This window comes from Dipteris shenzhenensis, chromosome 32 (assembly GCF_047967505.1).
Source record: "Dipteris shenzhenensis isolate YYH24624 ecotype China chromosome 32, Dip_SZ_1.0, whole genome shotgun sequence".
NCBI classification, from domain to species: domain Eukaryota; kingdom Viridiplantae; phylum Streptophyta; class Polypodiopsida; order Gleicheniales; family Dipteridaceae; genus Dipteris; species Dipteris shenzhenensis.
The window spans coordinates 31,851,463-31,923,551 of record NC_141627.1 but is presented as its reverse complement, the minus strand read 5'-3'; the positions used below and the strand labels follow the sequence as shown (position 1 = coordinate 31,923,551).

The 72,089-nt window shown below is 42.8% G+C and overlaps 2 protein-coding genes across 5 annotated transcripts; one reads left to right on the top strand and one right to left on the bottom strand.

Moving 5' to 3' along the window:
- Positions 1-8,067: 8,067 nt before the first annotated feature.
- LOC147880620 (uncharacterized) lies at positions 8,068-10,558 on the bottom strand. 4 transcript variants are annotated; one of them, XR_015540575.1, is made up of 7 exons: positions 10,378-10,558; positions 9,925-10,064; positions 9,676-9,780; positions 9,421-9,546; positions 9,178-9,300; positions 8,846-9,108; positions 8,068-8,492 (listed from the first exon to the last, which is right to left on the bottom strand). XR_015540575.1 is itself a non-coding variant. In XM_087370990.1 (6 exons), exons 1-6 carry the CDS (start codon positions 10,538-10,540, stop codon positions 9,025-9,027), a joined length of 741 nt encoding a protein of 246 aa, XP_087227116.1. In that variant the 5' UTR covers positions 10,541-10,558; the 3' UTR covers positions 8,068-9,024. The 4 variants fall into 4 exon arrangements, 3 of the variants coding, with proteins under 3 accessions (XP_087227116.1, XP_087227117.1, XP_087227118.1); XM_087370990.1 differs by having other exon boundaries at positions 8,068-9,108; XM_087370991.1 differs by having other exon boundaries at positions 8,068-9,096.
- A 28,620-nt stretch (positions 10,559-39,178) lies between these two features.
- On the top strand, positions 39,179-69,163 carry ISI1 (binding protein). Its single transcript, XM_087370331.1, has 5 exons — positions 39,179-39,731; positions 45,751-45,956; positions 62,406-62,504; positions 63,701-63,774; positions 68,668-69,163. Exons 1-5 carry the CDS (start codon positions 39,338-39,340, stop codon positions 68,927-68,929), a joined length of 1,035 nt encoding a protein of 344 aa, XP_087226457.1. The 5' UTR covers positions 39,179-39,337; the 3' UTR covers positions 68,930-69,163.
- Positions 69,164-72,089: the final 2,926 nt, after the last annotated feature.

Genomic DNA, 72,089 nt, shown 5'->3' with positions numbered 1-72,089 from the left:
AGGTTTACTAGAAGGCACCCCCCCAAATGTAGTTTGGGATTGCATTTTCTTAGGGTTTTGTCTTTGAGCGTTTTAGATCCAACACGACCAGATCTCTAGTCATTCATAGCTTGTTGGGCCAAAGCCTATGTGTGTTTTGCAACAACAACATTCTTGTCTTTGAGTTTCCTGAGGTACCAAGGCCTACCAGAATCTCTTTGCAACACTACTTTGGGTAGGTCCTTCATGTTTGGTGGTGCTTCTGTGCTTGTTATCCCTTGGAGTGTGATCTGCTCTATCCTGGTCCCTTGGCCCATATGCGACAATGATTTGGTCCACCATGCCTTCCTTGCTTGCAACTTTAATGAGCTATCAAGTGGAAAATAGGAAGAAGCTACAAATCAACTTGGCTTTTGTCCTTTGCATAGCCAAAGATGTCATTGGATATTTTGAAAGGGACACATGGCATATGCGATTGATGGGGAAAGGACTCTGTACATGGAAAATATATATGAGTGGAGGATGATAAAATTATATTTAAAAGGAGGGTGATAAGTCATCTGTTAACCTTGTGGCAACAAGGACCAGAATTGCAATTTAGAGCAATGATGATGAGATCATTGTGCCTGTAGAGTAGCAGCAAAGCTCCGCTTTGTAATATCTTGAGCTTGAAAGATGGTATGATGAATCTTAAAGGATGAGGATAGCAAAAATCCTCCCTAGAAAAGGTCCAATCATACTTGCAAAATCAAGATTTAGAGAGAGAAAGACTAAAAGCCTACACTTTTTGAGGTCCCCCCATTTTATGGAGGGACTCAAAAGGTTCCCCCAATTTTTTTAGGGACTCATGAGGTTCTCACACTTTGTGTAGAGACCAAAGAGGTCCCCCCAAAAAGTGTAGAGACTCTTGTCCCCAAGAGCTCTTCTACAAAAGAGGTCCCACCGTGGAGGTTTGTGCTGGCATGGGTGAAATTGTATGAAGATGGTTGAATGAAAAATTATGTACGAGTGCTAGTGTTGCAACCAAAAACCAAATACTAAGCCAAGATGTAAAGGAACCAATACTTCTTTTATGAAAGAGTCCTTTGTCAAATACAAATAGGCATAGCTGCAGACGTGCTTGTGCAACAACTGGTGAAATATCTCACAAATATTTGCCACAGCTTGATGCTTAACACTCACTAAGAGCAATAAGGCTCAACTATGACTAGCCTACTTGACTTAGACTCAAATAATTAGTAGAACCCATTTCTTCCTTAGGCTTTACAACTACAAAATCCTAAAAACTCTAGATCAGTCGACGGTCTTGGAGAATTGCCTTCTAAACTTACTCCTGGAAACTTTCAAACCAATATTAGCAATTAGCTTCATAATGCTTGGTTCCTCGGACTTACTGTGGGTTGGTCGGGTAAGTGGAAGCCAACATTTTTCCTTAACTTTATTTTGACCATGCCCTCATAGCTCTAATCCAACTTGGACTAGTTGTTGCTCCAAATTGGGAAACCAGATAGTAGGTCTTTGGCAATGGGGCTTAGAAGTTGCCTTGAATTGCTTTGGGGGTTGGTCATCGATGTTTAGGTAACAACATAGGGCAAAATAGTGTAGGAGCACTAGAAGGTCAAGGAACTATTGATGGAGTCGACAAGACTAGATGTCGAAGGAAGCCAAGGCACCCAAGAGCCAATTCTGGTGCCCAACAATATAGAGAATTGATGTTAACAAGCTCTCATTTTAAGTGTTGCATCCACTCTTCTTCCCATTTCTCATCCACGGAGTTGACATCCACGTTGACAATGCCTAACTCCTCAAATTTGGATCTATATCTCTTGAATTGTGTGGGAGGCTTGGCCCACTTCATGATTGGACTTCTACTACATACATCCAATAAATGATGCCACACATGTTTGTGGCCTTGGTAATAGCTAAACCCATCAACTGCTCAACCAACCACAACAACTTTGTGTAGAAAATTGGCAGGGTGTCCATAGTCAGGTGCTAATATCTTGTTCTTTATTTCAGCTCGCAATGTCTCGTATTGGCAATTGGCCTTGTCTTTGACTGGCAAGTCAAAGTCATGGCACACTTCATCATTTATGGATACTTCTATGGGCAAATATTGGAGTGGCTCCCACCAATGCAATGGTTGAGAAGATTTAAAAAGGAACAATTCAAAACCACTTGCTTCTACTAGGGGCAACTACATGGCACAATAGGACAAAGGAGAACGGTCCAATCAAGCACTAGATGCAAAATGCCGCTAGGTGTTGTCATAGTTTCTCCCAAGTTAAGGTTCCGAGAGTGTTGGTCACCTACAGTCGTGTTGTTGCTCGTAGTAGCATAGGTGTTCACAAGTGTAGCATAGGTGTTGTCATAGTTTCTCCCAAGTTCTGGTTCTGACAGTGTTGGTCACCTACATTTGTGTTGTTGCTCGTAGTAGCATAGGTGTTCACAAGTGTAGCATAGGTCCTTGGGTCATATTTCGATAGAGATGTAGGCTAAAGCTTGGAAAGCAAATCTCATGCATGTGTGGGTGAGAAAGAGGGTTAGATCACAATGATGGATGGAGCTCTCACCTCCTTGGGAGTTCAAGGGTTCAAAAGTGGGTTGCAAGGTTCGAAAAGGGGACAGGGTTGAGTTCGAGAGATTAGAGGGGGTTGTAGGGTTTTGGGAGGAGTCTAGGGTTGAGGAGTGGAGAGCTAGTCTCCTTTGCAGACTCGAGGGGTAAGGGTTGAGGAAGATGGACAAGGAAGGAGGGAGGAGGGAGGAGGGAAGAGGAGGAGGAGGGAGGAGGAAGGAGGAGTGGGTAAGGGTTGAGGAAGATGGATAAGGAAGGAGGGAGGAGGAAGGAGGAGGAGGAGGGAGGAGGGTGGAGGAGGAGGGAGGAGGGAGGAGGAGGGTGGAGGAGGAGGGAGGAGGGAGGAGGAGAAGGAGAGACGAAGAGGAGGGAGTGCAAGGTAAGGGCATGCTAGAACACGATAGTGTAAGAGAGCATGGACACATATGGAGATCAATCACATGAACACAATGACAAGAGTCCCTCCACTTTTTGGGGGGACCTTTTGGGTCTCTAGAGAAAGTGGGGGACCTTTGAGTCTCTACACAAAGTGGGGGGACTTTTGGGTCTCTACACAAAGTGGGGGGACCTCAAAAAGTGTAGGCTTTTAGTATTTCTCTCTCTCTAGATCCTGATTTTGCAAGTATGATTGGATCTTTTCAAGAGAGGATTTTGGCTATTCTCATCCTTTAAGATTAATCATACCATTTCTTAGGCTCAAGATATTACAAGTGGAGCTGTGCCGCTACTGTACACACACAATGAACTCATTGTTGTTGCTCTAGATTGCACTTTTGGCCCTTGTTGCCATAGGGTTAACAACTTCCCTGGACCGATTTAATTACTCGTCCTTGGGTTATGGTTGATTTTGTTGTTTTTACCCAATAAGTATGGTAAAGATGGTGTCGGTGTGATAGATGGATAGAGCTTGTTGTCGATCTTTTCCTTGTAATCCACGAACACTGTAGATTTTTTGCTCAGTTTTTAAGAAGCCAGTGTCAACCATTTCTTCAAACAAACACACATACTGCCCTTGAAGAGATATGGCTCTTTGAAAGAGGTGACTTGTTGTTTGAGCATCTATCTATTGATTTGGAGTGAAGCTAAGGTTGGATAAATGGTCATCCATGGTGAGGGACACCTCCAAGATTACTGCTAAAGCTTCACTGTATTTTGCACTCTCCTTGAGTGTTTTGTCATAATTGCCTTGCATAATTGATGCATGTTTATCCAAGGCTCTTCTTAGTGTTCTTGGCTTGTCTATTTGATCTTGGAGTTTCTATTGATTAGTAGCCAATTGCGAGGAGCATCTACACTATCTGGATGATGATGATTGGCATCTCAATGAGCAAATGTGGGATGCGTTCGAAAGGAAGATAGAGCTTGTGATATTCAAGGAGGTACTTTTCATTGAGCAGTTTTGGTCTACGCCAAGCAGGCTATGGCTCCAATTTGTTTGCTAATGTCTGGAGTGATTTGTGCTTGGTGAATACTCATTGAAATTATGGTGAGGTCCCATCCTCTTGACTGCATATCTAGGTATTGCCTCCTAAAATCACCAATGGGATTACCAAGCATGGGAATCCTATCTGTATCCTGTTGCAACTCCCGTGTGGATGTGCAAAATTTGGATTATCCACATCGTGAAGCTCATTGATGGAATCATTAGTGGTGTCTTCCATTGAAAACTCAAGAGAGATCTAAGGAATATGTGGTCTTTGGGGAGCGGTAGAGGTTATAGGGGGAAAATTTGAGGTCAAAGCAAGTAGTGAATTTGAGAAGGTAGAAGTAGGGATGTTGATGGAAAGTGGAAGGAGAGTAGGGCAAATGGATTTAGCAACTTGATAGTCCTCAAGGGAAGGATTGTTAAGTGATGGAAAAAAGTTAGCTGTAACTGGATGATAGAAGTTAGATTATTGGATTAGGAGGTAGTGTTGAGAGGCATGGGGGAAGAGGCATGGCAAGGAATATGGATTAGCATGGATTTTTGGAAAGGTACGGATCATACTTGCAAAATCAAGATCGAGAGAGAGAAAGACTAAATCTAGAGAGGGAAATACTAAAAGCTTACACTTTTTTAGGGGACCTTTTGGGTCTCTACACAAAGTGGGAGGACCTTTGAGTCTCTACACAAAGTGGGGGGACATTTTGGGTCTCTACACAAAGTGTGGGGACCTCAAAAAGTGTAGGCTTTTAGTCTTTCTCTCTCTAAATCCTGATTTTGCAAGTATGATTGGATATTTTCTAGAGAGATTTTTGGCTATCCTCATCCTTTAAGATTCATCATACCATCTTTCAGGATCAAGATATTACAAGCAGAGCTTTGCTGCTACTCTACACACACAATGATCTCATTGTCGTTGCGCTAGACTACACTTCTGGCCCTTGTTGCCACAGGGTTAACACTAGGCAAAACGGGTAAAACCTCTTGAGGAAAAGGGAGGGCTTTTGTGACTAGTAGACACTTCAGGGATGTCTGCATGGATATTTTCAAGAGGAATGGTGGAGACATCTAGCTACTAGAATCGACCCAATAGCCAGGAGAGGATGAAACGAGAGGATGAAACAGTAAGAATGGAGCGGACAAGTTAAGGCTCGGAATCCAAAAATTTTCTCCTTCATGGTGTGCTCTACTATTTGCTTAGTGCTGCTAGGCATGGCATCCTTAGTTTCTGATGATTGGGACCCAGTTATCCTTGCAAAGGTGGCTGGTGTGTGAGACTTGGACATAGGTTGTGAATCTGAACCAGTGCCACAGCAGTCGGGTGCACCATCTTTATCATGCAGGTCACGTCACGGCTTTTTGGATGGGTGCTCATCAGGCATCATGAGCTTTTTGATTACTGCTTGGATTTGCTCCAGGGTTGCCACTTCTACTCAGAGTGATGTATTTTCTTGGCACAATTGACTGGTTTTGGCATTGGCAATAGTAGACCAGCTTGCCATCGCTCATTGCTCAAGGTGCCACATAAACTGTTGGTGCAATTGATCTTGGGATCGCAAGTTCACGAGCGTGGCCTAGGTTTCTTGGAGCTATTGAGCCATCACTTGGAACTCTGCCTGCTGTAGCTTGGCATGGATCTCCTTTAGGGTATCATGCTATGCTTTTAGTTTATCATACTCCACGTCCTCGACATCGATCCGACCATGGAAACAATCTTAGTGCTACCACTTGTTGAGCCTTAGGGCCTAGAGAGGTACCCATTGCCTTGCAAATATATCTTGATCATAGTGTGCAACAATTGGCCTCGAATTTGGCAACAGGGATGTTATTATCAATATAAAACAATTCACCAATGCCCTCGCACATTGTGATCTTATCGGGTGGGCATAACTACATTATGTATTGGGTTGCTTGGGATACATGTCGTCAAACATATCTTCATCCTCATCTCATCGAGCTCCTGGCACATTGGTTGTCTGGCTGATTGGATTGCTCAAACACACCCATAGCAATTGGATCGGGAAGCTTCCAAATTATCTTCTTGCCTTTGATATTAGGGTTTCCAACTATCTTAGGCTGCTCATTTGCATCCCATTTTTTATCTTTTTGTCACCAAAATGCTCGATGATAATTTTGTTGCCTTTAAGATGTGGCATTACTACCATATTAAGCTCCTCAATTACAACCTTTTCCTAGGTCTCCTTGTCATTGAACTTCTTAGTTACAATTTTCTTCCCGTAACCTTTTGGTGCTTCAAGGGCCGGTTGTTGCTATGCTGAAACTCCTTCCACTTTGTTGCTTAGCCCGAAGGTACCTTTGTCGTAGTTGAGTTCATATTGTGGCTGTTCAACATTCGCATGGGGAGGGATTCAGCTTGAGTGCGAGGTTCTTCATTATCCACTGGTTGAGCTTATTCAATAGGCTTAGTAGCGGGACGCTAATCTGTGGAATCGAAAGGGGGCACTTGTTTAGTAGAGTCAAGGTCAATTCAAGTACCTAGTCACTAAGACCTTTCAGTTGAGGTGGCAAGGTGGTAACCATATCTAGTTTACTTATATGATTGTTATCAATGTGTTTTTGTCATATGCTTTCTATATTGAGGCAGCTGTTCATAGTTTATCGTAGCCTTCCACGGCAAGGCATGGTAAAATCCTTCCACGGTGAAGCATGGTAACAAAACGATTCCTTTGACATAAGCCTTTCATTTGTGAAGCACTCCTTGCATACATTGGGGTTAAGACTTCTAGCATAGAAGCATCAACATTCTGACCATCATTTCAAGTAAGCCTCCATCAATGAACAATGAACCATAATGGGAAAAGCCTCCGAAAGTAATTGGGCAAGCCTCTTACAAGCAGTACAAAGCCTCTAGTATGAAGCACTCAGATACAAGACCTATGACATGCCATCGGAATTGAATGCCTTTTGAAGATGTTCTACTCGTGACTTTGAAGAAATCAAAGAATATTAAGTACAATAGATGAAGAATATGAGGTTGTATTAATGAAATAAGGGATGATGTCTTCACTCTTCCAAACAACCTTTACATAATTCATTCCATAAAGAATCTAGTTCTTGCCAATGATACTTCAGACATGAAGTCACATGTTCTACGCGCTATATTACACAAATGCCGGCTTCCTTAACAAGCAGTTATGAATGTTTCAAAAAAAGACCACCGCTTCAGCCCCGAGTGTAGCAACTGCTATTTGTCAACAATATGGTTGGAATTATCCTAATGCTCATCACAGTTCAAAAGTCAAATTAAAGCACATTCAATTGGCAATTCCTTCATGATTTTCTATCCAATTAAGGCCTCAAAATGAGGCATTCCAAGTAAAGAATCTACAAAGGCTTCAATATTCTTGAAACAGTTCCGGCATAGAGCATTGAACGCTTACGCCATAATGCATGTGTCTCTCACATTAATTGTGGTACAACATCAATGTGAACTTTGGTACCATAGTGTTCAGACTTGTGCATACAGCTCCATCAACTCCTACATCATCAAAACATTTGGATATGCTACATGCATCCCAACATAGGTCACATACTTTTGTTCCATGCACAAATGCATTATAGAAAAGTCAGCTTCAAAACCCAGCACTCATGCTTGCACGGACAAAGCCTTATAGATACTTGCTCCCATAATCAACTTTATTCTATAACAACCGAGACAATGATAATGTCACATACATATGCCATAGAGCAATCTTCAATCCATGCCTACATGAATCAATCTTATGGCAAATTAGAAAGCATTCAAAGCTTCAGATCTCAAAAGACACAGCTTGTCCTCATGCCATCCTCATGACAAATTGCTTTGACCTTTCAGAACATATGTCACATGCCACAGGTGCCTTACCATGGTCCTACAATGGACGTAAGACAGTTCATATCTTATGCTCATCCTTGTTGGTAAGGCTTCAAGGTTATAAATCCTCAATACATGCAGTTCCATATCTTTTACCATGAAGATTATCATGAACTATCAATTCATTCCTTGGTTTTCTCAAGCAAAAACACATGTGCATCAAAAGCTATAATGCCTCTCAGAATTGGTCAATATGCCTTTAGCAGTGGTCAACGGGATACCTGATCACTATCATTTGAAGCGCCTTGATGTTATTCACACATGCCAGAAATCCTCTAAGCATGCCATAGATGTTGCTTACATCTTTCCAGATCAATGCCGATTGCCATTCATTAGTTTTTCACTATCAAAAATATATGGGTCCACTCAATCATGAAATTCCAGGTAATCCTTTGTTTTTCTTGACAAGAACGTCCATAGTGCTCCGATCTATATGTTATGTTTGCAAACAGGCATCTATCTAACAACAAAGCAGTGCAATCTCAGAATGAGATTTGGTCAAAGTTTTTCAATGCAGCTCATAGCAGCTCAGAAGCATCTGTCTTGATTTCCCATCAGTAAAAGTCTTTGGAAATACATTTATTGAAGACCTGTCCCTTCCCCTTTCCCAGGTTCTAGATGAGGGCATCGTGATAATGAGCCTGCATTCAAAGTGTCAACATGCACAAATTCATGATGCATCTCAAAATTTATATAGCATCAACTACATTGAATGACCAAGCTAGTGAAAAAGGCTTGCCAGATCGATGGGTTTTTTCCCCCTGCAATAAACCTGCTACCAAGAATGGGCAGGCTCGCACTACATCCACTTCAATGTACAACAATACATTACCAAGCTTCATTGCAGTGATAAAAGAGCCCTCTTTTGAATCATAGTGTTTCCATAACTTATTATGGTGAATCCTTGCAAGAATTCTTCATACCACCAACTCTGAAAAATCATGCTAAGCATACCAAAGAAATTGCTCTTGGTACATCAAGATGAGTCACATACCATCTTTGACAGATACAATTGGGCATCAGCCGAAAGAATGAAGGCATTATCTAGCAACACAAACCCCCACACATCATATGTGACGAATTGATATACGAATGCTACACCAATTGAGCTCCTTGGCCACGTCCTTATTCAGAAAGGAGCTTGTAGACTCTGCCTTCACTCTCTAGAGACACTTAGACATTTGCATAGTCTCCAACTCGCACCCCAATCACCATCCAACAATTTCGATATGCCCCTAGAAGAACCTGTAATAACACCTGGCCAAACTTAGGATCCCTGAGTGGACAAAATCTAATAGACACTATAAAAATACATGCTAACACAACCTTCTGCAAACAGAACGTGTAGGCACAACTTCTTTCGATGCCTTCCACTGTTTGAAAAGTCACCTTCACACACTGTAAGGCTCTTCCATCACCAGGCCCATGGAAGATAACAGGAGATGCAACCTGAGGGGACAACAGATCAATTGGAGGAAATCACCAAAAGCAAAAGAGGCTTATATATGCTAGATGATGCCTGTGAAAAATATGAAGATTAAAGATCAAAGAGTGGTCCCAACCTCTTACCTCCCAATTCGTGCAATTGATCACAGGTGAATACATAGGCTCCCTTATAGCTGCAGAGAATTCAGTAAAGGTTAGGTACCTCTCTGCTGCATCCCAAGCTCTTGCAGCTGACACAGACTCTGGCACCTAAAATCAAGCAGCAACATCAACGACACGGGCAATCAGATGTGGAAAAATATAAATTGAAATCATCAGTGCCATTTATCGTGGAAGGCTATGCAGCAGGTCAGCAACAATCAGAAATCCCCCTTTGACCTGGCCTGCAAGAATCTCCTCTACTCTGGCTGGCAAGGAGAATGTAAAGGCAGTCCTCAAACCACTATCCTCTTCAGGCCAGTCATTCCTCATTAGTGCATCCATCTGCAAAGACACAAAATTGACTCCACAGGCGTTCAATAGCAATCCATTATGTCTATATAGGCATTAATGTACCCTAGGAAAAAAGAAAAGAACCAACCCGTGCATCAAGTTTTCTCATGCCGCCACACAGACCGAATGATTTACCTGCACTTTTACCACGGTGCTGGGCGGCATAAGCGCTGTTGGTCGTCTTCCCTCCAAAGGCCAAAGTTGCTGTGTAGAGTTGACGTGTCGCATAAATTCAGCCACCAAAGTGTCTTTCTCGGAGTCATCTGCAGCCTGACCTGTATTTCCAATGACAAGAGAATTAGGATGGGACACTATCGACTAATGCTATCTGATAATAGCTAATGGGATTATTATACAAGCCATATTTTGTAGGAGACGATTAGGAAGCAAAAAGTTTATCGACAACCAAAATGTCCTTCTTGACCTTTGAAGCCTGCGGATTTGCTAAGAGATGCATTTCTTGCATGGAGTTTATGTAAGCGGGCGAGTGCCTACTTCTACCATTACTGCAGTATGTACAGGAGCAAAGAGCGTGATCGTTAAGCAGACAAACATTATCCAATAAGCGAAAAAAAAAATCGAACAGACCAGGGTTGGGGAGAGCTCGAAGGCAATGCAGCTGCGAGAAGCGAAGGGAGGAAAATCTGAAGGTGGTGCATTGGTAGAGGGGGAGGGAGAAGAGAGGGGCAAAATGGGTAGATGACGAGAGGCTAGACTCTGATGGTAAGGGACACAGAGGGGGCATCGCCATAGCTATAAGCTTAGGCACCTCTCCTCACTCAAATAGCACCTCTCCTCACTCAAATAAGCACTTTGTGTGTTTCATAAGCCACTCTTCACACCATTCTCCCCTAGTCCTACTTGGACCAATAGCTTACATCCACCCGGCCTTGGAGGAAAAGACTCTCTCTCCCACTCCAATTGCCCGCCCAACTCCTTCGCCAACGAAAAGAAAAGGACGGGATATGCACTCACTGGGGGTTCAACCCCTACCACAGGACCCACAAGATTCCTCTTTCCGTCTCATAATGTGGCAGCCTTTCACTATATCATGACCACCGGATAGTGTGAACCACCTCTCTATCAAACCATTCTCCTCTCCATTTTCTTCCTCCATGTTCGTGCACATGGTGTGAACCCACCCTTAGAGGCTTTGGGGCTTTGGCCTCATGGTTTGGGCATTGAACAAGTCGTCATGGGTTAGAATCTTAGAGGCACCAACCTTCAAAGAGTTGCCATCATACAGATTGAGACTGCATTCCGTTAGTCATCGTGCTTATCAGATGCTATTGGTATTAGCTGGACCTTATCAAACTTATTGATCCAATAGGAATCCGACTCGGAGCTTTGTAGTGCAAGCTAGAGCCGAGTAGCAGCCATCTGATTTTGCCGGTTGTTTGAGTGCCAAGTGTTGCATGCCTGTGCACTCGAATAGCAAGCCTCAGGTGTGGTATTAACTTCCAATTGAATCTCATTGGATCTACCTTGCCACATCAGCAGTTGCCTACCGGATGTGCACACAATCAGCAGTTGCCTACCGGATGTGCACACAATCAGAGGAAAGTCATGGCATGTGCCCTGGGGTGAGAGGGCATGCTTGTGAGGTCTGCACTCATTGAATGTGCCTAGGGTTCAAGGCCTTTACAACCCAACCATTTCCCTGCCCGCCAAGTCTTTTATACAAGGGCGGGCTGCCACACGCCAAAAAAAAATCATTGAGCTCGCCATTCACGCTACCTAGACAAACATGGGCCCGTTGCCCAAGCGTATGGGCATTAACAATAAAAAATTATTGTTAGTGCAACTGGTGAGGCTTGAACTTGGAACTTCATGACATGTAAGTAGAAGCCTTTTCGCTAGGCTACCTGCCAACGCGTTTGGTGTTTATTGACCACTTCCCGCCAAAAGGGAGAAAATTGTGACTTTGGCAAGAGGGGGCTTGGTGTGTGCTAGGCCTCAAGCAAAGTTGCCTTCTATTGTTTGGATCTTTTAAAAGAAATAAATAAATTTTAAACCCCTTTATAAATTTCAAACCATGAATTTTTTTATAAGATGCACTTTATGATGCATATTTATGACTTTGGGTAGATGATAAGATTCTTTGCTTGAAAACACTTATTTTCATGGAATTCATGACCCACTATGCAAGCTGGGAAGAACAATTTAATGAATATAGAATATTAGCAACTACATAGTAAGCCAATATATAAATACTCGCAAAGGGAGACTCTCTTGAGATAAGAAGCACTAAATGTTTCCAAGTTGACCTTCATTCAATTTATAAGCCACTGCTTTGATCTTTTTCTCTCCTATGAATTGAACTATACAAATCAAGGTGAGAGTAGCTGAGTATATTACTTTATTATAGCTTTTAAAAATTGCATGCTCAATTCAAATATAACAAGAGTAAGCTTCCACAAGTGGCAACATCATATAGCTACATTGATGATACTACCACCTCTTTGCTCCCCTTATAAGTATCATGAGAAAATACAAAATTATAGCTAGATATATGAACAGAAAAGGAATGTTGTATGTGGGATAATCAATGAGAATTTCAAGTAGAAAGAAGTTTAAAAACAAGAGGAGTTATATTCTAGATACTTTTACACATTTTACATTTGGAACCCTTCATTAGAATGGATCTTTTAACTATGACTTTTATTGCTAATGCCCTGGGATGTGATTCTTTGATTGAGAAGTGGCTTCCCAGGTTGTTTTGGGAGAGCATCTTGTGGGTGGGAGTAACGGAGTGGTTAATAGAGAATGTGAGGGGAGTCAAGGTTGGTGCATGGGATGGGTTGCAACGATACGAGAGACAATTCTCTGATTTCCCATTATGGGTGAAGGGGTCAAATATTGTATCTAGACTTATTATAGCGCAGAAGAGAGCAATTGCTAAGTTCTTGTGGAGGAGACTTCGATGCTAGCCTTAGTGAGTGCACATGGTGGAGTAAGGCTTTCATGATGGCACTTCTGAACTTACCAGTGGTTTGTAACATCTTCACGAAAGGCCTAGTGTATTGGTCTTAGATATGGGACCCTCGAAAAGAAAATTGGTGTAGAGCAGGTGATATTAGTTGCCAATTATCATTGACTATTTGTGAGACTGCCTTTGTCACAGAGTTGGGAATGGCTTTGGATGGTTGGCTGACGAGCTGTGTAGAGACCATATAAAGAACAAAGTGAAATATAGTAATTGGTCAAGGATTGCAAACAACTTAATTGTAATGACATATAAACAACATCAAAGAGAGAAAAGATAACTCACTCTAATGAATTAAAGCCTCGGGGGGAGGGGGGGCGGGGGGGTTTCGGGGGTCATTGTTGAGAGTTCACGCTCAACATCATGTGATCATGTGTGCATAGCACCATCACGTGATCATATGAGGAAGTCATCCACGGTTGCATGGATACTGTGACAGTGACTATGCTGGAGATCATGAGACCAGGAGATCGACACAGGGATATGCATTTTTCCTTGGTCAAGGTGCTATATCATGGTTGTCAAACAAACAGCCAACTGTTTCTTTGTCTTCGACTGAAGCAGAATATAGAGCACTCACTACAGGTGCATGTGAGGCTATATGGCTCAGAAGACTATTGTCAAAAATAGATTACTTTGATGAGTCAAAGCCAACAACAATATACTGTGATAATCAATCGGCTCAAGCATTGGCCAAAAATCCAGTATATCACTCCAGGACAAAGCACATTGATGTCAGAGAGCACTTCATCAGAGAAAGAGTGTTACTTGGTGATATCACACTGCAGCATTGTGATAGCAAATAGAATGTTGCAGACATCTTTACCAAACCACTCGGTAAAGAGCTATTCGAAAAAAACCGGATAGCTCTTGGTTTGACGCAGAGGAAGGACATTCCCATTAAAGGGGTGTGATGGAATGTAATGCTCAATCCTTCTTCGATTCCCCAGAATCATCATCTTGAGGGAAGGCCTACTTCATGATGTTGATCTTGAGGGAAGGTGTTGAGAGTTCATGCTCAACATCATGTGATATATTTGGCTCTCTCTTCCTCATCAACATCAGGTAAATCATTAATTGCACATACCTTTCCAAGATGAATACTGCTTACAAAGGTTCTTTCTCAATTGCCACACAATTTCTACGTTTTGCAAAGCACAAACTGTAGTGATTCCTCTACTAGAAAAAATATCACACACCCAATCATCTTGTACCTAAAAAGGCCCATAAGCTCACTGATTTGACCTTGTGTCTTCTGATGCGGGTTGATGATGGATCTTGTTGCTCTCTACATGTCATAGTTTTTGAGTAATCGTAGGGAATTCAAAAACATTATTTGCATTTTTAAGAACACAATGTGTAAGAGCTTTACACTTTTCTATTGAGAGAAAGTAACCACCAATGGTCATCATTTCAAATGCATGTATCATCTTATTACCTTGTACATACTTTAGATCAGTCTTTACCTTGTTATACATACTAATAAAAACAATGATTTTAATATATCCAAAAGTGTTGCAATAACATCAAGCATACATTTAAAATGATAGATAAAGTTATAGGAACTTAACAAATCATATTCTCTATTAATTGGGTATCATGGTCCTTCAATGCTCTTATAGCAGATGTTTCCTGGGATGTGGGATAAAAAATGATGAAGCTCCAAAAAGGAGCTGAGTGTTGTGTGCCTTGAAAAATGATGAAGCTCTAGACACGAGCTGAGTGTTGTATGACTTGAAAGCAAGACCATAGCATTGATTTTCTTATGTCTTAAAGAGGTCTTAAAGCAACATCATTTACACTTTCCTTTAATTGAAAATCATAAGGAATATCTTTTATTCCTAACTTGTAGTCCTGTTTGGGAATATGTTATTTGCAAAATCTCTCATATTGCAACAATCAACATTATAGTAATTAATCCTTAAAGTGTTGAGATAAAGCTCTTCATGTTCTCATTTTTTTTAAAAGGTAGAGACCCTCTCTTCTCTCCTTCTCAAGCCTTGCCTCTTCACAATGAGCCAAAATTTATTTGGATGAGGGAAGTCCAAGCTATTAGATTTTCCTCTTGTTTTCTGTATAACATATAAAAGAGAAGTTAGAAAATGCTTAGGTTTAATTAAACAATATTTTCACGTAGGCCTTCATAGATCTTGCACCCTGTTCTTTTGAAATGCACAGAGTCAGGATACTTTGTGCATAATTGTTTCCTAGCCTCTGCATTGTGACATCCACTAATAACGAAATATTCATATGAGTTTGTCTTTGTAAAATCTTATCAGGACAAAGTGTAGGATCCATCATCATAAGGAAAGGAACCACATGAGAAAATGGATTACTTTTTGTCCTTGCCCTCAAATTAGGAACATGCAAAGGATGTGTCTCCCTGACCTCTAGTTGTCTCCTTCCAATGTGTGGTCCATAGGAGGCGTGTGGAGCTTCTTCACCTATAACACAAATGTTCTGACATCCACTAACTTTGTTTGTCAAATTTCTTGTCTTAACATATTTTGTTGAGTACTAATAATTCCCAAAGTTTGTTGAATGCTAGGAACCTTTATTTTAATTTCCTCCACATCTTATGAGCTTGAAGGTGATCACACCTCTCCCTATTGGGCTATAGGCCTCTGCTTCTTCTATGGCCCTTCAACATTTCCCATAGTTTTCTGAGGTAAAGAATTCATTTTTGTCCTCTTCTTGAACTCCAACTTTGAGGACTTCTTACTTTCTAACTCCAAAGAAACTCCTTTTGAAAATATATAAGGCCCCAATTTGGGCGAGAGATTTGTGTTGGTCCTTATAGCCTCTTGTATGTGTACTTTCAAAATAACACACTTTATTTTCTCAAGGTCATAATTAATTTCAATCACTAAATATACTTGACTAGAGACTCTAGCTCTTTAGAAACTATGAAGTGTGAAGGTCACAAATTTAGCTTCATCATCATTATATGTAATCGACCTCATTTGACTTGTAATTCCTTTCATCAATTGTTAAAATTGAACCCCTAGCCAAAAGTAATAATAGATCCTTATCTTGAAACTCAAGGAACAGCCTATTATAAGGCCCCATGCTTGTTCAAAACCTTTCCTTTGAAAATTACATTTTCTATAGAAAAGGGTGATCGCCTTAATCAACAATTCCTTCAATTCCAATACATTCAAATGGCTCTACATTAGTTAAGACTTGGAGATGGAGATCATACTTCCTTTGTAAATAGAAATTTGGGATTTTGTCAATGAAATGAGAATCTAAGCCTATTCTTGGAGATCCTTTTCTAATTCTAGGAGGAGAACATGTTAAGAAAGATGCTACACTGGTTATCAATCTAGGGATACCACTCCTTAAATTCTTGGGAGATTCCTCATTCACAATTGGCTTATTTCCTTTAACATCAGTAATATTGGTTTATGTAGCAATCCACAAACAATAGTATTTTAGGATGCAAGGATGTGAATTAAATCATCCTTCTCATAGTTAACACATGATATCTCAATCCTTTACACCAACAATATTGGAATTTAAAACAATCCATATGCTACTTACAAACACAATTGAGGTTGGTAGAAATGACATTTTCTTTGCAATCACATTTCTTTAACATTGTATAAGGCATGCAGTAGCAAGTTAACAATCCAGATTGTAATGTTGTGTAATTTGCCATGCTAAAAATCAAAATATTCAAATTCCACATTGTGTCAGCCTACTAGCACAGTAAACAGTAAACATTTAGTGTTCCACTTGCCAGCAAATATTTTACAGCCTAAGAATTGTCAAATGGTCATGGTACAGGCCATAAAAGGTAGTTCATGGCATAATAGCTTATTTATATTATGGCAGATTTTTTAAACTTGGAAATAGAATTCAGATTAATGATGTAAGCGCTCAAAAGGTACTAAAGAAAGCACATAAACTATTGCATATATTCTAGACTTCAATCATTAATGATGCAACTGATGAAAAATTGCCACAAAAAGAACAAAAAATGTTACGTAATCAGGATTTCAACCCGTTCTCACATCATAGTCTATTCTTGAATTATTGATGTGGTCTAAATAATATAGCATTAAACACGTTTCAAATCTTATAATAATTCCAATAACATAAAATTCATCATAGAATAGATTCTCTAAACTAAGACCATGGTAGAGCAGCTTTACTCATGCTTCAAAAAAAAAGCATGAAGGAGACCCTTTTTAACTCTTAAATAGAAGTCAAGTGATGAAATATGGGGATTTTGACCTCAAACAACTGCCTTCTATAAAACATCTAATTGCCAAACTTTGTCTCTACATACTCATGAATGTCATAAATGTAGAGTTTGAATACTTTTAGTAACATTGTAAATGTAAACATGAAATGAGTACAACGATGCTCGTTAATTGAAATTATTAATAAATAGGCTACCAAGTTCAACTTTCTTATGGTTTGTAGCTAATCCAAGCTTGTATATATCTGTGGAAATGATGTCATGATTTCAATGACTATCTTACTAATACTCCCACACAACTTTTTATGACTTTCAAGCAATAAATTTGACAACTATAACTCTCTTGATAGTGTCTAGAATCATGCAAAAATATTTCATATTTAGCATGTTTTTTATTTGAAAATCCAACAACAAGGATCTAATGATATGGAAAACTACAATGCTCTTTTCAAAGTTTTTAAATTATGGCTTCAAGTCATAACCATCTAGGAATCATGAGAAAATGCAGCTCAAAGCCATGCTATCCTTAGCATATGCCTCAAAAAAACTATTTTTTAAAGCAAAATTCAAACTAAAGTGTCAATCGCATATCTTTAAAAAAACAACTCCTGTGCATGTATACTTATTTCACATTGAGATATGCCCAAAGTGATAATATAAAGTTATGAGGAAGGCCAAGCCTTCATAGCTTTCTTGATATATAGTCATGGGTTAGTAGTGGTTCTAGTTAACATAAAATAATGGGGGTTACTACGTCAGTCTCCACGTGATAGTGTTGTGGGTTGGATGGTTGTGCATGGAGATTTTTAGAGAGAACGTCAACCATTGTAGGTTGAGTATTTGGTGGTGTATGCTCTCTGAGTTTGTGGCACAATCTTCTCAGTTATTCTTGACTAGTTTCTCTTGATCACCCATGATGCCTTGCCCCTGATTATAATGGTTGCTACCAACTTCTCCTCAAGCATCTATAACATAAGTCATTTTCCTATAGTATGTAGCTATATTTTCTTTGCATCATGTAACTCCAACAAACCCAGTAGGCATGATGAGCTTTCATTCTTGGAATATTTTATTGTCCTACTTTACAATATACAATAGCTTTTAGTTTTTAGACTGTCAACTTCTTTCTCTTAGATGTTTTCTATTTTTGAGTTTAATTCAACAAACAATATTAGAGCCAACTTCATCAAATTGTCTCATGAAGAGTAGACAAATTAATTGGTGATAGCTTTATAGCATTGCAGCTCAATGTCTACTTGTATCTCATGGAGAAGAGTTTACGCTCTATCATCACCATGATAGAGAAAATTCGAGTAACAAAGATGCTAAAGAGGCACGCTAGAAGTCCACTCAGTGGGATGCAAGGAATGAAAAGGCCATGGTTGTTCTTGGCAGAGCGCCTAGTGGCAAAGATAACCATCATCTTGACTTATGTAAGTCTTCATGCAAGAACTGGGTTGTAATAGAAACCTTGTTTGGGTCTACATCAACGAATTCTAAGGTACTATGGAAACATGATATTTTTGGCTAAAGATAAGGGGATAAGTCAAGCTTGCAAAGCATCTTTGCAAGCTTCATTCGATTAGCAAGAACATGAAGCTTCATTTGATTAGCAAGAACATGGTCGACCTAGGAGTTTGGGTGAAAGAAGATGATACAAACACAATGATTTTTTCAAGCCTATCACTAGCCTATGATCATATTCTTAAGTTCTTAAGGGTAAATAGTGACTTAAATTTAAATGAGATTATCTCTATACTTTTGGATGATGAGCATCGGCATGAAGTTTATTCTTATGATGAACAACAAGCCTAAATCACTAAGGTAGCTATTGGTAAGAATTAATTTCATAAGAAAGAGAGCCATGACCAATTAAAGTGTACATATTGTTGCAAAGCAAGGTCATAAAGAGGATATTTGTCTTAAAAAGCATGAATAAATGAAAAAGAAGAACAAAGAAGCAACAAATCAATGGCAAATTAGTATGCAGGGCTGTGTGTGGTTGGACCACATGAGGATGATGATGACTATGCTCTTTAAAGGATGTAACAACTTAGTAGCATCTGAGACTAGTTGTCTTTGTCTTTGGGCTATTGATTTTGGTTAGCCTTTCAATTTTGGATGTGATGAATTGTCAAGTAGGGTTGGAAGACCCTTGATAACCACATAGTCTTGTCAGGGAAATTTCTTTGTGTTCATCCATTTTAAGCCTCTACTCTAACTTTGTTTTGTGAAGCTCCTTGTAGCGGTGGGTATTCACTAGTTTGTCTCATGTAGTGACATTTGGACAATAAGTTATTGTCATCCCTATCTTTAGTTTGAAGGGGTGTTTTAGGAAGGCCAAACCTTGATAGGTCTCTTAATATGCAGTCATGGGTTAGTAGCTGATTCTAGTTGACATAAAATAATACGGGCTATTAAATTAATCTCCACATGGCTGTGTTGTGGGCCGCATGGCTATGCATGGAGAGAACATCAAAGTATTATAAGAGGTAGAGTGTTTGGTGGTATATGCTCCCAAAATTTGTGGTGCAATCTTCTCAATTATTCTTAATTGGTTTCTATTGATCATCGATGCCTTGCTCGTGATAATATTGGTTGTTAGCTACTTCTACTCAAAGCATGTATAGCATGACTCATAGTTGTAGTATGTAACCACACTTGCTTTTCATGATGCAACTCCAACAAGCCTAGTAGGTTTAAGGAGCTTTCATTGTTATACTCTTTCGTTATGCTACTTTGCAATATAGATATACTTCATTTTTTGTACTATCGACTTAAAGCTCTGAGATGATTTCTATTATTTCATGTGAATAGTGTTCGAGTTCGACTCAACCAAAGTGTATTACAACAAGATGTAGGAAGCAACAAATATAATACAATTTATATTCAAAGTCATCTACTACTAGAATTGTAATAACTTAAGGTAGGATTCTAGAAAATCTAACTTTTGTTACAAGATTTTATTTATAGACAAACACAGTTGTTCATTCTTCTATCTTTGAAAAACTTATTCTTTGCACATATAATCATTTCACCTTGAGATAGAGATGCCCAAAAGTGACAATGTAAAGTGTCACATAACAAAATACAAGAAGCAACAAATATATTATAGTTTGTATTGTGGAATCATCCCAAATGTGGGCTCTTAAATGATGTTACACCTCAATTTGACAAATATGTTAAGAAAATTGCTACACCTATTACAACTTGAGGTAGAAATGCAAAAGATTTAACTTCTCTTTCAATATTTTATAGGAAGTACATGTGCTGGTTCTACTTAGATATGATTCATGAGTAGCTATACAAATTGTCTAGAACATAATAAAGGAAGCAATGAAAACATTATCTATGTACTAACAACAACAATGTTATATTTGTTGTAGATGCAAATATTGTCACTCTAGCTTATCTTATGACTTTAAACAAAAGTAAGTGTGGTGGTTTTACTCACTAGCAACTTGAAATACAAAAATGCAGCTGACAATGAGGTTTTACTCACATACAAATAAAAGCAACTTACATTAAGGTCGATCCAAGAAGAAAAAGCACTCGAAAACATATGAAACAAAAGCAAACAAGTGAACATTGTAGTTTATATGACCATGTATTGTCACCTTGGCAATCAAAACTTGAGACTTACACAATTATCTAAGCATGTAGGTAAAGAATAGACCTTTGAAATCAGCCGTCTCCATGTTAACGTCAATGAAAGAAGCAACAACACTCAAAAATATATTGATATGAAAGCAAACGTCTGAACGATCTCTATAGTACTGGTCCTTTTGTAGGCTACTCCTACTAATGAACATGGGAAGCATCACATATGGACAAGAAAATAATGCAGTAGAACCTACAATGTAGGCATAATAAGGCAACTTCCACCAACTCCCTTTGATATACCCCTTTAGAGGTCACACAAAAATACCATAAGCATGGATAAGTTTTACTTCAAATCAGAACATAAATCATGATGCACACATGTTTTCTACTTCAAAACATCTCTCACGAGTGGAGGTAGCTTCTATAGCTCTGCATGAGCTAAACATTAAACACAACAGAGCTAAAAATTACTTGATAGATAAGCATCATGGCAAGAATTAAAGACATGGGCCAACAACACACACAATCAACAAGATAAGAGCTTAAGAAGAAGATTTTGTTTAAACCATATGGCAAGCAAGTTGTTGATTATCCATAATGCTAGCAACTTTGAAGAAGCAAAATAGAATTCAAGACAACATTTTCAAAGTTTTACAGAAACACAACACACTCAAAAGAACTACCAACTACCAAGAAGAAAATCCATGTGGCCAATAGAAATAATTAGCATGCCTTATTCAGCTCCCTGACAAGTATCCCAACAAGAACATTGACAAATGTGCAAAGGAAGGAATGACCATCATTGAATTCGACCATAGGCTGCAAGCAAGGCACCAAACAATTGTTCTAAACATGTGAAAACAAATCAAAATGGACCTTTGAGTGTCTATTCAAACAAGTTGAAGTGTTTATAGTAGTAGCCGGCCTAGTATTTGGTCTGAGACACTCATCGCAAGACATACGATCCAGGAAGCACAATGTTTAGAAATAGGTCAGCTTAGAAAAGCATCTTGCATCTACAACCCCATCAATTTCTTCCCCCTCTTTGCCTCATGTAGCAAGGAATCACTCATGAGACAAAATGCGATTTGAATAGAAGAAATAAAGGTAGTGGTAGATGAAGTAGGTTTTATTGATGATTTGGCTAGCTACATATAGGTATAGACAAATCCGAATCCAGCTTGGAGAGAAAAGTGTGCAGAGGGTAGCGCCATGAAGGAGGAGAATCTTTGGGGGGCGCTACACTAGATAAGGAGGAGAAACTATGCAAGGTGATGCTACCTCCTACCTATGTCTTCATTAAGAGAACTAAGTCAATGACCTAAAATGAAAGCTTAAACACATTAAAATCTAGGATTGGATTAAACACTAACCACAACCTTAGCAACCAAAGACAAATGAGTTCCAACATCAGACCTAATTCGAAAAAAAAAACCCCAACTTCCATTGAGCCTTAAGGGCTTATGAGGAAATGAAAATTCGGTGCCAAGGTGGAACGTTGTCCTCCGCCTTTTTTTCCCATCCCACCCCCTTCCCCCTCCCCCCCCAAAAAAAAAAAACGATGAGCTCTTAAGGTCAGTAGTTTTGTGGAAAAAAGGACTTTGTGAAGCATTTGAGAGTTGAAAATGACATAAAATCCACATTTTTACCAAATATTATGATATTTAACTTGGGAAATTAAAATTTTCCATAAAAACCCCTTTCCCATAGTCATTTTGGCTTCAGTAGGCCCAAAAATGGGGAAAAAGGTGGGGGGGGGAATGTTCAGAGAGAAGTTTTATGTTTGTGGATGTGGGAATCTTCTTTTCTAGAACTTTTCACGTTTGAACTCCAAAATCTATACTATATCTAATTGACTTTGTTCTCTCTTTAGAACTCTCTCTCTCTCTCTCTCTCTCTCTCTCTCTCTCTCTCTCTCTCTCTCTCTCTCTCTCTCTCTCTCTCTCTCTCGCTCGCTCTCTACACATGCCACTTTGACAAATCTCCTAGAAATGATAGTTTAAAAAAGGAAGAAAAAATTCAAGAAGTGGCACAAAAGGCTTGCCACTTGGTTCTCCCTCCAGCCTTGCCCAACATTCTCCCACCCAATGCCCATTACTCCACCCATTTTTGAATTTTGAAGAAGCTTGTGATCATTCTAGAGAAGGGTGGTGGTGACACAATGCACACGGATTTTTTGTTGCTTCTAGGTTCATTGCTTCGAGGAACTAGTTACGATCATATTGTGATGTAGCAACGCTCGAGTCATCTACTAGTGAGGGAGTACGTACTAGTGTAACTAAGGTTGGTTACACATTGGCCCTCGCCTAACACAAGGACGCCCGACACAAGGACGGGGCATGGGGCTAGCGAGGTGCCTTTGGAGGCACAAAGGGAGGGGCTTTCATCATCATGGGCAACCACCATCCCCTACCCAAAGCCCACCCAAGCACGGGTGTCAAAACTAGAACACATAGAGCCTATTGACAGTTTTAAACCCTCACCTAGCTAACTTAGAAGTGCTCGGTTTACTTCCCAACCCAGTGCTATGCTCAATGAAGATGCTTGCTCTTGCAGTCCTAAGGTGAGCTTGCTCGGGTGCAAAACAAATGCCAACAAATAAAACACTCGGAGGTTGGGGTTAGCTAGCGGGGGAGAATTGTATGATGATGGGAGAACATCGAGTTATCATACATTTAACACTTAGACAATGAAGCCTTCAATGAAAGAGGCAGTCAATTGCTCATCCTTTAAATCAAATTAACTTGATATAACCGAGCTGCCTCGCTTGTCCCTAACCTATCAACTCAGGTTAGAGGAAGAGAACTCGACATGCTACTCTCTTCCTTGCCTACTACAATCAAAATAATTGCCTTTTAAAAGAGTGCACGCTTAGTGCGCCAACCTCCATTTAACTATTGGTTGCATCACCGCAATCAACTACACCTCTACTACAAAATGGGTGGTAGACTGCCGCCTCCACTGCTCCTCCTTCCTAATTGAGGCCAACCCTAGATGACCACACAATTGTTAGCCTAACCCGGGGCTAACATCTATCCTTGGCTATCCTTACCCGTGTCCTCATGGATTGGCAGGGATTAGTCATTGCTCGAATGTAGAGGCTCGTGGATTGAAGCCTCATGGTCACCGACATCTTCTACGAATGGTGGGAGGTCAGGGCAAATGGGTTGTTGGGATGGTTTAGCTTCATCTGTAGTTGAAGAGCAAAGAGGATACCGTGTGGCTTGGCATTAAAATGATGCCCCCTTGGTGGCAAGGATATATGTTGCTTTAGTTGATAGGGGGTCGCTCGGGTTTGGCAAGCCAGTCCAACATCCAAGCCTCGACTATTGAGTCTTCGGATGGAACTTCAATACCCATCATCTCAAAATTGGTATGGTACCATTTCACCTGGCTAACTCGCTCCTATCACTTGATACCCGGATCCTTACACAAGTCGCATATATTATTGTGCATGGATAGAGCCTCTATTACATAACTCCGTATTAGTTGCTTGAGTTCCCATAAAAGTTTACCATAGTAGACAGGAAGCTTGGCTATAGTAGGTTTTGGTAGGTATCGTACTCGTGCAAGAATCAACCTGCACTCAGTTTTAAAAATGTTGTGCTACCTCTGAGTGTGCTCCTCTAGAAAATGATTGAAATCTCATATTTCCTTGTCATACACGAAGACAATAGGCTGTACAGGCTCCAAATTTTTCTGGTGCATAGAAGGTACAATAAATACTTCATATGCCTCAGGCTACCAATAAACCCTGTAACGGATGGGCATCTCCTCCTTGCCCGAAATGCGACTCAAAACTTCCGTGGTGGGCATTGCAGCTGGGATACCCTCAACCAGCAAAATTGGCTTGGCTTTTGCTATCTACTTTGTCTGCATCTCCTTATTTGCCATCTCTATTGAAATTCAAATTTGCACTGATGCATCAAAACTAAAGTCCATTTGTGTCACCTGCTCAGTGCTTATTGCCTAGCCGTAGTGCCTAGCCGTAGTGGAGCATAACAAGAGCTTGGGCCATGACTCCTTCTAGCCCCTTAGTTTGTGAAGTACTTCCCCCAACCAAGGAAGGCTAGCTTGAGGTACACACCTACTTGCTTGGAATAGACTCTCACAGCCGACCAGTTTAACCATCAGCATCATTGTTGTCTGGTGGTTGTTGGTGAGGTAGGTTGTTAGGATGTTCATCGAGCACTTGGAGAAGGCGGATGAGATGTTGGAGTTGCTAATATTTTGTCCAGCCTAGCCTGCAACCTCACATTCTCCTCTCTTAGTGCCTGCCCTTCTGTTACGACCGCCTCCCTTAGATGCGCATTCTCCTATTGAAGGGCCTCAAGCTGATCTCGAGGTACCAGCTACTGCCTATCCTCGAAGACCTTCCTTTATAGGCATCGCAATGCCTACTTTGGCTTAACATTTCTCTTGGCAATGGTGACCACATTTTCTTGGGCCTTGCTTGCAACATCCTTCAACTGCACCACTTCACACTGTAGATTACTAAAGTATGTCTTCTACTCTATGTGCGTGTACTACAACTATGCGTGGGTGTGAACTTCTTGTTTGCCTACTAATTGCTCCTACAAAGACTTACTTTTGGCAACCATGTCCCCTTCAGCTTTGGCGTAGGTTGGCAAATTGTTCCTCAAAAAACCTAGTAACCTCCTCTTGGTACTTGGCTTGCAAGAACAAATTATACTCAAGTACCTAGGGAGGAATCCAATGGTTGGCCAACTGATTAAGTGCTTGCATTGCATGGACCATATTTTCTCTGAGCACTTGCCATTGACTTTCTGTGGTAGCCAGGTCCTGATGTTCTTCTTTAATATAGGTAGCGGGTCCATGGGAAATGGCTCCATAGACATGAGGTGTTGAAGGGGTGAAGGGGGTAGAGCAAAGTAAGAGGAGCGAGTGATGTACCCCCTTGATGCTCAGCTCGGTGTGAGGGCTCTGCATCACTCGTTTGGACTTCCTGCTTGTGTGGTTCCCAGTCCCCTGTTTCCCCACCTTCCTTTCCTTCTACTCATAGGTGCCCTCCGAGCTCTCTTGTTGCTTGTTGGAGGTGCCCTCCCTCCTATTTGTCCTATTTTGGCTCGGAGGTGCCCTCATCATTGCTCCCCTCTGGCCTCTTGTCTCCATCCTGTTGCCCGGAGGGCTGCCCTCCCCATTGTTCTAGATCCTGCTCCTTTTCCTTGTCTCCGTGTCCCTTCTCTTCCTATTCCTTGCTTCCCTGCTCACCCTGTTGCTCTTTTTCTTGCTCATCTTCCCTTTCATCTTGCTTTTCTTGTTCACCTTCCTGGTCCCCTTGCTCCTGCTCCTACTCCCACTTTTCTTGTTCATGCTTGCCTTCTTGTCCTGGCTCTTCCTACTGAGCTCCCAATGGCCCTACTCCATCGAAAGGTAATGTTCCTGGCCAAGGCACACAACCAGACATTAGTTGATGGTAGATCATGCATAGATGAGGACCAAGTCTGTAGTGGGTCTCGCCCCAATTGATTGCTCAGAGTTGGTTCTCAAATGCCTTCTCAAAAATGGAGAACCAATCTACCAAAACCTGTGGTGATTACTCAAGCCATGTACTGTCTAGACACATAACCCATGCTCTGTTTGAGTCCGATGAACTCAAACAAGAAAATGCATGTACTTCATCCTCCACCTTGTTGATTAAGTACCCCTCTGAGGATGAATAGTTACCTCCTTCGAAATAAGCATCACAGCACTTGGCATCTGCCAACTTTTTAAATTAGAGCACTGCTTCAATCAAAAGGCCTTCTTCAAGAGAACAGAGGTGATCATAACATGTGTGTCATTGATGGCAAGACAATGATAGTCCTCGTCATAGGAATCCAAGATCTCCTCTACAAGCTCTTCATCATACACATCGATTCGTGGTAGCTCAACGAACTTCAGGAGTTAGTTAGCCTCTAGAATGCCAGTAAGGACATCATTGGAGAAATCTTTGATTGGGTGTGGGGGTGAGATGCAAGAACTACATTTCCTCTCTCATTTATGGATGGCTATAGTGGGTATAATCAGATCATAGTGGCTCCAGAGGATCAATCCAAAATTGCTTTTATGGGGTGCGCATGCAACCAAAGTGATGCCTTTTGGATCGAGAAATGCCCCGTCAACCTTTCAAAAGTTTATGGTGGAAACTTTATGAGATTACCTCACTGAGCTCATTGCAATTTATTTAGATGATTTTGGTGTATATTCCTTGGATATTGATCAATTGGGATATCTAGAGAAGTTTTTTCTGAGATGTAGACAAGTGGGTATCTCTTTGAATCTAGCTAAGAGTGTGTTATGCATCCGAATTAGTGCCATGTTATTTCTAAGGATGGAATTAGAACCAAGCCAGGTAAAATAAAAGCTATACAGTAGATGCCTGAACCTTAGAATTTGACGTCAGTTACATTCTTTGTGGGGTTTATCAGATTTTATCGCAGATTGATCAGGGACTTTGCCACGATTATGGCACCCTTATATGAATTGACAAAAAAGGATGCTAAGTTTGAATGGAATGTCATGTTGACTGTGGTTTCAATGATTTGAAAAATCAAGCAATGGCAACTCCAATTCTCATACAGCTAAGGCGGGATGTCATCTTCCATGTGCATGTGGATGCTTCTAGCCATGCTTTGGATATTGTTTTAGCTCAGCCGGATGGTCGATTGGACTATCCCATATATTATGCTAGCTGATTGCTAACACCCACCGAGTCAAACTATAGCACAATCGAGTGAGAAGCTTTGGGAATGGTTTTTAGCATGCAAAAACTAAGGCATTATTTACTTGGTAACCACTTTGTGTTTTATGTGGACCATCAAGCTTTACTTTATCTTATTAACAAGATTGCCATCCAAGGATAGCTTGTTCGTTAGATGGTTCAGCTGTGCAAGATTTCAACTTCAAAATTATTCATAAACTAGGCAAGAGCCATGTGGGAGCTGATTGTTTGTCTAGGTTACCAACACCCGAGCAAACACATGGAGTTGGTATGGAATTGCTAGATGTTGAATTGTTTGCAATTGATTATTGTGAGAATGAATATGCTAAGTTGGTCGATTACTTGTCTAAAGGCACATTTCCTGAAACCATGCTTCAAGATAGCTCTAAAGGCTTGGAAATACACTCTTATTGGTGGACTACTCTATCGACAGTGTGCAAATGGAATTTTATGCCGTTGGGTGTTACCACATGAACGAGCTATCATATTGTAGGAGGCTCACTCAGGTCTAGTTAGGTGGACATTTCTAAGGGAAATTAACTACTAGAAAATTGTTACATGCAGATTATGGTGGGAAACATTATTCAAGCATGCTCAAACCAGGTGTATGCAATGTGATGTATGTCAACGCACTTGGGAAAGTCATTAGCTAATCAATATATGTTGTTGCAACCCACCAAGCCATGGGAAGCCTTTCAACACCAGGGTCTAGATTTTTGTGGTCCAATTAAGCCCGCCAGATTCACTTAAGTACATGCTCGTCCTTATTGATTATGCTACTCATTGGGCAGAAGCTAAGGTATCCCAGGACAACTCGGCTAGGAGCACAGCTAAGTTTGTTTATGAAAATATCATGTGTAGGTATAGATGCCCTCTGCAACTTGTCCGTGATCAAGGGACGCATTTCCTCAATGATGTGATGCAATTCCTCAAGCAGGAATTCAAAATCCTGTATACAATTTCCACTACTTACTATGCTTGTGATAACAAAGAAGTTGAGTCAACTGACAAAACATTGAAACTCATTCTCACAAAAACCATAGAGTCTACTAAGTGTGAATGGGACACCAACCTCCACTCTCATTTATGGGCTTATCGTACTACTTACAAGGTAACTACAAATCTTACATCTTTTGGTATGGCCTTTGGCTTAGAAGTAGTTGTTCCCTTAGATTTTGTTGTCCCAAGTTTTGAGTTGCTGTCGAGCATCATTTAGATGAAACAGAGGCGATAAAAGGGCAATTTTATTAGTTAAGCCACCTAGATGAATTACCCCTCTGAGTTGCCTGGTCACAAATGGTGATATAGCCTAGAAGAAAAGCCTGGCACGATTGGCATATTGTGCCTAAGCACTTATAGAAGGGTATGCTTGTGTTACTCTACACCGCTAAGTTGGGGCCTATCAAAACCAATTTTACATTGGGATGGAATGGACTCTACCAGTTGGTGAAAGTTTTTGACAATGGGACAGTGCAACTCACAAATTTGGAAAGTAATGTGTTTTCCTAGTTTAGAATGGAATCAAAGTTAAGCCATACTGGGCAACGAGTTCTTCAGACATACAAAACTCGGAAATAAATAACTCGGTTGACAATGCCTTGGTAAATTTTTTGAAAGATAGTGTGCCAGCTAGCTATTTAATTATGGTGGACCAAATGCATCGTGTTCTGCCACATGGCATGATTAACATTAAGGGTTTATTGATGCAGACTCATCATGCTAAAGCAAGGGAGGCTCATGCAACCATTGATTTGATAGGAACTACAGTTGCAGATTCTGATTGACTACATTTGGTCAGGAGCTCTACTACTCAAATTCATTTGCAAACTCAGTATACTTCATCATCATTGTCTTCCTCATCTTCAACATCCATCTCTGTGCTTTCCTTTGCTACCATGTTTACATTTTCAACATCCTCTTTGAGCTTTCAATTCTCTTCAAGCCCATTTGTTCTTAGTTTCCAGCTTTTCCTACATCCACTTTCTTTCTCTCTTTCAAGATGCGTCATCTTTGTCGTGATGGGACAAAGTGGATGTAGCCTACACAGACTCAGAGTTTGCCATTTTTCTTAGGCACAACTGCAATAGGAAAGAGCCAGCTAGCCATCACTGTGGTCTATGGCATATAAAGCACATAAGAGTTGATCCAACTCGGCTTTGACTTGCTTGGCATAGTTTGCATTCATTCTATACCTTTGCTGACGTATTGGTTTAGCATCTGGCACTAAAGGCATTTTATGCTGACATAGTTTAGGAGAAACTCCCCTTAAATCTGTGTACTGTCCATGCAAACACATCCTTATATTTGAAAATTAAATGTTGTATCAATCCGAGTTTCTCGGTAGACAGATTGGCACTTACCACTACCATGGCCGGGTGTTCTTGTGTTCCAAGATTCAATTATTGTGTGGGTTCAGTAACTAACTGTTTAGTGCCGAGTCGAGTAGCAGTCACCAACCCTTCAATGTCTTCAATGAAATTGCTCCAAAAGAAATCCTTCTGTTAAGCAATCTCCTCATCTATCAACTTCCACTTGATATCTGCAATAGCTAATTGAAAAATGTCTATCTCACCAACAGGTAAGGCATGTAACTCCATTAACCAAGACTCAAGGTCTTGCAAGAATGGACCTTTCACTTCTAAATTCTTAGGGTGACAACAACTCAAGACTTTCTGCGGGTTAGTCGGTATACACACATCTTGACCATCTGTCTTGATAGTCATTTCTTCTGTACCCCAATCATGGAGTATGTTTGCATTATATTCAGCCAGGATCTTCCCAATAAGATTGGGTAGGCATGTTGCTCCATTAGCAATCACAATGAAGTTGATTGTATAATAGATGCCGCCTATCAAAATGGCTACATCATGCAGCATGCCTTGGGATCAATTGGCCATTGATCTGCCATACATATTCAGACTGGTGATGGCTTATATGATTTAAACTTCAGCCTCTGTGCAATATCTTTAGAAATTATATTCACTCCTGATCCTCCATCCATTATTACACCATGCAATTTACTTTTTAATCTTGATAGTGAGATGACTAGAACTTCCTCATCAACTATTGGAGTATCGATCACATGCATAGTAGCTAAGGAATGCACTTCCTTTGGCTGCTCGGATGACTCCTTAATTTGATGAGCAAAGAAGTCATGACAATATGGGGCTATTCACATTAGCTATGCAAAAATCAAACTAACTTGCATGTTCTTGAATGTTTCCCATGCTTGGGCTAGCTTTGTGCTAGTTTCCTGTGGCATATCTGATTCTGCTTCTTTAGCGCTGGGAGAGTGCTAGCTTTCAAGGATTCTCCCTGCTCGGTAACAAAGTGCTAGAACTCCTTGGGCATTTCAACTGTTGGAGTTTTCCCTTTCAACTCTGTTGCCATCTTTGCTGCCTACTCCTTCTATGCCTTCCAATTGATGTCTTTACCCAAAGCATCAGTGTTTTTAGTTGTTATTACCGACCCTTTTGGCCAAGTGATTACTTGAGCATCAACCATATCTAGCAATTTGGCTACAATTGCTTGGCATTTTGGATCTACCTCTTTCCTTTCCATGTTATTCTTCAAGAATTTCAAGTGCTTTGCCGAGATTGGACAATCAAAACGCACATGATTTTCTCCACAACAGAAACACTTGATTTTAGATAGATCATACCATTCTTACCCTTGTCTTTATGCTCAGGATGCGGTGGTTTGCTGCTTGGTGCTCTGTTATTAGTCACCACTTGGTTTGCCTGACACTTGGCAAATTTTCCCATTAAACCAACAAATAGACTCATATGGCCAAATTTGGTATAGGTATTGCAGTACTTAGTCTTGCATTCCTCTTCCACATGTCCACCTCTGGAACACCTATTACACCACTTCTCATTATTACCTGGCTTATCTCGAATGCCCAATTATTTTAAGGCCTTCTTTAGCTCAGTTTTTAACCTATCCTTCTTTGCTGGAGTCTCCTAAGTATCACTCTCAACATACTTCTTCTTCACCTTTGCTTTTCTCTAAGGCGACAACTCGGTTTAGCAGTTCCTCATAGGTTTTAGTTGGATTGACTATCTTTGGCGTGCGTAGATACATCCTGTGATTAGCATACTTGTCATCTGGAACCGTACTCAATTGATTGATAAGAGCTCTCATCATAAGCACAGAGTCTTGGATAGATTCTCCCTTGTTCTGTTTCAGCTCACTCAGCTTTGTTCTCACATCCTCTTCATTAATCTCCTGTCGAATCCTTTGCAAGAATGCTTTGGACATGGCATAATAGTCGCGAAAATACCCAATCAAAAATTGATTGAACCACCTTTGAGCATTTTTAATTAAGGTACATGGAAAATAGTCCATATACTATTCATCTTTGTTGCATCATTGATGTGGTAGACACGCAAGAAACTTTGCACTATGTAGATGATTGTAAGCATCTTCATCATCTGTGCCTTAGAAATTTTGGAACTCTACCTTAATTTTGGAGCTGGACTTAAACTTTTCTGCTCCAAAAATCAAGTATGCAGGTCTACCACTCGGAAAAACTAACTTGATAGCTCCCCCCTCTTATACTCGCCTTCATAGTTGTGAGGTCGCTATAGGCTCCTCCTGCTAGCTTGGTTAGTACTTTCTTTGGGCCTCAAGGGTACAACTTGACATATACCTGTCGGGGTTGAGTAGGATCTCTATGTGTTGTGAGAGGAACTTGGGCAAACTGCCTGAGCTGCTCCTCATTTACCTTGGACCTATAATGGTGCGTCTCTCCATCAAAAGCACGCTTGTCTTCATGAAGATGGATTCATTGTCCATTAGTCATAGCCAGTCTGGTGGTTTCATACCTTTCTCGATGCACTCCTTCTGGGATGATGGCCGAGCATTGCTAGAGACATTCTCGTCACTCTTTGAGTTGGTCTTCATGCTCATTTTGTTGTTCTACTGCATCTGTTCGAAGATGAGTGCTTAAACACCATTTGTCATGATGGGCCTTCACCTGCCAATTTTCTAGAATGCCTCAGCCCATCAACACCATTGTTCTGAACTTTTGGCTCTGCATAGAGTCAACTTCCACCCCTGGGGTAGCGTAGCTGTGTCTCTCTTCTCATGCTCGTCGCTCCTGTTGGACCATTGCTTCTCCAGCCTCCTTCGAGCATTGAACTTTGGTTCTAAGATTGCTCCACTTTGCATAGTTGGATGTAGCCACTGCCTCTAGCTCAAATACTCCTCATGTCTTGCCATGTATCTTCTTTGTCTCTCTAAGCGTTAGTCAAAGACCCATCCGAGTAGTTTTTGTGCTCCACGCCTTGGTCTTCAAACACACTACCAATCGATGCCATTCGTGTAGAGTTACTTGAATAAATTTCTTGTAATAGCCCATGACTCCCAGCAGCTGTTTCACTTCGTCACAGGCTAACATGAACTAGCATTCTATTGACACAGCTTACCAACTCGGTTCTCTAATTCTCCTACCTTGATAGCTCATCAACTTGGAATTCACTCGACCCTTCCCTAGCAAGATCACCAATTTGTTGATGATTTTGAACCCTCACCCGGCTAAGTTAGAAGTGCTCGATTTACTTCCCAACCCGATGCTATGCTCAGTGAAGATGCTCGCTCTTGCAGTCCTAAGGTGAGCATGCTCGGGTATAGAACAAATGCCAACAAATGAAACACTCAAAGCTCGGGGCTAGCTAACAAGGGAGAACTGTATGATGACGAGAGAACACCAAGTTATCATACATTTAACACTTAGACAATGAAGCCTTGAACCGAAGAGGCAGTCAATTGCACATCCATTAAATCAAATCAACTTGATACAACAAAGCCGCCTTGGCTTGCAATGAACACTCCCTAACCTATCAACTCAGGTCAGAGGAAGAGAACTCGGCACACTACTCTCTTCCTTTGCCTATTACAATCCAAATAACTACCTAAACCACCTTCTTAAAGAGTGTGCGCTCTGTGCGCCAACCTCCATTTAACTATTGGTTGCATTATTTCACGATCAACTGTACCTCTGCTACAAAATGGGTGGTCAACTGCCTCCACCGCTCCTTGCTCCTAACCGAGGCCGACACTTGGTGACCACACAACTGTTAGCCTAACCCGTGGCTAACAAAGCCTAATAAAAAAACCCTCAACATAGACCACATAAGCTTAAATCATGTTCTTGTATAATAAATGTGGGACACTTTATTGATACTTTGTCCATTTGGTGTGTAATCTCCCCCCTTCACTCTTGGGTAGGGCAAGGCAGTGTGCAACCAGCCTAAAGCGCTAAAACTATGAATTTCAAAGTTTGCAACTCAAAACATAATAGTTTTAAGGCTTTTTAGCACTATAGGCAATGCTCTACTCTCACTTTTGAAGCAAGATGAATTATATTCAGCTAGCCTACCATGAGGTCTTTGTCCTTATTGTCATGTAGACAATAGAGTGGTCAGACCAGTAGACTAAATTTGTCCCATGATTGAAGCAAGGGATGGGATTTTTGTCTACCCAAATGTGGTCTATGCTTGAGCCATTGATTGTTGTTGGGTCGTTGATCAATTGTTGCATGTTTTGAGATCGCATGAAGGCTCTTAGTCTGGTTAGCGAGGAACTTTGTTTGCGCCAGCATATGTTGAAGTCACCAACGATAAGTGTTGGAGTGTCCTATTTTTTTCGACAAAGCATCGATGTTGTAGGAGTTCGTGGGTGCTTGTAGACGTTAATAATGGCTATGTTTGCGTTGCACAGCATACGTAGGATAGTCAGAAGACATTATGCACCATTCTCTGAGATTGAGTCCTGATGTTGAAGTGTCATGTGTTGTTTCTAGTATATTGTGATGCCTAGGCCAAATGCTCCACGAGAGTGGTTAAAATTGAGTATATTAATGTTCTGATTGGTGTTTGTGTGGAGCACTTGAAGGCATAGAATTGTGGAGCTATGCATGCTTTGGCAGGCAATGATGTCTTCATGGTGTGCGTTGAATGATCTAGTGTTGAGTAACTACAATGAATATTCTCCAGGGCTTGTTGAATGAAATATTTTTGGATTGTTTGCCATGATCTAGTCATTGTAAGTCGTTCGATTTTGGCTAGCACAGCAAGGTCTAGCTTGATGTGCCTGGTTTCCAAAGGGCAGAGCAAGTACAACGATGCTGGCTCACTAACTCTTGAGAGAGCTGTGTATACAAGCCCGTGCGCTTTCATGTTTGTTGGATCGAATGCGAGGGCTTCCATTGATAGTCCTTACGCATGGTGGATTGTTTGTGCAAATGCTGGCTGGATTGGGAATTGCTTTCTGCAAATGGTGTTGAGTTGATTTTTCCCGACCTGGAATTCTCTTGATATTTGCATGATCAGGGTCCATTGCTTGTCGATGCCACTATTGAATAGTGCAAGATGTGAAGCTCTTGTGCTCTCGCCAATGCTTGTGTTCGAGAACTGGACCCATAGCACTGGTGTTTTGTAAGACAAGTCAGCTGTTTTGAAAACAACATTTGCATCGTTGACTAGCCCGTCAGCTATGTCCAGATTTCTTGAGCAAATTTCAACGATGCTTCCCTGATTTAGGTTGAGTTCTGAGTGCAACCCTATGTCATCCTCACGTCTGATGGTATTCATATTGTTTTGCTACATGTGTGATGTCTTGTGTCTTTTGCCTTGATTGTGAAAGTTGTTGTCTTGATGCTTCAAAAACTACATGATTGTGTTTGTCCTTTGCCACGTTCGTGTAGAAGAGATGAGGTGTTGTTTCTCTTACTAGAGGTTGTCTATGGTAGAGGGCTTTCAGGTACGTGATGTCATTTTCAGTTTGTTGCCCTATCTTGATACGATTAAGAATTCGTAAGAAGATAGGATCTATCTGCTGCATTGGTTCGACCAGTTCGTAATACATTACATTGTCTTGCCAGACAGATGGTGCAAGTGCTAGCGTTGCTCCTTTGCCTGAGGAAACCCATGCATCTTTTGTCGGGCTAGCTTGGCAAAGGTTGCCACTGTAGAAGATGAGATCAACACTGCCGAAGGGCTGTGTATGGTTGTGCTTGATCTCCCGCATTCGCATGTCACACGCTATGAATGTGTTGATTCCAAGTAAAGATATTTCGTCAATCACGATAAGCTTGACTTCTTTGTATGCTTGGGACAAATTTGCAAAAGGTCCGCTGACAAGCTTTTGTATGTGCTTAGCAACAAAGGCAGGTTCAATGTTGAGTGTATGGTTGTGCCACCTATATTGGATGCTGCTTTTCTCGTGTAAGCTAGTAGTAGCACCCTTGGCAATGTTGTGTCGATTGTCTCATCACGAGAATAGTGCCTTAGGAGTACTTGGACTAGCAAAAGCAATGTGAATGTTTTGCCGGTACTTGCATTTGTAGATAGGAACAATGAAAGTTGTAGCTAATCATTTAACCATTTTCTCAAGAAAATATCTTCTAGCAGCAGGCGTTGTTCTTTATTTAGTTTACGTACCTGTTCATGGTACACGTGATTGGGCATGACGTGGTATGTGAAATGTGCGCCAACGTTGAATGACGGGGGCGTGGTTAGCTCCCGTTGGAGGTCAAATTCTGTTGTGCCTACTAAAGGAGCTTCATGTGAAGGGACTGTTACAGATGAAGTTGTGGAGAGCTATTGGCCTGGTGGTGGCAACAATTGCTTTGTGAATTTTGACTCGTTGCTCTCAATAGTTTGTGTATGTAGTTCATAGAAGGCGTGCCATGTTGGACACTCATCTTGAAGGCAATGTTCACGATCGCAGAAGGGCATGTAAAGGAGGCACAGCTCATGGTAGTAGTTCTCGAGGTCTTTCTTCTAGCTGTAGTCATTGAAATGTATTACTCTAATTCATTTTTGTTTCTTTGCCCTTGTCCCATTGGTTGTGTACGTGCTCACAAATTCCACTAGGCACAAGGAGTATAGTGCATCGTGATGTTTCAAGTACTTGGCGACAATGTCGTCAAAGAAAACATCGTGGCTTGAAGGCTCTAGCTTCTCAAGCTATATCCGATGCTTAAGTAGGAGTGTTCATTCCTCTGGAGGACTAGTGTTGATGTAGCAAAACTCTCGTGTAGTGGTTGATAATGGCAAAGATAATGATAGGTATACAGCCTGTTGCATGCTAATATGTTGTTTGTTTATCATGGCATTGCCTATCTTCCTGACGCGCTCATTTGTAGGGGCATTGGTTTGTAGACATTGTTGGAATGCTTGCTTCATAGCTTCTAATGTAGTTTTGTCAACCTTTGTCATGTACGATGTGCAATATGTAGCAGCACTGTGTGCGTTAAGGACGAATTGAATGTCAGCATCTGCTCCCCACAAACTTAACAAAGTTGGGTTGAAGTTGTTTGTCCAAACATCTTTTGGGTGTCTTCTTAGAAATATTGTAGGCTGCGAGATAGTCGCTCATAAAGCGAGCAAGTATTGATCATCAGATATTGCGACTGCGTGAAGAAATGTGTCAAAATTTTCTTGCTAGGTACAATCATTTTCCAAAAAACTGCATATCTTTTTGTACTTGTTTTTGCAACTTCGACGCAAGTTAGCGTCATCAATGCATTCTAGTATTTTTGCTTGTCTCATCGATGGCCAAGAGAAATGGAAACGACATGTGTTGCCCTTTTTCTTATAGGTGGCTTTGTGTCTATGTTGTTGGATGTCCCTAGGCTCGCAAGTGAATAGCGAAATGTTAGTGTGGTAATGTATTTGTCAATAAAATATTATATTTCTTGGTTTGATGCTTCTCCATAGATTGGGCAGCCTCGACCCATAGCAGGCCAACTTCCTCTATTTTGGAATTCTGTTACAAAGAAGAAATCAACTATGCGACCAAGTATTGTGCTATCACTCTTCAAGAGGCGTTTCAAGGACTAGAATTTGTGGACGTATTATCTAGTGGTAGTGACAGGGTCACTGCATACAAGCTCTCTTAAAGTAGCAGTATCAATACTTTCGATGGGATGCATTGTGCTGCTTGCTAGCCGATGGAGACATTTAACTAGTGGCTCCCATGTTTTCTTTGTGGATGATAGGGTGAGGAAAAAGCATGGTGGGATGAGCTGGCGGAGCATGGCGAACAAAGTTTGTGCTTGTAGTCAGCCGATGTTTGCATATGCATGAAGTCGCGGAAGCCTAAGTTCGATTGAAGGAGTCGCTCAACGTTGGTGTCCTTTGCAACATCTCTTGCAAGAATTGTCTTGCCTTGTAGCTTGCCCTTTCTCATCCACACCCATGATGATGACAAAATTTGGCCAACAAGCATTTTCATGGTTTTGAAGAAAGAGGTTGTCTATGCAGTGAGAGAACTGTCTATCCTTGTTGATAAGCTCCCAGCGTGAGATGTCTTGGTAAGAAGTCCGATCTGGTATCGTGTATTGTCTGGGAAAGCCGTAGAAGAGTGTTGGGAAAGCAAGCTATTCACATCGAACATCTTGAAAACACTCATTGGAGTGAAGCCTTCTGATGGGGCAACACATATTGTATTATCCTCAAAGTCGACCACTTATTGTGCTGTGTAAAGTGTTGTTTCTACAAAGACGAGCACTCACGATTAATCATGGACATGGCATCATCTATTGTGTCATCGATGTTATTGGCAAAGACTCTTTTCACCATTTTTGCAGTAGATCACACAGTTGTTAATCAACGATGCAAACGAACAACGTTGAAATGAAAAAGAAAGTGGAAGAGAATCGTAATATTGCACCACGGTGGAACGTGTTATCAGCAGTGTCCATTGATTTTGCAGAGACCGCACGAACCATCGAGTTACTGCTTCCCTCACAATTTGCCATTGCACAGAAAGACAACCAAAGTACGAGCGTCAAATGAGCTCCAAAGTATACGTCCGATATTCTTTTATAGTCGATTTCACAGGCAACACCTCCCTGGAATATGTTGTCGGATCTCTATAAAGAGATCAAATACTCGAGATTCCTAGACCTTAATATGGTATTGTTCGATATCGTTTTGTTCACCTGGACTACCACACATCAAAGGCGCCCCGAATAGAGAACACCTACGAACAATAGCTGCATGCGGGAGAAATGGGAAGCCCATACCGTCTTCTGTCAAGCATCGAGTCCATGTGCATGCCAGGGTCTATTGCGAGGACATAACAAAGTTTGCGTGCGAGGAAGATGGAGCGTCCATGGTAGAGACGATCAAAGATGGAGCATCCATGGCAGAGACAATTGAAGACGATGCATGCAAGGAAGACAGAGACCCTACATGGAGTAAAGCAACAAGACGACCGGTGGCTCAATGGAATAGAACATGACGACACGTGTACCACTCGTGAAACAAGGCCAATAACAACTGTGAAAATTCGATCTTTTTGGGGAATTTCTTCTAATTTTCGTTCGTTAAAGATGATCGTCTCACTAAGCCCTTCCACGGGTCAAGCCAAAAAGTGTCCCTTTTGCCGTGCGGCTCCTCCCCCATATCCTCCTTTAGCCCCTCCCTCCCTCTCTCACGCATATTTTTTGTGTAATCTCTCCCTCTCAAAACTCTCTCTCTCTCTCTCTTTCACACACACACACACACACACACACATCTTTTTGGCCTGCCATATGTGGTTGCCTAAGTGAAGCCGACGGGCTTTTGAAGAAGCTCATTTTTCCACGGGATCAGCGCCACGTGGTAGAAATCTTTCCCTCCACATTTTTAGCCCCCTCCTCTCTCTCTCTCTCTCTCTCTCTCTCTCTCTCTCTCTCTCTCTCTCTCTCTCCGCCCCCCTCCCTCCGAGTCCCGACTCCCTCTCTTCCTTTCTCTCTTTCTTCCTCCTCTGGGGCAAGCCTATTGAATGATACATATCATTCATCTTGTTTAGTGAAATAAAGACGAATGGTTCCTCTAAGAAAAAGGGGCTTCCAGTCATAGGTGCTGCAAAATCATCCCATTTATTTTGACGATCATTTGAGTTTAGCAGAACTTAAGGCAGAGGTTGTACTGGCCTTGCACTGACAGAAGCATTAAATTTCCCATTTCCCACAAAATCACAACCGAGTGTCTTTATAGACCAAGAGGAGAAGAGAGGAAAGTTTGTGGTGAAGATGTTGCAATTGAAGCCACCTGCTTGGGCTGATGAATTCCTCATCATCTCATCTTCATCCTCCTCCTCCTCTTCTTCTTCTTCTTCTTCTTCTTCTTCATCATCATCATCATCATCATTTAGCAGCTCTTCTTCCTCTGCCTTAGCCCCTTCCCCTTCTCCTGCTTCTCCCTTCCCTCCCCCTATTTCAGACTTGGTTTTGTCCCTCACAAATCGTCGTCTCTACAGAGAGATTGCCCTCTGCCTCCGCACCGGCCTTCACGACTCTAAGGCCGAGTTCTCATTTTTGCGTGTCAAGGGACTCAAGATATTGGCCAAAGTCCTTGCTGCCGTTGCCAAATCCGACACAATGATCCAGCTCTTCCAGGAGAGCCAAAGCGATCGGACGTTGCAAGGTTGGTCTTGTTTTGTTGTGCTCTACATCTTACCAAGAAATGCGAATCTCTCGGTGGAGGGCAGTCCCTTCGGTACAATTCGGCTTAAACATTGGACGATGGGCTCTGAAAGACCAACGTCATGCGCATTTCTTGATTCAAAGGCTGCCGTTTTGAAGAGCATCGAACTAAGGAACTAGGTCGTGACACTGATTGGGTAGGTAGCAAGAATAGGAATCCACTCTAGGCTACACCTTTTTACTTACGATTGGGGAGCATTTCATGGGCATGCAAGAATCAAAATACCATTAAAAAAAAATCCATTGAGGCTGAGTCTATGGCGAGTAGAGACCGTGTAGAATAGAGTGACCCCAGGGTTTGGGGTCATTTGTAGGGCTGAAATGCCCTTCAAATACCCGACCAGTCTGCAGACTGGCCCACTCAGTTCTTCAAAGTTATGCAGCCCAAAATACCCCCCTGGCTGTCAAGTGGCAGGCGTCCGTGATGATTGCACCTTGTTTCTGCTCTACACCGACCAGCTTCTACTCCAAACAGGTCCTGGATGCTGCACAGACTGTTGCAGCAGGTTGCAGCCTTCCTTGCAGGTCCAAACCTGCCCACCGTTGAGCAGCCCTTGCTGCTGGACCTGGTCATAGTTTTTGCCCCACACATGGGGCCCTCTCTCCACAGTTCAGAGCTTGTGCTGCACTCCGGCAGCCAGGTATTGCTGCTCATACTGCCCACATGGCAGTTTGCATGCTGCCCATGTGGCAGCCCTGCCTTGCAACCCAAATGTGCAGCTCTCAGACCCTTAAGGTACACCTCCCACATGCTCTCCTCATTTGGGGGCTCACAGGTGGGGAGATGACCTAGATAAGCCCAACAGATGAGCATGGTCAACTCACACAAGCTTCCTGGTTTCCCAAAAAAAGTTACATGGAGGGGGAGGGGTGTTCTACCCGAGCCTAATAAGACAAGTTTTTAATTTGAGAGCTGGCTTTCTGTGTAGGCACAAAACACTCACCAGACATTTCATCAAGAACTCTTTCCCCCAGCGCTCATCTACAGGGTCTTCATCAGGAAGAGCAGCAGCAAGGAGTGTCCATGGAGCCCTCCTATGCAGCCCACTGAAGCCCTAGGAGAGCACACAGGCTGAGAGTGTTTGAAGGTGCCACGAGGAGGTAGGAACAGTCCTGGAGTCACAGGACTGTTTGAAGTTGCCATGAGGATGTAGGAGAACAGTCCTGGAGTCTCATGAGGATGTAGGAGAACAGTCCTGGAGTCACGGGTCCATATATAGGCAGCACCCGGCTGCTAGCTGGCGGCACACTGTGTGCACATTTTGTATATGGTTTTGGGGCAACACATATTACTGTTTCTACTCTTTCTCTTGAGAATAATTCATGTACTAACTGCACATCTCTCTCTCTCTCTCTCTCTCTCTTTCTACACTAGTTACATATTAAGGAAAGAAGTTGGATTTGAATTTAGCATGTGTGATTTCCTGGGCATACTCTTTGTTTATCTTCCACTGCGGGGAGCGTTGCTGTAGCCAAGTAACATCCACCTCTGTCTTCTAACATGCTTTCATCATATTGAATGGTTACGTCCAAACAATAGGCGACTTTCTTTGGCAAGTCTCTCCTCCTCCCCTTATTTTGGAGCCTTGCAATGCCCATAGTAGCATGGCGGTTCACTATCATATTTTGGTTCATGGATTCATGTTTTCATTTATGTATGGGAGCATGTAGGTCTTTCTTGATGAGATAATTGTTACTTGTGGTTTTGGTCTCATGATCCATCTTGGCTCTTTGAAGGTTTTTGTAAAATTCAGACAGCAGGAGATAATTGACACGACCTTGCAAGATCTGACTCTATCACTAACCAAGAATCTCGTCCTCAATCCAACCATAATCATAGCGCACATGCCTCGATCCTCCCGACCACCCCCGAGCACGTGGGCTACAGCTCGACTCATCCATAGGCCCATATCTAACCCAGGCGTCCCATACCACCTGAGCCCGTCCAAAGGACCTTCGATACACTACCTATGATCTGCCATGTAGATGGCGAGAGTCTCGGCGTGGGTCCAAGCCCTCTCCATCAGATGAGGAGCGCTCAACTGATCTACACAATAGCATTGGCCCTCCCTCTATATAGAAGGAAACCCGCTATAGATAGCACAATGCTATGAATAGCTCCCTCCATATAAAGCGAGCACTATATATGATTTAATCTCTATATATAGCAATCTCGGCTAAAAATAGCCATCCAACCCTATGCTATCTCGTAACCCACGTTCACCTGCTATCCAACCCTAGGTACACCATGCACGACATACTCCCCTTCCTCTAAGAACTCACTCCTGAGTTCACCAGAAAGCCCGAAAACTCTCTGTGAAGATGAGTCAATGCCAATAACTATACTCTGACTATTAGTTTGAGTGTGCTATACTTTCCATGAGATTCAAATCAAAGAGAGCCTAAGGCCAAAGCCACAATCTTTGATAACCAACCCAAGTAAATCTCTCAATCTAAACAAGGTTACGTATTGTCGAGTAATCTCCTCGAGAAATCAAGTAACTCCTGAATCCACAGAGTTAGTTCCGTTGACATATCCGTACACAAGCATGGTAAAATCCGTACCTGAAGGTAAATGATTCTATCAACCTTATCTATTGAGTTCTAACTGGGAATTCGCAAAAAAAAAAAATCATATGCTTAATACTCTTGAACTAAAAAATCTTAGGTTGAGATCGAGGAATCATTGTTTGAACAACCCCATCAATTGAGCCCCTCGAGGTCAATTTCTAGGTTTCAATTTCTATCAACCCTAATTTCTTGAATTACTTAGTATTCAGAAAATTCCTGAACGGAATACCCTTGTAATTCAAATTCTTGGGTTGAAATACATGACAGACTTTCCATCGCAGAACAATTAGGTATCCATCTTTCCAAGTCACTTGCTTCGAAAGAAGCATTCTCTGAAGCTATAATCCGTGTCCAAACTGGAACACCCAAAAAAACTGGTAGACCATCGGTTCATAACTCATGATGGAAGAGTCTTCATGGAAGTATCAATGGGCAAAGATATGGTCCCCTGATCTATCCTCGGAATGCTCCTACATGAGGATAATAAGTAAAAATTCAGTTGGCTATATCCAGTCAATGGTGCTGTTCTAGACATGTATATAGTCAACCATCATAGGAATAACATCCTATGTGATCCAAAGACTACGGAAATATACAATCCGAAATCTCTTAAAACAAGATCCACTCTCGGATATTCTGTATAAACTTGTGCACAATAAACCGCTCCGATCACAGGATCATCTAGTTCTTAGGATCTCTTATCTAGGAACACCAAGTTCCAAACAAAGCACTGACAGACCATCATGTGAAGAGATGTGGTAACCCTCCCTAAGATTGAGTCCAGAGTATGGAGCTCCAGGGTTGAACCCAAAAAATACATGGCTTCTCTCAGGGTAAAGAATCTTAGTCAGCCCTCATAAAAAATCTAATCAAGTTGCCCCCAATTCAATTCAGCCTACTTGTACTTCACCCTAGAGGTCCTTGGGTATTGTTTCACACTGGATTATATCACCACATCAGAGAATCTTAAATGTAACATACCTTAGTGTCCCATTCCACCAAATTATACTGCAAATAAAAAACTCGGTGGACAATATGAGTGAATCAGGGTAGCCAATCCCTCTTCAACTCAGATCATCCCAGATTGAGTTAGGGTGGCAAATCCGTTCTCAATCCTTTTCTTAATGTGATTATATCACCCCCTTGTGTTACAATACCCCAACCAATAGGTCAAAGAAGAAAACCAGTGGGTAGCATCCCTAACAACTCTTGAATCCTGACTATCCATGACCTCGGGCTAAAAGAGAATGACCCTGCCTTTGGACATGATTTGATGGAAGTCTTTTCATTTCTCCCCCCGCTGGTCGGAGTAGAGAAATGAGAAGCTTCTGGTCCCGTTATTCCATCTCTTCTTGAGCGGTACATTCTCAGAGCTCCTTGGCCTCTTGAGCCTCGCAGTCTTAGAGTTCCTTGGCAACCCGAGCCTCTCGATCACGTTCTTCTTTTGCTTCTTGAGCCTCCCGATTGCGTTCTTCTTTTGCCTCCTGAGCTAGCCTTTTGCGCTCTCTGGTACCCTGGCCTGCTCACGATCTTCCCGCATCTTCTGAAGCTGGGTCATGCGGGTGAAGAGGGACCTCGAACTGTTGTTGCTGCATCTGCATCATAGCCTGCAACATGGCTGTTGTGGCAAACATGGAAGTGTCTGCAGGACTTTGTGGTGGTGGTGGTTGAGGCATTGAACCCTCCCCATTTGTGTTGGACTGCTCACTGGTACTCATGGTGTCTTGTTTGGACCATAAAACAATAGAGCTGCCCCTAAATTGACTCTCCCTATCTCAGGAAAGAAAAGTGAAGCTCTGATACCAATGCAGCAGGAGATGGACTATCCTCACTCTCCCTCTTGCTCAACACTAACCGCAACTGACAAATGATGCACTCAATACACAAGTGATGCTGTGGATGTGAGTAAGAGAATCAGAGGGAGAGAAATGTAGTGGACCTCCGAAGAGGAATATATAACTGAAATGTATGAATGCCCAAAGGGCTGAATACAACTGTATGGAGGGGCTGAAACCCTCAACTGCAAAACTGGAAAAGACTAAGCTAACTAGAGGAGGTGAATCCTCGCTAGATTCTGAGGCACCCTGCTAGTCTGCTGCAGTGAAGCCTGGCTACTGCTGCTCTGAAGGCTTGAAGGCCTGAAGAAGGGATGAGGAATGGAGGCCAAGGGGGCTGCTTTTATAGCCAATAGGCCCCCTCGGGCCTCAAACTGACCGACCAGCAGTCTGTTGCGGGCCGATTGGGCTGCTTCTGTCCACCGACATGCTTCTGACTGCCGACTGTTGACGTGGCTCTTTGCTGACATCATTGCTAATGTGTTGCCCTGCTGATGTGGGATCTAGGCACTATCATCTCAGCATCACAGTGCCAAGCTGTCCTATGACAACTTCGAGTGAGGCCCATGGAGAGAGCCAGGGGCCGACATAGACAGATCCCAGACATGCTTCAGACACACTAGGATTCCAGATGGGACTCTAGCTTGGCTCATTCACAGCTCCAATTGATCATGGATGAGTTTATTCACCCCCGATGTCAGACCCTTCTGCAGCAGAGCATCCTACGATCAGCGGAGCAGGGTGACATATGCAGATGTCAGACATATTTCTGGGACACCCGGGCTGGGCCACAGAGATCCTCCTTAATACACCTGAGATGTACCATTTTGCCAGTACCTATTATCCCAGTTTCTTCTAGTTACATTTTGTAGAGGTGTGCTGGAGACCTCTAGTGCCCTACATGGGGGTATGAGTGCGATGTATTTCGGATCCTGGTCTTATTGGGTTTGTGGGCCTTCGCAGATGTTAATAAAATTCTCTCCCCCCCTCTCCTCTGTCTATATTGTTCTGAATAGCCGTAATCTGGAAAATGGGGTATAATTTTGCTCTTCAAAACTTTTAAAGTTTTCTTTCTAGATGAACCTGAGAACTTTTGTAGAGTTTATGATACATTATGTGGGAAGAGGAAAATAGGGTTTTAAGTGAGTCATCCAGTTCCATCATTCAGTCTCATGGTTTTGCTCTCATGCATCCTCTTGGCTCTTTGAAGATTCCTATAAAATCTCTCTCTCTCTCTCTCTCTTCCATTTATGTTGTTTTGAATAGCCTTAACCTTGGAAATTGGGTATAATTTTTGTCTTTAAAATATATTGTGGTTAACTTTGGAGAGATTATGATACCTCTCTGTGGGGATGGGAAAATGGTTCCTTAATTGAGTCATCTTGATTTCATAGCACAGTCTCAATGTAGTAGTCGATTTGTTCATTTTAATTGTCTCGTTTCATGTGCTTTTTTGGGGGAGGTGGGGGAGCTTGCAAGGACCGTTACTGGCATAGGAATAGGGGTTGTTGATCAGCTTGTGACAGATTTCATGTTTTTGCATGGGTTGTTCAGTGGTACCAGTTTTATTTGAACACAGTTTGGCACCTCCAAAGAGTTTACCTTTGCTCCCAGCTGATCCAGTCAATTGTGAGGAGCCACCACAAGTTATGAGTCCTCCAACTGACTACGAGGTTGCCCTTGCTCTCAGAGTATTAGAAGGGTGCTGTCTTCTAGATAGAGCAAGCAGAATTGTTGCAGATCAACACATGGCTGTTAAGGTATGTCCTTCCTTGTACCAAATATTCCTATTTCGTTGTCGTATCCTTCGAGTGGAAGAGTGCGACTTCCACATGCTCGTCTGACACGGCATAAATGCATACCAAGCAAAATGAATTCTGTGCTGATGCCTGACGAGCAAAGAAAAGTTGGGATATATAGGAGGCTAGTGTATATGATTTGTATTGTGACAGCTGTGTGTTAATTACATGACTTTTCCTTCCATTCTTCTCTCCTTCCTTACAACACCGGGTTATCTTCCATTGTATCCTTGTTTTCTGCCATAGAGGGGTTGTTGGATAATTAGGGTCAATGCCCATTGCCCACCTCCTAGCCCCCAAATGAGGATTGCAACAGGCTTGACACCTGTAGAAGTAGAACGTATAGAGGGAGTGGGAGAGACTGCCACGTGGGCAGAAGACAGTACGCCACGTGGTCAGTGACCGAACCTCCTACTTGTAGGCAGCTACATGGGCTGCACAGGAGGTACGGTGAGTACCTGCACTCTTCACTGCAAAGAAGCCATTAAAAAATTGCAAAATGGCAAAGCCAAGGATCACGAAGGCGTTCCAGCAAAACTTCTGATTCTTGGGTAGGGGATACTTGTTTCGATCTTGGCCAATTTCTTCATTGAGGTTCCTTTAGAAGGCTTTCCCGTCTCTTGGACCACTAACACCATCATTCAAACCCCAAGACGGGGGATCCCATAGTATTGGATGGCCAAGTGTATGGGTCAGCAATTGAGGTACATATAAGTTTGTATGTAAAGGGTATAGGCATGCCTACAGATGGTCAGGTAGGCTTTAGATGAGAACGATCCACACTATCTTGCATCATTTTCACCCTCTTAGCCCTCATAGAGGAGACTAGACACTGGGGAAACTTTGGTTGGGTGGTGACTTCTCTTGCAAGTCCGTGAGTAGTTGTGAGATCATCTAAAAGGCTACATCAAGATTCAAACTATAAGAGAGTAGCGCATCTCGGCTGGACGAATAAGAGAGTTGAGAAGAGGAGACATTTGGTTTTGGGGTTGTTAAAATGGCTTTGAAAGCATTGACGCTCAAGTTTAGCAAGTGTGGCATACCCCCTACTCAATCGGGCATGCACATCATGAAGATCGGGCTTGGAAAGATAACTCTCATGTATGTACAAGATGCAAGAACCTTCACCGGAAGTGAATTGCTTCTCCCACGCATTGAAGATCATAACCTTGGTTTTCCGGAGGAGAGCAAGGCCATGTCCATGGTTAAAACGTACGATCACGTTCGATGCGTACCGTTCGATATTAGTGCGGTACTAAACGAACTAAAAAATCTTAGGCGTACATCCGATGGTACGATCGATACCCCAAAAAAAGACATAGATTTTAGAGTTTTGGAGTAGGTACTTGTACAAGCTTTAAAACTTGTACAAACATGTAATATAGGTGCTTGATGGAGATAAAGAGGGAGAGAGATGAAGATTCTTGATGCAGCTTGAGCCTCGTCACTTGTTGGAGATGGAGAAGGGAGAGTTGAGACTTAGAGTCGGAGGTAGATGCTTAGTGTGAGATCATAGTGAGGGGAGAGGGGGTTTATATGGAACCTTGCCATTTGGGAGGCCCAAAATCAGTTTGGTAGAACCACCACCAATAACAAAACCAGTCATCCAAAACAAACGAACGAAAAAAAAAAAAACCCCCCGAACATAACGTACGGATCGTTCCGTACGTTGAACGAGGGCAACCATGGGCCCATGTCATCGGCATATAGGAGAATCAGGTGCCTCGCCTGGTCACTCGCGATGAGTGACTCAAACTCATCAGTGTACAACCCATACAAGGTTGGTGATAAGGGCTGTCCTGTTTGACCGTAGTTGTGTTCATGATTGTTGGAGTTATCCAGGTCACCTTCCCACTTGTGAGCGCCCAAATGAGGACATCATGGGCGAGGTGTACCAACTGGGATTTAGAGGACACATGGAGTCCGTGGCCTACAAACCATGACGTATTCAAGCGTACCAACTCCTCTGGTCTACCTCTGTTGCTAGTGCCATAGATGAGGTTAGGGCCAGCCAAGGTAGTTTGCTCCGTTCTAATGTTGTGGTGCCAAATTTCTTGACTCTATGAAGTTACATGACCATCTAAAAGGCTACAACAAGATTCAAACTGTAAGAGCGTAGCTCCAAATTCTGCTGGTAGGATATGGTGTGGGACTGATGACTTGTTGCGGATCTTCAGTAAAACTTGTAGTCTCTCCATTCAAGTCTAGTTGCCTTTGATAGATTTGGGCTTCAACACGGGCCGCCATACATCTCGGCTAGACAAATAAGAGAGTCGAAGAGGAGACATTTGGTTTTGGGATTGTTAAAATGGCGCTGGAAGCATCGACGCTCAAGTTTAGCAAGTGTGGCATACCCCCTGCTCAATCGGGCATGCATAGCTAGTCTTATCATGAAGATAGGGCTGAAAGGATAACTCTCACGTATGTACAGGATGCAAGAACCTTCACCGGAAGTGAGTTGCTTCTCGCACGCATTGAAGATCATAATCTTGGTTTTCCAAAGGTTGACCTTTAGATCATGTGTCTCACAGAAAGTCTGAATTGCGTCCGGTTATGGTCCAGTTTGTGGCCGAGGAAGATATCCTACTTCTTATGGCAGGCCGCCCACTCTTATGGCTGGCCGCCCACGGAGGCTTGCCCATCGGCCCGTGGTTGGAGCAGATGCGGGTGGAGGGGCAGTGTCACTGTAGCTCTGCTGGTTTTCTTTAGACGATCCTGCACTACCTTTGGAGCTGTTGTAGCGCAATGAGGATTTGGATGGGAGCCCTTAGGATTATGATCTATATGCAGAGTCTTCAAAGGGACTACACTTGGGGGATGGTGGCTTGGTTGACTAAGGGAGGACACGTGTTCTAGATTGACAAGATCTCCGCAGCTTACTGGATACAGGGTCAGAGCATTCAGAGAATAGAGCTCCATGAGGCAGTCCCTCTTGATAGCCTGGCTCCTCCTTCTCTAGAGGACAGCGTATGGGAGGTAGTAGCCAGTATCACTGCGTGGAACATTTGGGTTGCTCGCTGCAGTGTGGTGATGGGTGAGCATCCAGTTCCACCCTCGGCTACCTTGGTCGCCATCTGGCAGGATATCATCTACACGCTCCACCTGGGAGCGTGGGACCCCAGGTTGTAGGGCGACTGTCGCGAGGCGTGCTCGATGATGCAAGGCTTGGCCTGTAGGAGTTTTTTACATTTTCACTCCGCGAGGGATTCGCTGGTTGTATAGTCCCCCCACCTAGTTGTTAGCCCCAATACCAGAGATCCCCTAGGCAGTGAGCTGGGTTTCTCTGGAATAGGCCGGTTTTTCTTTCAGCCTTTACCCGGTTTTTTCCATACTCAGCATCTTTGGGGCGGCTGTTTTGTATGAAGTCTTTCAAGCATTAATAGAAGGTTCCTTCTTTTGCAAGAAAAACAAAGTTAAAAAAAAAGTCTGAATTGTGTCCAAATGTTGCTAGAGACACAGGTGGAGGAGGAGAGTAAGGCCATGTCATCGGCATATAGGAGAATCAGATGCCTCGCCTAGTCATTCACAATGAGTGACTCAAAACTCATCAGTGTACAGCCCATACAAGGTTGGTGATAAGGGCAGCCCTGTTTGACCGCAATTGGGCTCATGATTGCTGGAGTTATCTAGGTCACCTCCCCACTTGTGAGCCCCCAAATGAAGACAGCATGGGCGAGGTGTACCAACTGGGATTTAGAGATGCCACATGGCTGAGTCTGCCCTTCACCTCCGGAGTGCTGTCAGAAACTCAGTACAAAGACTTTGTATAAATGGATGCTCAAGTATGTGTGGGTCTGTGGATTTGTACGTGTGAGAGCATATGTTTATACTACGGTCTACACCCAGTATTGGGTGCTGATGATGTCAGTGGGGATGTCATAGTAGCTAGTCCCTGCTATGCGTGATGGAGTTTGTGGTTTTCAACCTTATGAGTGACTATCATGAGATTGAAGCTGCACTATGTTGTGTTATTAGAGGATGAGTTTGGGCATGTTCCTGGATTCATCTAGATATATGCCACGTGGGCAAGGAAGGAACTGCCATGGGGGCACATTTTGATTGGAATGCAGGGGGCTACCACTTGCACAGCATGTTAGCTGTCATGTGGGCAACATAAGCAGCACCAGTTGTGACCAAGTCCAGCAGAGGCTACTCAAGGGAATGGAGGTTTGGACCTGCAAGGGAGGCTGCAACCTGCAACAAGCAGCAACAGAATGCACAGCACTGAGGGAATGTTTTGAGCATTGCAAGAGCTGGTCCGGGCATACAAACAGGTTGGATGCATGCGAAATATAAGCGCCTGGAGCAAGACTGACATGCGGCAGCAAAGCGCCTTTCTGGGCCAGGTATGTCTGCAGGTTCAAGTTGGGTCAGTCTGCAGATTGGTTGGCTGTTTTCTGAAGAATTCGAACCCTATAAAAGCCCTCTCAGCCCTGCGGCCATTCTATCCTATCCATTCTACAAAGCCACGCTATCTACCAGAGCAGCAGGGAGCCTGAGGATCACCTAGAGGCTGTGCAGTACAGTCTGCGTGTGCAGTACAGTCTGCAGATCACCTACAGGCTGAAGAGCAGTACCCTGCAATTAGGGTTTACAGGTTCACAGGTTGGCTGCAGTTCCAGAACAGCAAACAGAGCTGAGGTTCGTGGAGCACTCATCTACAGGTCTTCTCCACGAAGAGCAGCAGCATGGAGTGTCCAGGGAGCACCACCACGCAGCCCATCTGAAGCTCTAGGTGAGCACGCAGGCTGGAGTGATTTGAAGGTGCCACAATTCCCCACGAGGAGGTAGGATAACAGTGTTTGGAGTCACAGGGGTCCACATCTAGGCAGCACCTTGCTGATAAGGTGGATTTGAAATTAGCACTGTGTGATTCCTGGGATACTCTTTGTTTATCTTCCGCTGTCGGGAGCATTGGATGTAGAAGCAACCTCTATCTCTGTTTTCTAACAATGATCTCTGTACATCCAGTTGCTACTGCATTTGTCCAACCAAACTGCCTGACTCAAATCTAGACAAGTAATGATCTGGAATGAGCATCTATGTGGAGGGGTCTCGCTGCAAGATAGAATGATGCCGTGTCTTTCCTTAGATCATATGAGATAACACCATGACCTATATTCTCTCAAAACCAATCCAATCATCCTCTCAGCTCTTGGCCCTCAAGTTAGTCAGTTTGCGGAGCGCGAGGCATTTAGAGCTGTTGGGCAGGCAGGTTTTCACGCAGACCACGTGACAATGGACCACATGAGGTCTCCTTGAGGAGGCCAGAACACAAAAGCAGAGGATTTACTGTTCGTTTTGAATTTCTGCAAGGCCTTTGGCACAATGCCACAGGCTCGACCATTCGGGCGTCTACAGGACTTAGGGTACAGTTGGGACATCATTTGGTCAGTCATGACAATCTATAAGCGGATATCAGCCAGAGTCTGGAGCGGGCAGAGACTACCATGAAGGGCTCTTGTCATCTATGCCGCTTGCAACTAAGGGAGATGAGCAGTTTTGGTATGCTGGGTGGTCCATTGATCATTTACCGCCATATGCATACTCACTAGATGTCTCTTTCTTGTGTCTGACACAGTAGGAGACTCATCAGATCATTTAAGATGATTTATGGTAGATGTACATCCATAGGAATGCTTGCATCCACACGGGGCCAGGATGGACTTCTACAGAGAGTATTCCTGCACCTAAGGGAGGATGCCAGACACTAGGATATATATAGATTCATCTTTCCCATGCAGAATAGATCTTCATGGGTCAGCTCAGGACCTCATCACACAGATTCCAAATTGAGGCAGGATGAGAGATTACAGCCATAGAGACATGAGGTTCTGCACTCTTTATGACACACGAGGTGGGGACCGGGGAGCACATTGTGGAGTGCAATGCCCCAGATATTATAAGATCTAATGGAGGTATCGTTGCCTTTTTCACACAGGGCCATGAGTACTTCCTAAAAAGAGGAGCTGATGACACCAATAAGAGATCTCAGACATGGTTCAGAGACACTCCGACTCTCAATGGGGCCCTCGTTAGGTCCAAAGAGATCTTAGGCTACTCATGATCGATAGGACACAAGCTGAGACATGATAGGAAGTAATCCAGACATATGGAGTCTCTTTCCTATAGCCCCTAAGATCACTAGTAGATTTTATTGGAAGTGCGATAGGCTTCTCTTGTTCTTCCTATGGGGGGTGTACGTTCATGTTGATTTTGAGATTTCTTGGTCTCGTTGGCTTTGTTTGCCTTCCGTAGACATTTTGCCTTCCGTAGACGTTAAGATATCTTTCTTTCTTTCTTCTTTCTCCCTCCTTCTTCCCTCCTGCACAGCCCCCTCACCTCTCCTCCTCTCGCCTCAGCCTCCTCCCTCTTTCTGTCCTCATCCCGCTCTCCTCATCTCACACTACTCTCAGCCCATCCCGCTCCATCCCTCAACCCGCCTCTCAGCCCATCCCATCAGCCCCGCCCCATGTCGCAGTCCGCCTCTCAGCCCATGCACCCTGGTTCCACCCTCCTGGAGCCCCCCCACCACTGTGAGGTCCCGCTGGGTGCCAAGAGAGAAGGCGCTGCCAAGAACGAGGGTCCCGCTACTGTCAGGCCAGGTGGAAAGAAGGCGGAGGCACCAGGCCAAAAAACGGGGAAGAGGAGCAACAGTCTGCGGACAGGCTATGTACATCGAGGTAGTAGAGAGGAGAGGGTCGCACCAAAGGCCAAGAAGGCAGGGTCTTCTTGGAAGGGAAGGTTGGGATGGATTTTCTCCATTGCTTCCAACAGGTGTCCTAACGGGGTGACTCCTGCTGTTTGAATGTGCCCTTAAACAGTGTCCTTAGGCTCTCATATGGGAAAAGTGTCAGGGCATCTAATGCTCGGATTGGTGTATGGGAGGCACAGGAACCGAGGTGTGAAGGGCTGTGTGCATGAAGGCTGCCTTGGAGTCGAGGGGTCATTGCTTGCCAACTTGTGTCGGAAAGGTCATCTCCCCATCTGTAAGCCTCCATATGAGGAGAGCATGGGGGGGGTGGATCTAGGTTTTGAGAGAATGCCACATGGGCAGCACTATGGCTTCCATGGGGGCAGAGATCAGAGAAAGAAAAGGAAGGTACCTAGAAGAGCCATGGTGGCTGCAATAGATGGAGTTTGTGGACAGAGAAATGGCGATGGACAATCAGCCTGGATCTGGCCTGTTACAGGCAGATTTAGAGCAGCATCAGATGTCGGGGATACCAGAGTTCATAGGTGCCTTGATGGCAAGCTGAATAGCATGGGCTGTGGGCAGGATGATAGGCTGCAACAGGCCCTGGAGATGGCGCATCAAGCAGAGGGAGCCAGCAGGCTTGGTCGGCCAGTATTGGGGCTGGTACGGCTGGTCAGAGCCAGCCTATCAAGCCTAGAAGATGGCAGGGACAAGGGGGCTGGACCCCACATAATATGGAGGGATTTATGCCCTGGAACAAAGGCAGAACCAGCTGGCCTGGAAGGGTGAGTAAAAGCCCTTATATAGGGCCCTGGTTGGGCTGGTAGGCGCAGCCAACCAGGTCGGTTTTGGACAGACTGAGTCAGCCAGCAAGGGGCTGACCAGTTGGCTATTTTCAAGTGACCCTTGGGGCTGGGCCTCATTTTGCATCCAGCAGCCAGCACAATTGGAAGCAGCAGGAGCAGCAGCACACACTCCCTCAGGCCGACATCCAGGAGGCAAAGGAGTTCAAGAAGAGCTGCAGACCTGAGCCCACAGAGGGCTGGGACTTTGGCTGTCCATCGCCATTTCTCTGTGGACAGAGAAATGGCGATGGACAATCAGCCTGGATCTGGCCTGTCAGAGGCAGATTTAGAGCAGCATCAGATGTCGGGGATACCAGAGTTCATAGGCGCCTTGATGGCAAGCTGACTAGCATGGGCTGTGGGCAGGCTGTGTTGGTAAACTGAAAGGAAAGCAAAGAGTGAACACAAATTCAGAATACTTGCATATAGAATGAAGAAGAGTGAGGTCCTTATGTAGGCACCTCTTACATGCTCACTGACATCATTGATGACTTCAGAGCTCCACAATCATCTCCTCAATCTGCTCCTAGATTCTCTCAATCATCCTATGTGGCTTACCACCACCACCTAACTGTGCTTATGGGCACCTAACTGTGCCTCTAGCACTCACACATAGAAACCAAGGTGTGCCTGAGGCATACACCTTGATATATCCCAACAAACCCCCCCTCAAGGGAATGCCTCAGGCTATGTCAAGGATACAGCTAGCACAAGGTGTCTCATGCCATCTCATGGTGGTCATGGATCTATCAATGGCTAGGATCTCAAGCTAGCAAGGGTTCCCATGGGTGTAAGGTAAACAAAAGGGATACAAAAAGACCTTCCAATGGTTATCTCCCCTGCATGTACATGCACACAATGTCTGCAGGAGGTACCATGGAGCAAAAAAACATACACATGGCCTACATCATAAGGTGACGAGAGGTGTTTACAAAACACACAAAACACAATAGTTTATTTTCATTCATTTTGGAGGACTATCCAGGCGGAGTACCTTGACTCAACATAAAAAGAGAGATCTGGAGCATACATAGAGATGATTTAAAATGCATAATCTTCAAAGGATGCCTCATCTTGTGGAGGCACATCAATTGAAAGTAGATTGGCATTCTTTGTCTTTGAAGTTACTTCCTTTTTGGCAACCATTATCTTGGCAATCTTCAACAAGGAAGCCATGTTGGCATTTTCTTTCTTTGTAGCATAACAAGACATTGCTTTATGTTTAGGCTTTTCACATATTTTGCATAAGCAAGCCATGAGAGGGTCTAACCCAGGTATTGGGCAGTGTCTTCTCTCTTACAAGGCTAGAATAACAACTGAAAAGCTTCAGAATATAAGCATTTAATGTAGCAAAGTCTTGTGACCAAATTTCAATCAATGATGCTTTCACTTATATGCTTCACAGAGGTGGCTAAATGAAAGCTTTCCAATCAAGACCAGGTATAGCAACTCGAAGCAAAGCTGAAGCCACAGTTGTACTGATGCTATTGAAAACTTCAAAAACTCAGAAATGCTAAAGTAGCATCTTATGTAGCATCACTTTCGAAAACTTGTCAAAACTGTCAAAAACAAAGGACTGAACTTGGAGGGTTTGTATCTCACTCTCCAGAGCAAAGAAAAAGGGGGTTTCTGAGGCAAAAGAAAGCTCATATACCACAGAAGGTCCACTGAGGAGAAGGGGCGCAAATCCGCGTCAGAGCGCCATAGCTTGCCTCTTCATTTTCGACTGGTTTTTCTCTGTTTTCAGCTTGAATATGCAGCCATTGCTGCTCAAATTTCAGCACAGGATAGCTCAAGGTATGGAGAAGCTCCCTCTGAAAGGAATTAGAGAAGCATGGAGCAGCCTTAGAGAAAACGTGGAAGACAGGGTCGACGATCTGCGTGAAATGACGACTTGCAACGACGAAGATTCGTCAATTCCTTGCAGCCAAGGGTTTGCCCCTTCGAGGTGTATCTCCAGCAGGAAGGGCGTGGAGAATGGCAGAGAAACGGAGGAGAACAGGCTTAAGCAAGATTTGGGAAGAAGGGGAAGAGATGGTGAAGAAGAAGATGGAGAAGAAGATGATGATGTGGCAGAAATGGGATCAAGGGGGATCAAAGGGCTCTGATACCATGTTGGTAAACTGAAAGGAAAGCAAAGAGTGAACACAAATTCAGAATACTTGCATATAGAATGAAGAAGAGTGAGGTCCTTACGTAGGCACCTCTTACATGCTCACTGACATCACTGATGACTTCAGAGCTCCACAATCATCTCCTCAATCTGCTCCTAGATTCTCTCAATCATCCTATGTGGCTTACCACCACCTAACTGTGCTTATGGGCACCTAATTGTGCCTCTAGCACTCACACATAGAAACCAAGGTGTGCCTGAGGCATACACCTTGATATATCCCAATAGGCTGATAGGCTGCAACAAGCCCTGGAGATGGCGCATCAAGCAGAGGAAGCCAGCAGGCTTGGTCAGCCAATATTGGGGCTAGTATGGCTGGTCAGAGCCAGCTTGCCAAGCCTAGAAGATGGCAGGGCCAAGGGGGGCTGGACCCCACATAATATGGAGGGCTTTATGCCCTGGAACAAATGCAGAACCTGCTGGCCTTTAAGGGCAAGTAAGAGCCCTTATATAGGGCCCTGGTTGGGCTGGTAGGGGCAGCCAACCAGGTTGGTTTTGGACAGACTGAGTCAGCCAGCAAGGGGCTGACCAGTCGGCTATTTTCAAGTGGCCCTTGGGGCCTATAAAAGCAGAGGCCCTGGGCCTCATTTTGCATCCAGCAGCCAGCACAATTGGGAGCAGCAGGAGCAGCAGTACACACTCCCTCAGGCCGACATCTAGGAGGCAGAGGAGTTCAAGAAGAGCTGCAGACTGAGCTCACAGAGGGCTGGGACTTTGGCTGTCTTCTAGGGCAGTAAGGAGCTGAGGTCAGAGGACGGAGAGTCTATATACGCTCGAGGTGGAGCACGCGGGCTTAAGTCGAGAGATATCCGGCATATAGTAAAGTACGTGGTGGTACGATCAAAGGACCTCTGGTGGGACTTCGGATCTCTCTCTCTTTTGTATTGTATCCATAGCTTTGGACGGAAATATATATTCTTTTGGTAGCTTCTATATCTGGCTGGTTCATTGTCTATTGATGAGACTGCACGTCTATTTGATGCACATAAGTTTAAGAAGTTTGTGATTCCACTCCCCACATACACTGTGTGAGCTCTTGGGCTATTTTATCAGTCTTCCGCTGTCCATACCCTTTGTTGGTCGATTTCTAACATGGTATCAGAGCCCAAGTAGGAGGCTCACAAGTGTGGGAGCTTGAAGGCAGGGACCTTGCTGAAGGACGACCCTAATTCAGAGGCTCTTGGGAATCACCTTCCACGACTGGAGGAGAGTGCCCTTGTGAGAAGGAGGGTGACTCAGGTTCAGTCAGGTGTGTACAGAGTTTTGGTCTATAGAAGGTTGAGCTTGTTCGATTTTGCTATGTGATTTAGCAGCAGAGATGTCGATTTCAAAAGCCTCTTCAGCCCCTTCTCTCCCTTCCTCCTCCAGATTTCTTTCTTTCACCATCCCAAACTTTGGAGAGTTTGGGAAATTGGATGGGACAAATTACCCTATTTGGAAGGTGAAGATTCATAGTCATTTAGTGGCTCGGAAACTATGGAAACTGACAACGGGAACGGAGGCGAAGCTGGAGGATGTGATGGATAACAATAGGACGATACTCATACCAATAGATGGAGAGGAGCTCGAAGCTTGGGATCATAGAGATGCCCACTCCCTGGCATTGATTATAGGGACTACGGTGGACTCTGTGCTTCCTCACATCCAGATGACTGACACGTCAGTAGAGGTGTGGGCTATTCTAAAGGATTTGTACGAGATAGATAACACATTCCAGATCTTGTTTCTTCAGCATCAGCTCTACAACTTAGACATGGATGAAGGAGATTTTGTACATGACCACTTGACAAAGGTCAAGGTGGTGAGGGATCAACTAGCATTGGTTGGTTAGAAGGTGGACTCGTGTCATTTGGCCTTGATGGTACTGAGGAGGCTACCATGGAGTTTCAAAAGCTTCGTTACGACTGTGACAGTAGGACAGAGAACCAAACCTGTGACTTTTGAATAGTTGGGTCCATTACTGCTCTAGGAAGAAGCTAGGGAGAAGCTCTACAACAACGACAACGATGACAAGGGGTTGCTAGCAAGTGATAATGCTGGCAAAGGAAAGGGCAAGCCTAATAGTGGCAAGCCCAAGAAGGATGACTCTGGAAATGACGAGGACACTTCCAAGAAGAGGAAGCAGAAGAAGAAGTGCTTCTATTGTGACATGCAAGTGTTGGAGATAAGTGCACACTAAGTGTACTATTTCCTAGTCTAAGTCTAAGTCTAGTCTTTATGTCTTGAGTGTGAGCCATGTGGCACTTCTACAATTATCCCATAAACATTCTTGCATTATGTCTTGTACTTTGGCCCATATATTCAATGGGTCACATCATTCTAATCGATCTGTCTAGCTTGTGTCTTGTCTACACTCTTCTCAAGGTATTTCTTATCTTTCAGTCTTGTCATCTCATTTCCATTTCCAGTTTCTAGTTCTAGTTCTTTTTCATATTCCAACATGGTATCAGAGCCAGCTTGATCCCTCTTCTCCACCCTCAGTCTGCTGTAGCCATAGCTGCCCCTTCTCAGATTTCTCCCCCGCTCAGCTGGTCGCCATCTTCCTCTTCTTCCCGTCTTCTCCACGCCGTACTTCGCTGCCGCTGTAAAACTGCCCGCCATCTCTCTTCCCGATCTGCGCGTCTTTCAGATCTGTTGCGCAGTTCCAGATCTGCACGCCATTGCGCTGCCAGATCTGTTGCGCAGTTCCAGATCTGCACGTCAGATCTGCGCAGATCTGGCGCTGCTTCCGCTCCTGCTGTCGCTCAGCCAGATCTGAGCGCCACGCAGCATCTATCTCTCCTCTCCGTACGACCGCCGCTGTACGCCGCCGTACTTCGTTCGTCTTCGTCCGTACGCCGTCTTCGTCAGCATCCGTACAGTCCGTACAGTCCGTACGACTGTACGGAATCTGTACCTGCACCCGTTGTCTGCAGATCTGGCCTCTACTGCTGCAGATCTGTCTGCCATTTCTGCCCTGATTTCTGAGCTGAAGGAGCTGCCCACGACTTTTTGAAGCTGCTGCCCGTACCTTTTCCGTTCGAAATAAAGGAGGAGCTGAAGTTTTTTTTTATCTCTGCCCAACCTGCATTCAGTTCTACATTCAGTTCTTACTAAGGTACTGTACATTGTCTCTTTCAGTTTGCTGAGCAGTCTTTGTTAATCCTCATATCTGCAAACTGCTGGTTCCTCCTGCTTCGATGGGCTGTCATATGCTATGGCCCTGACAAAGTGGTGAGAGAACTGGCTTCTAGGATCTCTTCTTCTCATTTATTTCTACAATATTGTAAGGGAATAGACACTGCCCTTGCATCCTAGCAAGAGGTAAGACCTTCCCACATGGCATCCTCCTCTCATTCTCTCATGTCTATCGACAAATTCAATGGGTCCAATTTTCATACTTGGCAGATCAAACTCAAGTGCCATCTTATGAAAGAAGGCCTTTGGGACATTGTTCACCGTGATGCCCCCGAAGGTCCATCTGAGCAAATTGTTACTGCCAAGAACGACAAAGCCTATGCTATCATATTGCTTGGCCTTGGAGATGATTACATTCATCACATCTCCGACATACAGTCAGCTCCTCAAGCATGGATCACTCTGGATACTCTTTTTGGAGCCCGATCTAAAAACTCTAAAATTGCACTTATGATCTCACTCTTTGATCTACATATGCAGGAAGGAGCTACTATAGCCTCTCATGTTAATTATCTTCGCAGTCTTATGGTTCAGCTTGCGTCAGTCAAGTCTCCCATCTCCGAAGATATTGCTATTGCCGTGCTTCTCAAAAGCTTACCTGACTCCTATGCTACTCTTGTCACTACCTTCAAGTATCATAATAATCCTTCTCTTGAGGGTATCATCAATGCTCTCCAAGAGGAAGAAAGAACTCAACAACGCAAGGTAACTGACACTGCCTTTTTAGCAAAGAAAGGCAGTTCTAAGGTAAGAAAGCCTTGCACCCATTGTGGGAAGACTAATCATCTGGAGAAGGACTGTTTCAAGGCTCATCCATGCACCATTTGTGGCCGTGATAATCACCGGGAGAGGGATTGCTATTCCAAAACCTCTACATCAGCTCCTGGATCTACCTCAGCCCATGTTGCTGCAACATCTCCATCAGCTGATCCTGCTGTTCCTTCCTTACATGATGAAAAATGGGCTTTCTGATTACTTCTATGTCTTGTCTACCACCTTGACCACCGATGATGTAGGTCAAGGGGTTCTAGTGTCTTGGTCTTTCTATTGGTCTACAGTCAGTCTTCTGTCTATCTAGTCTTGTCTGTCTGTCTATTTGTCTATCAATCTGACTATGTTTTAAGATCCATCTTGTCCCTACCCTTGTGGACCCATATGAGGATATCACTTGAGGAGGGGTGTCTCAGGATCTTTTGTCTGTCGTGTCTTCTATCTTGTCTCTCAGTCTATCATTCTTTATGTCTGTCCTCTAGTCTTGTCTTTCTTACTCCTAGTGTCCACTTAAGGAGGGTGTTGGAGATAAGTGCACACTAAGTGTACTATTTCCTAGTCTAAGTCTAAGTCTAGTCTTTATGTCTTGAGTGTGTGCCATGTGGCACTTCTACAATTATCCCATAAACATTCTTGCATTATGTCTTGTACTTTGGCCCATATATTCAATGGGTCACATCATTCTAATCGATCTGTCTAGCTTGTGTCTTGTCTACACTCTTCTCAAGGTATTTCTTATCTTTCAGTCTTGTCATCTCATTTCCATTTCCAGTTTCTAGTTCTAGTTCTTTTTCATATTCCAACAGCAAGGCCATTTTGCGAAGGATTGCAAAAAGAACAAGGTGGATCAAAAGAACAAAAAGGAGTCCAACTCAGATTCGGATGGTGATACAAAAGCCAAAGCTAATGTGATAATCGAAAAACTGTTCTTGGTGACATCTCCTTGTGTTACTGAGGTAAGGTATGCCGACCTAGAAACCATAGTGATGATGTCTGACATTGAGATGTGGGCTGATGGGGAGTCGGAGACCTTTGTGAAGGTGAAGGACATTATGGAGTGCTTGGAATCTTCTGCTGTTGATACTGACACGAGGGTGAATTCCATGGAGTGTCCTAGGGTTTCATGTTCAGATGGATGCTGTACTTCAGAAGGGGGCAGTATAGGATTGCATAGGTTATTGGTATGTGCCTCAATGAGGTGCATGGTTTGCTTTCAGAGCAAGCACATAGGCAATACGACGATCTGATATTTGATGTTCTTAATTTCAGCCTTTACAACATGCTGTGGAGAGAATCCGCTCTTCATATGTTTCGAGTAATGCGAGATTGGAAGGAATGGGCCTTCTTTGAAGGCAAAAGGGGAAGTGTGGCAGCTTCTTCAAATCTCGGATACAGATTGCTGGAAGGTGATGGACAAGGTGTATTGAAGCCAGAAGAGTACCTGCTTGAGAGCTCAGTGAGAGTTTGTGGTCCAGGTTATCTGGAGATAGTCTTGGGATTTCATTTCTCGAGATGGTTCTTTTATTGCGGACCTTGCCAAAGGAAGGACGGGTTGAAACATACCCTCAGAGCATGGTGCTTGAAAGACTCCAGGTTGTTCACTCATTATGAGCGGGACAACTGGAAGATTGTGGCGTTTGGGTTGCTCGAGTTCGAAGGCGGTAACGTGACTGAAGATGGTGGTGCTAGGAGGTGCTACCAGAGATCGACCTGTGTACCAGGATGGTGTGCGGAAGCGGAATCGAACCTGGTGGAGCAGGAGCCATTGGATGAAAAGTTAGGAAAAGATTTCGATGTTGAAATGTTCCAGAGGACTACGACCAGGGAGTTATTGGAGCATCGTCATCGAGGTGTTGGCATTGGGCCTAGATGTGTCGGTGATAGGGGGTGTTGGAAAGGTCACCTCCCCATCTGTAAGCCCCCATATGTAGTTCTTGCCGTGCCAGGCTGCCCGCCTTGTATCATGTATGCTGTAGGATAATATTAACATAATGCATTGTTGCAACTTCCTTTCTAGTGTTGCTTTCCTAGGCTCACTCCTGAGTGTTGAAACATCAGGCCATCATAATTGATTGTTGAAGTGTTTTCTTCTAGTTCTTGAGTGTTCTTGGTGGCATTAGTGCATGAAATCATGCATTTAAGACCTAGACATGTGTATTTTTATAGGCATATAATTTTGTATAACACAAGATTTTGATTCGAAACGCATTTGGAAAAAATTCCAAATTGTAAACGTTTTCAAACACGTTTCCAAACATCTAGCAACTATGCCCTAATGTGGATAAATCTTAGAAGTTCATATGCAGATGTGCAGGAAGCTGAGAACACCAAATACAAATTCTACTCATACACCTACTTAGAACTGCTTCAAAAGTTGGATGGGCTAACTTCAATAAAAGATTGGCTATTACTTGAACTCTGTGTAGGTTACTAGTTTAGAAGGAACTAATCTAATTTCACTTGAGCACTCCACACAAAAGACATGGGAATTCCTGAGCATGTAACATTGCCGTTTTCTTTTGTTCAATGACTTGAAAAGCTCTATTTTTTAATGAACTTCTCAATCAAATGTTCTGTGTATACAATAAAGGCAAGTGGCCTCTCATGACGAGTAATTTGGGGTGAGATTCATGGTCATTGTGTTTTAATAGATTGTACTCTAGAAATTTTGAGATGCAGGCTTTGTTGGTGTGGGTCACATGTTATATTAATTGCTAGCTTTAATGCTTGACATTTTTGTTAGCCAGGAGGTGATTGAGTTGCTATCAACAGGTGGGGTACTGGAGCAAGGAGCATGCGTAGATGCTTTACTAGCTTTAATGCTCGATAACTTCGTAAATCAACAGGTGTATACTATTCTCCTGCAAAAGAAAAGCTTGGATTGCAATTTTTTGTGTCAATGCTCCACATGCACCTTGTCAGTCGATTCCTTTGTAGCACTATTGCAAGATATGATATGAACGTTTAACATGATACTTGATTGGTTTGGTTGGTGGGTGTTCACAAGTTATGCCTATTGATGTTTGGGGATCTCTAGGAATGTGGGTCATGAGAATTACACAGCTATGCGTAATCTCAATTTTGAGTGAATGCTTTGCTTTTGAATGACATATAGCGGCTTTCTTGTTTGTCGTTCTATGCTAGACATCAATATACTGGGCATGGGTGGTGGCAAGGGGGCTATGTTAGGTGTCACAGCGGAAAGAGCAAGTGATAGATATGACCAAGCGTGGGAGAGGAATTGTGAGCTCATGCATGTGTGATACGAAGGCTGGGGACCCCATCAAGTAATCATGGTTGTTCCCCCTCCATGTGGGAAACATGTGAGAGAGCAGTGACTTGTGGTCTTTGATTGGAGGGAAATTCAGAAAAAGGGCCGACAATTGGGAAATAGCGATGGAGGGCCAAGGCAGGGAGCTGTAGATGAGATTGTCATTTTGTCTGTCATACGATGCCCGGCTCCAGCTGATATACCTATAGGTATTACATTATATGTTTCATATGACGCCAACCACAACTGCGCTACCCCCAATCGAGCCCGCATTGTGATGTGGTCAATTTTTTTGACTTAAACATAATGTGGGTTTGGACGGCCTCTTTAGCGTGCTCCCTGTCAGTGTGACTTTTAATCCCAAACTCTGCAAGTTGCCTAGGCAACACACACACACACACACACACTTTGTTTTTGGGGTGAAAACTTTGATTGATTATATTACAAGAATAGTCACCTCAGAAAAGAGGTGCTAGAAAATACATCAACTGAAGATCTCAGTATAAGCCCAATATACATCCTGATCTATCTTGCGAGTCTGCAAGCAATCAAAAAAAAATTGCTGCAGAGAACACTTACACACACACACACATACATATAGATAGAGAGATAGATATTTATGTGTGTGTATATACAAGGATAGGTATGAGTTTGATGTTGTGAAACAAATTAATGACACAATTTGATTAGTGGGCTTGTTAGAACTTTGAAGCTTGGATTAATTGCCAGCAACAATTTTTTCCTGATCAAGTTCTTCTGTGGATGTTGTAGCAATTCATACGCTATGAGGGACTTAAGAAAATCTCTGATCTGGTGAAAAATGTTCATGTAGACGAAAAGATGAGGTATGCTGACATCTTTATAAAACATCTCAGATTTTTCTTTAACTAATGCTTAAGAGATTTTATTTAATCCTTGGTATATACTTCATTTGAAAAGATTCTAATAATGCCATGCGGATGACCAGTGTGGTTTTTTACAAATATGTGAGTCTCCTTATGGTGTCTTTGCAATTAGTATTCAGCGCTCTGCTGAGAATCCTGCTTGAGTTTCTTATGGTTCAAATGTAGGAAGAGTATCTCTGGGTACACTTTGGTAACTGGTTTGAGATACATATAAATAGACGTTGAATGCCTGGCAGCTGATACATTGTGCTTGACATCCAAGGTTAACTATGGGCGGCAGTTTTTAGTGTTTTTGACAGGGGACTGCATTTTTAAATTTGGTATCAATATTATGATAGTAATGTGCAGTGACATTACCCTTCAGGGGTCAGTGGCTTACGTGGCCTAGTAGGCTTGTAGTGCCTAGTTATGACAGTTTGTACAATTAATACTGATCTAGTGTCCTAGGTGTGCCAAGCGTTGTAAGTGGACTAGCGTTAAGTAAGGTGATCACTAGGCTTAAGAGTGGTAGCTAGGGCATTTGGAACATGCCAGTTGTGGAGACCATATTGATACTGTCATTGCTGGGTAGTTAGGCCTCCTGTTGTTAGGTTCAGGTGGGACTGAAATGGCCGCATGCATTGATGAGTATTTCAGGTAGATTTGATTGTTTCAAATTCCTTCAGACTCCAACCTAGATCTATTGCGGGAGGAAGGGGAAAACGTTCTATTTATTATTTTTGTTCAGCTAATCTTAGCATGGGACTACTATGAGGGGAAGATTAAAGACGCTATTCACTTTCAGAGACAGTTTTGAGATAGCCAACCTTGGCTGTTGTGTCATTTTCTCCGCGTTAGGGCAGCAATGGCATTTCAATTCATAGTAGAAGTACTCAGGGAGATCCTTGCGTATTATAAGATGGAGCATGACAGGGCTGCAACTACACACAACTATCCAACAAGGACATTTTTCCAATATTGGACATCACATGAGTATGACAGAGGCTCATAGGCAGCCTCATTTATCGACCCAACGTAAGACCCGACATCAACTTTGCATTGGGTTATTGGCTCAATTCTTCACGAACTTGAGGGAGGACCCTGGGTAAGCTGCTACATGTGTTTTGAGTACATCCGAGGTACTCATTTTGTGTAGTGCCAAGAGACACACTCACTGGGTTGTGTGGCTATGATTGGCAAGGGACCCCCCCCATCATCCAAATACAAGAAGGTCTAGTCAGTTGGGCTGCTTGCATTGCGACATGGCGAGGTAGTATGGCTAAGATGGATCTTGGATGACACGGGTTCTGGCTAGGATGATTTGAGCATCGTGAATCGCAACTACTAGAGTAGTATTTCAACTTCTTTCTTATTTAAGTGGTCTTGAGGTTTGAATAGAGGCATTGTGCCTAGTAAACATTCTATCATACACTCGAGGAAGACCATCAACAAATCACCAAAAAACGCATCATCAAATCAGACAAAAGCTCTTTCTTAATTTGATCCTTTTCCATTTGAAAACAAGAAACATCAAACATAAGGTCTTACAATTATAACTGATAGATTCTGTCTAAATTATCAAGCAAAAACTTTATGTGAAGCGCGTGAGGATGCTTTGTAAGAAACTTGTGGTCTTAAGTTTGATGTATTATCAATAACCGAGTAAGAATGATGGGCAGGGGCCCCATATTGGACCCTCTATCAAGCATATATAAGAAAACTGGTTAAGCTTCTATACCAACTCTTATGCTAGGGTCTAGTACTCCTGGTACTTTTATCTGTAGATGATTAGTATCTGGCTGCAATCACTAGGCAGCAACGCACTGTTGGAGAAAGTTCAACTGAGCTCGAATGGGGTTGTGATTGAACTTTGAAGCATACAAATTGCTACCACTGGGCACATATTGTCTGTAGAACTGAGCATAAGAGCTGTTATAAGTGGATATAAACTCAGTATAAGGGCTGGTGTAACTAGCTGTTAACTGAGCTTAGAGCTGGCTGTAGAAATGAGGGCAAGAGTTGGTGTAACTGGCTGTTACAAGAGCTGTTGTAACTGGTTGTCAACTGAGCGTAGGGCTAGATGTAGCATGGAGCTTAAGAGCTGGGGTGATTGGCTGCATTTAGGCTAGGAACTGGCTGCAAAACTAAGCTTAGAAGCTGCTTGTAATGGCTTTTAACTGAGTATAGTGTGTGCCTAAAAGAGAGGCTGAATTCTGATCGGAGTGAAAGATTGAAAGAAAGTGATTTACAAGGCTACAAGAGGCTGAATTGGCCTATGAAACCGGAGTGTGACAATGATATAGTGTCTCCTCATGGTATGTGGTTTAATTTTTAATGTTTTCATGATAAAATAATCCCCCTATCTTTAATATGTTCTGGCCCAAAAAAATTTAACCACAATAGGAAAAAAATTAAGGCAAACAGGTCTACAGAGTTAAGTCCTAGGAACGAAAATAAAGTATTTAATTTGATGTAAAAGAATTAATTTTAAGGTCTTTTCTGAAGAACAAAGGAAAAAAAATCCGCAAAACTCCAGAGCCACAAGATGTTCCAACTCAATAGCCACAGGTACTTTAAATTTCTATGATTCATTCATTATTTGATTGCACTGAAGTACCAAGCTCTTGGTCTGTTCGTGCATGCTTTCAGTGATTCAAATTGGACTGGGAATTATAATACTAGACACTCCACTGGGGGAAACCGTTTCTTTATTCATGCATTTCATGGTTGCGCAAGAAACAATCCATTGTGGCAACATCATCATGTGAAGCTGAGTACAAGGCAGCCTTTGTTGAGGCTTGCCGAGCAGGCCACGTGTCCTCCATGCGTTGGGTGTTGGTCCCAAACCGCCTCAGCTGCACCGCCTCCTTGCACCCCAAAAGGGTCGACCAAGGATACAAGAAGGCCTTCAAATTACGCCATATATACAAGGCCCCATCCATTACACACATTGATTTATGGAATAATCTCCCATTGCATATGTGTCACATAGCGCAGACAGGAGCCCAATACCCTTTGAATAATACAAGCCACAAGGGGGTACAACCAAGGGGGTTCGCCCATATCAAATACCCCCGGTGGGCTAAGTATCCCTAGTCGACCCTTTTGGGTGGGGGTGCAAGGAGGAGACACAGCTATGGGGTGGTTTGGGACCTGCACCTAGTGCATGGAGGACATGCGGCATGCTCTGCGAGCCTCAACAATTGGTACCAGAGCGGGCAATGATGCCGGCGGACTATGATTGTCCTGGGCGGTTGTCACATGCACGACACGTGGCGGCGCCTGACTCCAGGCAGACTTGACTGTTGCAAAGTGTCGCGATACGCAGCAGATGAATTTGTGACTGCCGATCCGCACTGGTGGCTGGCTGTCCATGTTTAAATTTTGAGACATGTCGGCTTTGATTTGTGCCATATATACAAGGCCCCATCAATTACACATTGATTTATGGGATAATCTCCCATTGTACATGTGTCACGCACACAAGAGTCCAATACCCTTTGAATAACCCAAGCAACAAGGGGGTGCAACCAAGGGGGTTAGCCCATATCCAACAGCCTTGACCACTATACTAAAAGATGTATAGCTCAAGAGATTGATGGGAGATCTTCGTTGTGGTTTGCAACCATCGACTTTCATTCTCACTGATTGTTAGATCACTATTGTAGTGGCACGGAATCCTGTGTTTCATGGACACACGGAACACATTGAGATACATTATCATCATGTTGGAGAGATTACATATAGGAGGGATCCGTTTGATTTACTGTCCTACACATGACATTGCAGCTCTTTTCGCCAAGCCTCTATCCAAAGAAAACTTTGAAGCTTTCCACAAAGCTTTGGGCTTTCTTCATTTGGCGATTGAGATCACTTCTTGTACACCAGGACATTGTCACTGTAGGGGGTTGGAAATATTGGTATATTAAGGCTATACCTCTGTAATAATTAGTTCATAGGTTAGGGGCACTTTTTCCTTCTAAGGTCTTTATTATTGGTTGAGTTTAGGGCTATGGGTTTTTATTGTAGTGTAGGTTGACGTAGCGTTTGTCATGCTGAAAACCCTTTTATTCAGTTTCTCATTCTTGCAACTTCAGATCTTATTTTTCTTCACCACTGCTCACTCCACTCTTAATTCTCCTCCCATTTTTCACACGTACGTCATCCATGACATGTATGTGAGTTATGCTTACGTGGCTCTTCTATGCCACACGTTAATGGGGTAATATGGCTGTCTCATGATATGTGTCACTTTATGTGCTTATATGGCTGTCTCATGCCATGTGCCATTTTTGTACTGTGGCTGTCCTTGCCAGGTGTCACTTAGGACATGTGGTTGGTATCATTAATGACATGCCACTGTCTCCCACATGTCATGCCGTGTATCTCTTGTTCCACATGTAATTTGTACCATGTGTCATGTGACATGTCTGCTTACTGAATTTTGCCATGTGCATATTTAAATGGCTAAGGTATGGACACGCTCCCTATGTGAAACCATCTAGTAGCATGTGTGTATTGACATCTCACATATCCATGAGCTGCATGTAAGGTGGTGTTGTTCTGCAATGCAAGGTGTACTATTTGACGCTTGTAGCCCTTGTCCTTCTTCTAGATTTGAAGCAGCCATATCGGAATTAGGAGATTCTAAACCTTGAAAACAAATAATATACAGGGTGGTGTAGCTTGTGAAGGACTGTTTTCATCATTGGGGCAAGACGGCCTGATCGCCAAGAGAATGCAATATTGTATGACAATGTTTCTTGATTTGGGATGTATGATCTATTAGCATCCACGAACAAGAAATATTAAAGATGCCCTTACTCTGGTGGACTTCTTTGCTTGTAAATACAGGTTGAAATGTGCAGAGTTTTTATTACTATTGGTGGGCAATGTGCTGCCGTGTAGTGCTCTTGAAGATAGAGAGAGCAAAGATTCCAACCTTTCTGCTGAAGATGCACAGGAGGAGCTGCAAGCTTTCCTAGGAATTGAACTCGCTTTGGTTTTGGAAAAAGCAGAACAGGTCAAGTCTTTTTCTGGCACTCAGGAAAAGGAATCTTCTGTACAATTACAGGCGAAACAGCTAGTCGAATTGTTAGATTCAAGTGATTGGTGAGAAGCAGATTTTCATGCTTGCTTACTACCCTTGTACCTGTTTTCTGTACCAGTGCTCAGTGCTCCATGCTCATTGCTTATATTGACATGTGTTGAATTTTAGAGGCTACTTTGAAAGATGGGCCCTGCATGGCAGTTGTACAGTTCATTTGTATTTTAATGTTTAGAGAGCTATCTAATGGTTAAGGCCCTGTGTAGTGTTGCTCAAGCTTTGCAAATTGGGGACTTCTCTCCAAAAGCGCTTACACAAAAAATGTCGTTCAGTATGGGAGTTAGTTTTCATGGAGTTTTCCAAGAGTTAAAGCTTATCTCCAAAAAGAATTAGAAAGGCGGGGCTGCAATGTGGTACTACATTTGTGGAAAATCAAGTCTAGGACATCGAGGCTCTCAAAGCGGTAGTCTCGCAATGTTGTTAAGCATGAATGTTAAAGTTGCTAATTGGACCACTTGTTGACAAGACACCTAAGCTCACATCTTCTTTAATTTAGAGCTAGATGAAGCCATAATATGCTACTTGATAAAACTAATGTCAAGATGCACACAATAAAGTGATGACAAAGTAAAACCACGGTATACTTCAACTCAAGAAGCATATGCATAATAGTTGCCGAGGCACATATGAGAAGCACTTCCCTTTTGAAGGATGTCGGACCTTCAACAAGCACAACAACAACTCTCTCATATTGCTGTTTAAGAGAGAGATGGACCATGCCATGCCATAGTCTTTGAGCTTGGAAGCAAGCCAATGAACAAAGCCTCCTTGCTTCGCTAGTGCTTTTCGTGAAAAAAATGATTGCTCGTACCATATATCTAATATTTCTAGAAATCTAACAAGGATATAGTCATTGTGGAGGTAGATGCTAGTGGTAAAGGATTAGGCAAGATCATGGCACGAGCATAAAGTGCTACATAAAATGGCTCATGTACAATGTGTATGACTATATCAAATGTTTGCAATTGTAAATGCTTTGATCAGGGTCAGTCATTAAGTATAAAAGAAAAGGATTGTAGCCTAATGTCAATCAAGTGAAAAAGATGGGTGTACTCCATGAGTCCTATAACTTTAATGGTGAATAGAAGAAAGGAAAAGAAAACGTGGTTCCTAATGTCTTGTTTAGATTGTGGGCTTGCACATTAACTTGTGCCTCTAATATCAATGAGGACTAGTTACATCTAATTTTTTGTGGGATTTGATGGAAACCTCCATGTGTCCAAATGTATAGAAACCATCATGCAAGGGTCATCCTAAGTTTAAGTTACAAATGACCTTTATTGTTGCAAATTTCAGTTGCTTGGTTTTAGAGCCACCTTATGTTGAGAGTTGTGCCATGAGCACAAGAATGGAGGCAAGCTATGAGTGAAGGCATGAAGGTAAGAGCATGTTACATGGCAAGGATGCTTTATATCACATGTGAGAAAGCAATGTATGTACGTACTCCACTCCTATAAATTGGAGGTCATTTTCATGCAATAACATATGCAAGCCCGTAAGTTTGTTATGAATACAAGTCTCAATCTTGTTACCGAATTGAACTTGAGTATATGCATGCTTAGTTAGCTCTTCATCATGTGTGGACTTGGATGAACCCACTTTTGATTAGTTTTAGGCACACCTAAGGTACTCATGTTGTAACGTGGTATTAGAGATTGGTCATGCCTTCTATTGAGGCATAGTGTGTGAGATATATTGAGTATTCTTATGTTTGAGAGAGAGAGAGAGAGAGAGAGAGAGAGAGAGGGAGAGAGAGAGAGAGAGTTTGTGAGCATCCTTATGTTTTTAGAGTGAGAGTGAGAGTGAGAGAGTGAGAAAGAGCTCTTTCTTTCCATTGAGAAAAGCATATTTGAGTTATTTGTAGGATCTTAAACCACACCCAACTTTAGCTTGCATGTCTCGTAAAGTTGCTGCCTCTGTCTGTGCCTCCATTACCTTAAGTCGTCACTTCATTTCTTGATGGAGCGATCATGACATCTTCAACAAAGTCTCCATTTCCTCGTGCCTTTTCATCTCTCTCAGTTTTTTGTTATTTTTGTAGAGCTTGCAAAGTGTCAAATTGATGTTTAAGTAGTAGTAAGATCTCATGAAGAGCACTTCTCAGTTTTGTTCTTCATCAAAATGCTTCTCTCTCTCTTCTGTTGGTTGGCGAAGCGGCATTCTTAAAATAGCGATGTTGAATTTTGAATTGAAGTGTCTAAGCAATATCGCCTACGTTTGCCCCCTTGACTAGTTGGCGCAACAAGCACACAACAACAAACAAGGCAATTGTGGCTAGCAAAGAACTAACAAAGTAAAGCACTCGAAAAACCTTGTTGCTTTGTGACTTGGAGTAACAAATAATCAATAAAATGATGCACAAGCTACGACAATATCAACATGATCGGACATCATATTAGTAAAAGCAAACACTAGATGACAATTGACCCGTCAGACCCTCATGATTGACACATCAAGCCGCAATAATGCGACAGAGCATCCAAAGACTCTCAACCATCTAAGAAAACATTCACGTGGCAAGATCAGGTCCCATGTGGTAGAATCGACACGTGTCATTATACATGTGGTAGATAAGGATTTCAATGAATGACACATGGCAATTGTCACACCATTACCATTGCCATGTCGTTAGTGGCCTAGTAGCGGTCTACCACCTTGGTATTCCACATGGCAGCACGTCCACATCAACGTTGCCAACGTTGCACGATTGGCAATCACATAGTGCCTATCGGTAAGCACACTTTTTAAGCAGCATGCGAACATACAATGCCACATCATCATTTTGATCGCCCTTGATCAAAATTTCACAAGCCCATAACTTTTGATTCAGAAGACTTTGCATTGGTCTAAAAAGAAAAAGTGATCAGTTTTTTGAGCTTAATGCAGCCATCACATTTGCACCATCGTATGCAATTAAATAGCTTTAATATTGAAGGAATTCATTTGGTAAGACCTTGCAACAAATGGCATTAAGCATCTCAATTATTGAGAAGTTCATTGGGAAAGGGTCCCACACCTGGGCTACACAAATGAAGTCTTAATGCATAAAAAGCTATGCAAGATTGTTAAGGAAGGAATACCTAATGCACTAAGTGAAATTTGGGAAGAGAAAGATGAACAAGCATTATCACTTATTGGACTACACTAGGGTACTAATCTAGTTCATCAC

What these genes read in the sequence shown, in the direction of transcription:
- LOC147880620 (XM_087370990.1), bottom strand. Translation starts at nt 10,540, where the DNA reads ATGGCGATGCCCCCTCTGTGTCCCTTACCATCAGAGTCTAGCCTCTCG. An exon ending in TCGAGCTCTCCCCAACCCTG is followed by an intron (nt 10,065 to 10,377) that starts GTCTGTTCGATT and finishes TTGGAAATACAG; the next exon opens with GTCAGGCTGCAGATGACTCC. An exon ending in TCAATTGCACGAATTGGGAG is followed by an intron (nt 9,301 to 9,420) that starts GTAAGAGGTTGG and finishes TTGTCCCCTCAG; the next exon opens with GTTGCATCTCCTGTTATCTT.
- ISI1 (XM_087370331.1), top strand. Translation starts at nt 39,338, where the DNA reads ATGTTGCAATTGAAGCCACCTGCTTGGGCTGATGAATTCCTCATCATC. An exon ending in AAGCGATCGGACGTTGCAAG is followed by an intron (nt 39,732 to 45,750) that starts GTTGGTCTTGTT and finishes TGGGTTGTTCAG; the next exon opens with TGGTACCAGTTTTATTTGAA. An exon ending in ATAACTTCGTAAATCAACAG is followed by an intron (nt 62,505 to 63,700) that starts GTGTATACTATT and finishes TGGATGTTGTAG; the next exon opens with CAATTCATACGCTATGAGGG.